The sequence below is a fragment of the Ostrea edulis genome, chromosome 7, assembly GCF_947568905.1.
Source record: "Ostrea edulis chromosome 7, xbOstEdul1.1, whole genome shotgun sequence".
Lineage (NCBI taxonomy): Eukaryota > Metazoa > Mollusca > Bivalvia > Ostreida > Ostreidae > Ostrea > Ostrea edulis.
The window spans coordinates 71,612,724-71,684,812 of record NC_079170.1 but is presented as its reverse complement, the minus strand read 5'-3'; the positions used below and the strand labels follow the sequence as shown (position 1 = coordinate 71,684,812).

The following is a 72,089-nucleotide window of genomic DNA, read 5'->3' as shown; positions in this document are numbered from 1 at the left end:
TTTCAAAATGTTCTTCAAAGGGTGAGAAGGAGGCATTGGGAAAAGACATGGAGTCAGAATATCATGTTTAGATTTAGATTATTATGATCCAATAAGAATGACAACAATTGATCCCAATCGCAATATATTTCTAGGTACAGCAAAACATATGTTAAAGGTTTGGAAAACTAAAATGGTTTTGAGTGAAAATGATTTTTTTAGTTATTCAGCAAAAGATTTTACTTGTCCCTCTGATGTTGGGAAATTATCACAGAAATTTTCATCCTCATATGGATCGTTTAATGCAGACCAGTGGAAGAACTGGACATTACTGTTTTCGATATATGCTTTGAAAGATGTTGTACCAGACATTCATTTAGAATGCTGGAGAAAATGTGTATTAGCTTGTAGAAGACTTTGCTCTAGAGATATTTCTTTAGGGAATGCCAAAGCAGCTTATTTTTTATCTGTTGATTTTTGTAAAAAGTTTGAGCAGCTTAATGGGGAAGAGTTTGTTACACCAAATATGCATTTGCATGGTCATTTATTTTACTGTTCGTTTGATTTTGGCCCAATTTACTCATTTTGGTTGTTCAGTTTTGAAAGAGAGAATGGTATTCTTATCCAACAAATAGGAAGCAGATTGAAACTCAAATTATGAGGATATATTTGAAAGAAAGTTGGGGTCGAGACAATTAAATAGATATGTTTTCTGATCAACATTTTTTTTGTTTACAATGAATTGTCCACTTGTCATATTGAAAATGTCCGTGGAACATTATACCAGCAATCACAGTCATTTGGAAATGTTGGTGTTGTAGAAAAAACATCAATTCAGACATCTGTTTTTTTCAGTAGATTGGAGTAATAATTATGATGGTACTTTTGTGAAAAAGTTCAAGCGTGAAACATTGACTGAAATAAAGGTGGATATACTTTAAAGTATGTATTCATTTTTGTATGGTTGTAATCAATTTAAAATGTGTACATCTGTGAAGTTAGGAAATGAAATCTATTTAAATGGGTCCGTTTTAGGCTCAAAGCACTGTCAAAGTGTAAGGTCCCCATTTGTTTTGGATATTTGGTGTGGAGATGATGATGAACTTGTACATACACATGAAGACCTTACACAACACCCAGGACAGACTATCAAGTTTTTAGAGCATTCTATAATTATGGATGGCAATGTAAAAAGTAATTTTATGGCTCAAATTGCCTGGTTTAAGCATCTTGAAGATTCAATACGGCATTTCTATGGTAAACCAGTTGAAGTTTGGCATAAAACACAGTATGAGCAAGAGTGTCCATCAATGTTCATACCCGTGCAAAGAATTAAAAGTAAATTTGTATATGCTACAGATTGCATTAGGGGAAAAGATGTCATAATTGTTTGTCCAAGAGATAGGTACATTATGTAGACAATTGTGAATGTATTCCTATTTTCTAGACTTTAATGTTCTTTGATAGTATTTAGAGAATGGCATGGATACAATTTAAGATGCATGTTTATTTCTCATAGTTTCCTGGGTGTCTTATAGAATTGTGAGTTGTACAGAGTTTAACGTGATTTGTAATACATGTTGATATCTTGCTAACATTATCCAGCGAGTTGTTTATTTTACTCGGTGTGTACTATGAGGGATAGAGGTTAAATTTTAATGTTATAATTTTGAGCGTGTTAGTAAATTGTTCACATATCATTAATTACTTTTATGCTTATGGGATACAGATCTTAAGTAAATAATATGTGAATAAAAAGTAACATTGTTTGTTTTTGGAATGCAAGGTGAAGATAACGAACAATGATCAATCTCATAACTCATATTAGCAATACAAAATAGATAGTTGGGCAAACACAGACCCCTGGACACACCAGAGGATATGTGAATATTAATATTGGTAAAAATACATGTAATTAATGATTGTAAAAATGATTCTGTTTGTTTACTTTATGACGAATATGCAAATTAAATATATTGTCAGGGAAAAATATTCATGTTTTGTGATACTTTCTCTGTTTTAGCTCACCTGAGCTGAAAGCTCAAGTGAGCTTTTCTGATCGCCTGTTGTCCGTCGTCTGTCTGTAAACTGTTTACATTTTCGACTTCTCCAGAACCACTGGGCCAATTTTAACCAAACTTGGCCAAAAGCATCTTTGAGTAAAGGGCTTTCAAATTGTTCAAATGATGGGTCATGTCCCTTTCAAAGGAGAGATAATCCCAAAAATGCAAAAATAGGGTGGGGTCATTTTAAAATCTTCTTCTCAAGAACCACTGAGCCAGAAAAGCTGAGATTTACATGAAAGGTTTCTGACGTAATGTAGATTCAAGTTTGTTAAAACCATGGCCCTCGGGGGTTGGATAGGGGCACAATAGGGGATCAAAGTTTTACATGTACATACAAGTATATAGGAAAAATCTTCTCGAGAACCACTGGGTCAGAAAAGTTTACATTCACATGAAAGCTTCCTGACCTAGTCCAGATTCAATTTTGAAAAAATCATGGCGTCCGAGAGTAGGTTGGGATTAAAATAGGGATCAAAGTTTTACATGCGAATATATAGAGAAAATCTTTGAATATGAGCCAAGGTGACTCGGGCGAGTGATGTGGCCCATGAGCCTCTTGTTAGATTTGTTGTAGTATTAATTACGCTGGAAACATTATTTGTTGAATAAATATTGTGCATTTGATTGTGCTTCATATGAAACTAGTTCCATATATATGTCAATTAGAAGAGCAAAATGGGCACAAGGATAAATTGAAGTTTTTTCTCTTTTCAAAATATACGTATTCCTCATGCTATAAAATAGATGGTAGTTTGATATGTATATTTAAATGTCTTTTGACAAAAAGTCGTAAGAAACCATTGTTTCATATTTAAGAAATTTAAGAACATTAATTAAATTTTAAAAAATCCTTTTATGATCTTTTGATTTGGAAAGGCAATATATAATCAGCTTAATATCCGGTTTGAAACACATCAGACAGTATTCGGTAGCACTTGTTTTTTTTATCATTAACATGCATACATCTATACTTCGAAAACTTGTGATGAAGACAAAGAAAAACATACAGTAATTATAACCTTTAAAGATTTATCATCTTATGCAAACAAGGCTCTTAGTTAGCACGTCCACATCAAGCTTGTTCACAAATAAAGAAATTTTTGTTCCCGCAGTAGTTATCATTCCATTTGCCGGAACCCGCCCATTCAACGCAGTCCTCTTTCTTTTGATGATCGTTAGGCTCCCCTCTATTCCAGTTGGTATATTGAATCGGTTTGGCGTTGGAGAGTTTTATAAACTTTCCCTCATCCGAGATGTCCGAAGCGCCCATCCAGACCGGTGACATACCTATAAAGTAAGATTTGAGTTTTGCTTCATCAATAACTATTGAAATGTAACGTTACTCTCCCTTCTTTCCTTTTGAACATAAACTATGTTGGGAGTTTCGAACTCGTTCATTATCGATATATTGACTCATTCCAAGGGAACAGTGGATCACATAATTTTCAAATTCACAAGAATTCCATTCGAATTTTTCGCATGAGCAGAAGACTAAAAGTACATGTAAGACGAATGAGAGGCTTATGGAATATCTGTTATCAATTTTTAAGCTGAATATTATAATTTAATATATAAAGTATGGTTTCAAGCAGAATCTTGATAGCTGATAACGTTAGCACAAACTGAGATCAGATGATGTCATTTATCTGATTCAGTGTTGTGTGTGAAAAGTGACGATAACGGACAGTGATCAATTCCATCACTGTAGGAAACCTGGAAATCTACAAGATAATGTTTTATAAACTGTGTTGTTCCTTCCTCTCTTCAATGCAATCTTTTACTATAATATTAGAACGTTTTAATCATATCTCCATACCTTTCGGTTGAGCATCACTGAAGAGACATTATTTGTCGAAATGCGCATCTGGTGCGTCAAAATTGGTACCGTATAAGTTTTACATCTCCATATAAGTATAAATGCTGAATCACAAATGTTTGGCGTATAAACACCTTGAGCACGGCGTTTAATTTGCATCATGATCTAAGGCGCAGAGTGAAAACACAGCTTCATTGGCCATTCCCATATCAAACAACGTAAATGTACATCATCCGATACATAAAGAAGTTGATCGTGTATCTAATGAAAGATGAACATAACGAGGTGGGATCAGGTGCCTAGGAGGAGTAAGCATCTCGATCGACTAGCCACAACCGCCGTGAGCCCTATATCCTGATCAGGTAAAAGGAGTTACCCGCAGTCAAAATCAGTGTGCCAAGAACGGCCTAACAATCAGTATGAAACACGTCAGACAGCATTTGACCCAATGGTAGGTTGTATTGACGAACTAGATTGTTATAACGACCATATAATTTGCAATAAATTATTAATCAGACAGGAATTTAATTCAAAATGCGGGACTTTTCTACAACTCTTCATTCAGTAATTGTACTTTCAATTTTTTGAATTGAACTAGCACCGGCTCACTACTTTACAATATGTATGCCTACGCTGTTTACAGTTAAATATATTTAAAGGATAAGATCTGTTTAAAGTTCAGATTGCACAACTTTGTTAAAAATTTGATGATTATAATACCTAATTGAAAGTCAATTGAAATATAGGATTATTAATTTTTTTTCAGCATTGCACACTCATTATTCTTTTACGATATGACATCACATGTGCTGTTCTGTTAATTGGTTCTTACCAAAAGGATTTGGCGGGAATTTTAAAAGTATACATTGAAAAATGTTTGCAAATGTAAACATATGCAATTAATTATTATTCTTTTAAATATGTAGTATCATAGCTGCAACGGTATGCGCAAAGAAATTTTCACGATGCCGTAATGCCCGTTATTCATTTTGTATTATATGAGACTACATCTTTCAAAAAACGCTTAAATGCAACATAAATATTGCACTATTTTCATACGAATGCTGTGTAATCATCACATGAAGCATGAATGAAAGCTAATATACATAGATGATTATTACACACCACAGGACACATGCAAACACAGCTCGAGAATGGTGAGTCGCATCATTTTCATCACTCTTTCTTTTTTCAAACATGCAAATATCATGCAATAACTATATGAAAAATCTCAAATACAAATATCATCAATGTTTAATCGTATGATGCAAATATCATGCACTCTTTATGTAAAATTGTGGTATATAATTAGTAGAATATTATTATATGCGAGTCACCATTCTCTAGCTGTGTTTGCATGTCTCCTGAGACACAGCCTACCTCTTATTTTAATCTGAAGTTCCAACCATTTTTCCTCTCGGTGGCCCCCAACTTCAGCGAGACGGCCATCTTCTACGGCATGAGCACACTTGGTCTGTTTAAAAATATTTTCATATAATTCATAACACATGTTGCATACCCTCAAATTATCTATTACACCTATCTATCTTTCCCACCTCCGGTGTGTCCAGGGGTCCGTGTTTGCCCAACTATCTATACTACTCAAAATTTGATAAGGATCACTAGGTTATCTGTGTGTAATTTACCACTAACATAACAAAAGACATAAATTTGACCCAGAAACGTGTTTACTCAGGTTATGAATGAAAATTCATGAACGGCATGAACTTTTATCAATACGGAATGCTTGAAATCTGATAATAACACCAAAAGGCATTTCATTACAAAAAGCTAACAGCAAACCAGAGAAAGAATTACACAGTTTTTGGGGTTAGTCCATCATTACACTTAGTCGATGAAGTGTCAATACCGGATATGGTCTCCCCTTGCATCAATGACGGCTTGACAACGTCGAGTCATGCTGTCAATAAGCACCCGGATGTTTCCAATGGGAAGGTTGTTCCACTCTTTTACAAGGGCGTTTCCGAGCTCTGCCAAAGTCGTAGGTTGAGCTTTATGGCATGAAAGGGCAACCTTCAGCATGTTCCATACATGCTCAATCGGGTTCAAGTCCGGCGAGCGAGCTGGCCAGTCCATACGGATAATTGTCTCCTGCTGAAGGTACTGCTCCACCACCCTGACGCGATGAAGACGGGCGTTATCATCCATCAGGATGAACTCAGGGACAATAGCACCAGCGCAGGGTCTGACGTAAACATTGAGGATCTCATCCCGGTACCTCATCCCGTCATTGTTCTTCTCTCCATGACATGGAGATCTGTTCTTCCATCCCTGCTGATTCCACCCTAGATCTTGATAGAACCACCACCATAACGGTCTTGCTCACTGACGTTGGCATCATGGAAACGTTCACGTTGTCGTCGCCACACTCGGTGCCTCCTGTCTGTAAAGTCCAAACAATACCTGGACTCATCGGTGAACAGAACTTGAACCCAATCGTTTCTGTGTCCAAGTGACATTATATTCAGCCCAGTGCAATCGCTCCCGTCGGTGTCGAACAGTCAGAGGGACTCGAATGCATGCCCTTCTCGAGTTGAGACCTGCATTGTGAAGCCGATTCCGTATCGTCGGAGTGGACACATTCACCCTCGAGGCGTTCAGGAGTTCGTTACGTAGGCTAGTTGCTGTCCAGAAGGGATGGCGTCGTGCCTGAAGAGCCACAAAATGGTCTTGGCGTTGGGTTGTCGACCTCTGACGACCATCCCCATGTGGGTGTGCTGCTGTACCAAAAGTTTGCTGTCGGTTCCAGGCCCTGTTTACAACGCTCTGGCTGACGATTAGTGCATTTGCAATGTCACCTTGTGAATAGCCAGGGTCAAGCATTCCAATACATCTACCCAGTTGTTATGTCGTCAGGCGACGCCTTACACGTTGAGGGGCATTGTGTTGATAAACGCAGTGTAAACACTCCAGTGAGTTTGAAATTTTAGAAAAAATCAGACACCGATGCCTGAGTGAAAAGCGTGCAATGGTAGCAAAAGCATAAACTGTGATGAGAAACGCATTTCCCATGGCATGAAATGCACGTGCAAATTTGTTGAAGACGTTTTTGATTTCACTTGGACACAATATTGCCAGTTATGCAGTTATTAATTTTTTAAACTGAAAAATATCTATGATCCTTATCAAATTTTGAGTAGTATATTTTGTATTGCTTATAGGAGTTATGAAATTGATCACTGTTCGTTATCTTCACCTTTCACAGACACTATCATAAAATTATTACAAACACTATCATAATTTATTACAGACACTATCATAATTTATACAATTTTCGCTACTTTCAAAATGACTTTAAAGCGATATGACATAGATCAAGGAGAGGTAAGACAAACAAACAATTTAATATACGGGCAAATATATAGTGCGTACTCTTCGTATCCGAGAGGTCGTGAGTTCGAGCCCCCTTGTGTCATTGCTACGTCTAACCGAAGACGTAAACATAGGTAGTGATTGGTCCTTTGTGAAACTCTTGGCATCTAGAAGTGAGAGTCATAGGTCTTTTGTATAAAAGGTGACGATAACGAACGGTGAGGACCCTAATAACTCCTACGCAACACAACAAAGAAGCTTGGGCAAACACGGACCCCTGGATATACCAGAGGTGGGATCAGGTGCCTAGGGGGATTAAGCATCCCCTGTTGACCGGTCACACCCGCTGTGAGCCCTATATTCTGATCAGGTAAACGGAGTTATCCGTAGTCAGAATCAGTGTGCCAAAGACTGCCTAACGATCGGTATGAAACACGACAGACAGCAACTAACCCAATGATAGGTTGTATTAGGAAACTAGATCGTTATAAAGACCACATAATTTGCGAAATGCTGATTTTAAATGAGACTGTTGAACCTCCTGCACCACCATCTAGTTTGTCAATAGCGCTGTCTCGATTTCAAAACTGACTATACGCAGAACAAGCTTTTGTGTATCGAATCAGTTGAGAGATATAAACACCATATGCAGGTGATAATGGAATATTGCTACATAAATATAAGGAGTTGACGATGAAGAAGCAGAAACCATCCGGTTTGTCATAAGGTTGAGTTGATAATATCTTGTTTCAATGAAATATCTAAGTATGATATGACCTTAAAAACGGAGGGCCCCTGTCGAGGTAGGCGTTAATATATTAAGAAATTCTTACTGCTACGTCTGAAGTCCTGGTATTTTACCTACCGCTGCTGACGTCTCAATATCAGTGGGGCATAAAGCAAACAAAGGAAAACACCATAGCAGTCATAAATAAAGCAACATTATGCACTTGTTTATTTCTGTCCAATGACTTCAATCTGTTCTAATACATTTGGACACTTGAAAGTTTACGTACATTTTAGATCACGACAAAGTGTAACGTGGGAAACTTTTACATTTAACAAATAAGGTCTCTGTGAAATTGGGGGTTTCCCCATTGTGGGGATCCGGGTTAAAATAGGTCCTCAGTACCCACTTGCTTGTCATAAGAGGCGACTAAATGGGGCGGTACCTCGGATGAGACTGCAAAACCCGAGGTCCTGTGTCCCAGCAGGTGTGGCACGATAAAGATCCCACCCTGCTCAAAGGTCGTAAGCGCCGAGCAGACCTTCAACGCAAATGGTGACGTCTCCATATGAGTGAAAAATTCTCGAGAGGGACGTTAAACAATATTCAATCAATCAATCATTCAATCCCATTGTAATTTGGCAGTGTCCTGACTTCGAGTAATCAAAATTGGATGCTTTCTTTGCCCTTCAGTCGATGGAGGCTGTTTTGTTCATTGAAAGCTTAGATGTACATTGCATATAAGGATTACATCTCCGTCATTGAATGCTTCTTGGGTGCATTGTATCAAAAATCGTATTATTAACAGTTTTTCTATTTCAATTCTAATCGAAGTAATAATTTCTTTGATGGATCACACGAAAAAAAAAATAAAATTTGAACAATTTTGTATTGCTTGTAGGAGTTATGAGATTGATCATTGTTCGTTATCTTCACCTTGCATATAAAACACATTATGTTTGTCTCGATTGTCATTTTATTCTTCCAGACTATCTAAATAAAGACCGCTAATGACGATTCAATAGTATTTTCATACGTCTATTTAGACATGCATTTTATCTTTTCTTATGTTGATGGTAAATGTTCCGTGTATACTTACAATTGCGTCTTTTACAGTTGCTTTCTCTTTAGAAAAAAAGTAACAGTGACCACTGAACCCGCTCCATTCTTTGGGACACCCTGTAGAAATACAAAGATAATACATTTATCGCGTGCAAACAGCAATAAACTGAAAATTAAAGTTATCACATTGACACCATTTTGTAATGTCAAACGACATGTAACTACCACAGCAAATTGATCATATCACAATCTATCATCATAATATCGACTGTCATAATGGTGTGTTATTGTGGTCGATTGCCGCATTCAACACTATCAAACTAGCATTCTTGACCAAATAAAGAAAACTACTCCTTTTAAAGGCAAAATACGTTTTTTCCAATAGAAAAAGTCCGTCTTTGTAACCATCTAGGTTATGTACACGAGGTATTTCGTGATAATGAATCTACATGTTGTACTGTGCGAAAACTTTAAGATAAAATCTATTTGATATGCCAAAAGCCTTAAAGAGAGTGGTATATGGCCCACCTCGCTCACCTAGGTAACATTTCTTAAACCAAAATGAATTGTGGGACTTCAAAACTAATCAGTTGTTTTAACCCCGGAATAACTACATTCATCAGAAGTATGCTTTTAAACATTTCATCATTGGATTGACCCTATCAATTATAGAATTAACTCCTCTTGGAAGTAAGTGGTGGATTTTAAACATTATTTGCAAAGTAACTAGCCCCCATTCAATTTCTATATTTGAATCTCATTCATATATGTATTGGAATTTTATAATAAAACAAATTCTTGGAATAGGCAAAATATAAAAAAAAAATTCAGATGAAAAATTTATAGAAAAAATCAGATGACAATTTTAACATCTATTGCGCCAAATATTTTACCTTGTTTTATACTATGACTTCATAATAACGAAGTCTGGTTATATTGTGTTGCTTTTTCAATTCCACGTTCCACGTAGAGGAAAAGCGCTTTGGAATAAATATGAAATTTTCATCTTAATTTATATAAAGCTATATAACTGTGTGTGTGTGTGTGTGTGTGTATGTGTGTGTGTGTTTACTTCTGTGTGCGTTGAACCACGGTAACCCTTGAGAAGTCTGCGCAATTATCAACAGCATAAACAAAGCAGCGAAAGACATCTTGCTGATTTCGATCTGCAATGGAAAGTGGAAGATCAGAATGTAGTAACAAATAAACTCACACTTAGACATACAAATACCTGGGTTGGTACAGGCTGTAAAACTTAGACATACAGATACATGGATTTATACAGGCTGTGGTTTAGATTAGACATACAGTTGGACAAACACTGACCCCTTTATATACCAGGGGTCAGTGCCTAGGAGGAGTAAGGATCCCCTGGAGACCGAATTTATTCCAACTTTCTTACATAAGAAGAAATAATCTTCCTTCGGCCTTCAACTGGACATTTAGATATATCGACGAAGTTTTATCTGTCAACAATGGTCATTTTCATTCATATGCCGATTCGATATATCCCAGTGAACTTGGAATAAAATATTAGTTTTCCACATCTGCTTCATACATAGATATTTTATTAAGCATAGATGTTAACTGTACCTAAAAGCTCAACTATATGACAAAGGAATGGCTTCAATGTTCCGTCACCAACTTCAATTTATGTAGCAATATTACAGTCTCGTTTAAAGTCAGCATTCCGCAAATGCTATGGTCACTATAAAGTTCGCCAATACAACCTTCCATTGGGTAAAATGCTGTCTGACGATTGTAAACGAGCTCTTTATACACTTATCTATTTAGCTGATCAAGATATAAGGTTCACAGTGGATGTGACCTGTCGACAAGGGATGTTTACTCATCCTGGGCACCTGATTCCACCTCTGGTATATCAAGGGATCCATGTTTCTTCAACTTCCAATTCTTTATTTTTTATATGAGTTATCACTGTTAGACGTTTTATTGTGGACTGCTGTATTTTCCACTGTTAAATTTTACTTTGTGATATATGTTTATATGCATTTCATTTTTATGTACAACTTTGACCTGTATTTTAGACCAATCCTACCCCGGGGTAATCAATGTTTTGAGAAATTATCGCCCAGATGTTATTGTGAAGAGTTTCCAAGGTTGTTCCTATATATCTCCATGTAAAGCTTTTACCCTTTTGTAGTTCCATCCTACCCGGAGTCCACAATTTGCACAAACTTCAATCTGCACTACCTGGAGATGCTTGCACATTGATATGAATCATCGCGGCCAAGTTGTTATTAAGAACAATTTGGAATATTTTTCCATATCCCTTACCAAAATTTGATCCCTTGTTGTTTCCCCACCCTACTCCAGGCGCCATAACTTGAAGTTGAGTCTACACTATATCTTAGATTTTTAATAACCCCAAACTATTGTTGCATTTTCCTTATTATCTCCATTTGGAAGCGTACATTGGTGGAAATTCAAATTTCCTTCAGACAAGAATACTTTATGACAAGTCTAGTTGAAATTGGTAAAGCGGTTCTGGAGAAGTTGAAAACAGTAAAAATTGTACGTACAAGGCACGACGATGGGATAAAGAGATATCAATAGGTTCAGGTGACCTAATGATAAAAAACAACAGAGGAATGGAAATAGTTTTCTCACAATGACAACGTCTTAACATTTTGACTATATGTATACTTTGAGTACGTATCTACGTTGTGAAAAAAACCTCACATGACCCTCATCTAAAGAAATTAGCGTGACAAAAGTACTTACCTTTGCAAATGACTTTGTAGTTTTGCACAAAATGACATTTTCCTGCCCCTTTTATATAGAAATAATATATAATTGTTTTTAAAACATGTTACATAGAATATGAAACTTTGAACTTATAATGTTACAAACTGTCAATAGATATTTCACAATACATCGAGTACAGGAAACAAATGAATTCATTCCTGATCCTATTCATAGTAAACACTAGTTATAAGGCACCCCAGTTGTGGGTATTGTCTAGTAAAATGTGTTACTTTTAGAACAATGAATGTAACTTGTCAGCGCTAAAATTACACGCCCGTTTAACTGTAAAATATCATAATTCAAAAGATATTAGAATGACCAACATGTGGTAATATTGATATTCGTATAACACAACAGGTTAGTCAATAACTCAATGGTCGAATTCGGGTACAGCACTCCACATTTTTTCTTCCGATGTTAAGATGGCTTGCCATTATTTTGATAAACCTTTAATTGATTAATATGTTCATTGCTTTCGCAAAACCGTAACAAAAGTACCCCAGGAAAACAAGAAAACAATTTTATTCCCAATGACTGAATTTACTTAAGTAAAAACATCAATACTTTTATTTACTAAAATAAAACATCTCGTATTGTAATTCAGTATAGTAGATTGATTGATTGATTAAATATTGTTTAACGTCCCTCTCGACAATATTTCACTCATATGGAGAAGTGACCACTGCCGGTGAAGGGATGCAAAAATTTAGGCCTATGCTCGGCGCTTATGGCCATTGAGCGGGGAGTGATCTTTATCGTACTAAACCTGTTGTGACACGGGATTTCGGTTTTTGCGGTCGCATCCGAAGGACTGCCCCATTTAGTCGCCTCTTACGACAAACAAGGGGTAGTGAGGACCTATCCCCACAGGATTCAGTATAGTAGAATTTGTATTTGATGAATTAATTTACTTTTTAAATAACACCTTGTATACTTTTTAAAACATTTTGTATAATGTTGGGAAAATTTCTAGTATTTCAGTTCCCGATAACTTGTCTGACATATGCCCGACCCAATTAGCGTAGGGGAAGTTGGTTCAGACATGCGCCAGACTAAACGGTGCTCTCAACAGGATAGGTGATTCAAAGCACTGACTTCTGCACATGCGTAGAATTTTAGTTGCTTTAAATGGAAGCGGTGCTTTGTTGTTTTTATATTCTATAGTAATACAACCCCGCGTCTCAGTGTGCAGTGTTATATGAATACATTCTAACTTTAAAAAACAACAGTTACACACACAAACAAATTAATAGATATCAAAACTCTAACACTAATGTTTCATTTTTATTGGGTTGTTTGAAATGCTATCGAACCCGAAACCCGATCTCCCTACATGTCTATACGACTGACTGTTCTCTCTCCTTCTATTTCCGATGTACAAACATGGTTCCTTAAATGTGCTATTGTGTGTTTCAAACGAGATCCAATTCACAAGGAATGACACCCGTTTGGAATTGTATGGACACCACAACTACATCTCGTGTTTTCATGCTTTCAAGCAGGCCCTTATTTTCCTAATTAGGACTTTCCACCTTTCTGTGGATAGTCCTATTGATATTGTTCTGTTTCTTATTATTGTTATTTTCTTCCGCCAAAAAAAAATGTACGCCTCAAAACTTATCGAAAACCAATGTAGACCATCATATTCGACATCTTAAAAGATACTCAGACTTCACCTTGCGTACTTGAACTTTGACCCCTAACGAACTTATGGGACTTGATGCAAAAACCCCTGTTGTTTATTCATTTCGAAAGCCGTGAATGATAGGAGCATTAAACCTTTTCTAAAACACAGGGGCGACTTAGTCCAATTTATATTGGCATTAAACAGAATGATTTGAGGACCCTTTAAGGAAGTTATTACCCCTCATGTTTTACGATTTCTACGTAAGAAATTTACGACTCCTAAAGTATTAGTCTTAGAGAGACCGAACCCACTGGAACGCGTTGGGTGACCTTGACCTTGAAATATAGGTCAACGTCAAAGGTCAAGGTCATCCAAAAGACCAGAAAATAGTACTTTTTATACTCTTTCCCGCTTCAGATAGCATTGAAATATCATAAGGGTCAGCATTAGATTCTGGATTAGTTTCCATATTATGAATTACAACTCTAAACTTTGACCCTTCTGTGAATTGTGGCGACTCGCGTTGAAAACCTTGTTATCGCTACTCATACAGAACCGAAAGTCACAGAGAAACGAAACCTTCGCTAATGAGTTCCCAGTAAAACTCCCTTACAGTGAGAAATGAACCGAAGGGAACCGAAACCTCTTAAGCAGAGTTATTGCTCCTGAAAGTTTCCGATCTCATTCTTTAAGCTTCCAACTTTGACATGAATATACATAGAGACACGGGACATCTTGCATGAAGACCGATGACCTTGACCTTCAAATAAGGTCAAAGGTCAATGTCACACACCCCGATGCGAGTCCGTTGTTGTCAACAATTCAACACAAGATGACTTGCGTTCTCTTAGCACGTCCTCCTAAAACAACACTATATCCACGTACATTCACCCATGTCATACGTTCAAACACACATAAAACAGCATTGAAACCCTTGAAATTCCATCATTTATTGTCTTTGGATCCTATGACTTTTAAACAATGGCTTCCGTGGCCATAAACAGTTTATAATTCACTTGTACTTCTTCGTTAATGATCAAGTAAATCTGGTGTTGTGGTAGAGAGTCTGTCGCAATTATGCAAATACAGCAGCATTCATCGCGAGGAGTAGTTGGATGGGTGACCGGAACTGGTTTTTTTTTAGGATTTAGGCGTTGTCCGGTTAGGCGATAAAAGTGAAAAAGTATTGAAGATGAAAATTGTCAGCAAAAAACAGTGAAAAGGTGGGAAGTGGATTACTGGTTGTCCTTGTTTTTTGTCAGAGACCCTTATTTTGCATCTTCAAAACCTTAATAAAATCTTTACATTTTCATGAAAATATTAATTTTATTTTATTTTACCTCATTTGAACTGAAAGCTCAAGTGAGGGTTTCTGTTCGCCTGTTGTCCGTCGGTAAACTTTCACATTTTCTACTTCTCCAGAACTATCGGGCCAATTCCAACTAAACTTGACCAAAAGTATCCTTGGGTGAAGGACTTTCAAGTTTGTTCAAATGAAGGGCCATGCCTCCTTCAAAGGGGAGATAATCGCAAAATGCAAAAATTGGTCGGGGTTACTTAAAAATCTTAAAAAGAACCACTGAGCCAGAGGAGCTGAAATTTGCATGAAGGCTTCCTGACATAGTGCAGATTGAAGTTTGTTAAAATCATTGCTCCGAGGGTAGGTTGGGGCCACAATAGGGGCTCAAAGTTTTACATGCAGGTATATAGAGAAAACATTTTAAAATCTTCTTCTGAACAACCACTGAGCCAGAAAAGCTGAGATTTACTTGAAAGCTTCCCGACATAGTGCATATTCAAGTTTGTTAAACTCATGACACCTGGGGCTAGGATGGGATAATAATAGGAGATCAAAGTTTTACATAACTAGGAAGTAGAAAAAAATCTTTCTCCTTAAGAACCATTGGGGTAAAGAGAATACATTTGCACAAAAGCTTCCTGACATAGTGTAGATTGAAGTTTGTAAAAATCATGGCCCCTGGGGTAAGATGAGGACACAGTATGCGATCAAAATTTTACGTACAAATATATAGTGAAAATCATTAAAAATCTTCTGAAAATTCAGTGGCCAAAAAAGTTTCCATTAAAGGTTCATGACATAGTGCAGATTCAATTTTGTAAATATCATGGCCTCCGAGAGTAGGTTGGGATCACAATAGGGATCAAAGTTTTACATGCGAATATATAGGAAATATTTGAATACGAGCCAAGGTCACTCAGGTGAGCGATGTGGCCCATGGGCCTGTTGTTTGTATTTTTTCAACGAGCAAAACTTGCTCCAAAGGTGAAAAGTAATCAAATCTTTGAGATAGTGATTGTGTTGAATAAATGTATTTCTATGAAGGTATTTAGTGACTTTCACTATCATTTATCATGAATTTGCGTTTGTGTTTTATGTATACCTGTTGGTGAATACGAATTACTGTTTTTTTTTTTATTTAAAAAGAAGTTTCGTCCTTTATTGTTGTCTGAAAAATCTTAAAATATCTTAAAGATAGCCCTTATATACTACTCAAAATTTGATAAGGATCATAGATATTTTTCAGTTTAAAAAATTAATAACTGCATAACTGGCAATATTGTGTCCAAGTGAAATCAAAAACGTCTTCATCAAACTTGCACGTGCATTTCATGCCATGGGAAATGCGTTTCTCATCACAGTTTATGCTTTTGCTACCATTGCACAATTTTCACTCAGGCATCGGTGTCTGATTTTTTCTAAAATTTCAAACTCACTGGAGTGTTTACACTACGTTTATCAACACAATGCCCACTCAACGTGTAAGGCGTCGCCTGACGACAGAACAACTGGGCAGATGTATTGGAATGTTTGAGGCTGGCTATTCACAACGTGACGTTGCAAATGTACTAAATGTCAGCCAGAGCGTTGTAAACAGGGCCTGGAACCGACAGCAAACTTTTGGTACAGCAGCACACCCACATGAGGGTGGTCGTCAGAGGTCGACAACCCAACGCCAAGACCATTTTGTGGCTCTTCAACGCACGACGCCATCCCTTCTGGACAGCAATCAGCCTACGTAACGACCTCCAGAACGCCTCGAGGGTGAATGTGTCCACTCCGACGATACGGAATCGGCTTCACAATGCAGGTCTCAACTCGAAAAGGGCATGCATTCGAGTCCCTCTGACTGTTCGACACCGGCGGGAGCGATTGCACTGGGCTGGAGATCATGTCACTTGGACACAGAACGATTGGGTTCAAGTTCTGTTCACCGATGAGACCAGGTATTGTTTGGACTTTACAGACAGGAGGCACCGAGTGTGGCGACGACAACGTGGACGTTTCCACACATATAACCTAGTGATCCTTATCAAATTTTGAGTAGTATATATGAAACTTTTTCCCTTTAAAAGGGTCCTTATCTAAAACAAAATCACTTGAAAGCCTGTGTTTTTACAACAGTGAAACTACTGACATTCAAAATATTTATTACACAACATTTACACTCGTCATCCATCTGTATAACGAATTAGGTTTAGATTATTCGTTTGTAGAGAGGTGTATGTTTAATTTTATAGAATAGCAGTGGAATTAGAAATAGTCTCAGTTTGCACTTCTGTATTTGGCTTCGAACTCCAATCTTAGTAAAATTATCTCTTCGATACTGTCTTTATTATTGTCGTTAGACGAGGCTGCTTTGTCAGCATATTGTTGAGTTTGAAATATGAGAACAGGAAAACAATCAAGTTGTTAGTGTTAGGATATCTAAAGACAGTACCACAGTCATCAGACGTGTTGGTACACGATAGTCCTTATTTTTTTAAAATTATTTATTAATTTTAAATCATGGGACAACCCATACATTCCATACGGTGCATATGTATGTTACTACAACACACTTCAACTTCACTACATGTATGTTGGTGCATTTGGGAGGTGTTGGAGGGTGAGGCTGGATCGCAATGAGTCATTCGGTTAACAATATATAGTTATCCAATCCTACCAATATCAAACAAACATAACACCAAAATTATATATCTGTGTAGTTTTGAGCATGGATTATACAATAATGACGGCATGTGAATTTAGATAACAGGTAATTAAAGGTAGCTATATTCATTTTACTACAATGACAGTCTTCAGGGGGAGTGATGTACATAAATGTTTTGTTAAATTTAGTTGTTATTTTAAATAGAAAATACTGTTCTGTCCCTAGTATTTCTACACTCGATAGGTTTGTGAGCATCCTAGAGATTGCGTATCCCTAAGAAAGATATGAAAAACAGTGTCAGGGCTGGAATTTTTGAAAAGAACAGCAGTCTGAAATTTACACAAATTTTTACTGCTCAAATAGAAGAAAACTCAAAATCAGATTTTAGATTTTTTCCGAGAAATCCAAGCCTGTTCTTTTGAATTCCTCACTGATTAACGTATATGTTATTGTATTGTGTACCGTTCTATGATTTGAGTGTTTAATCTATATGGTATTGTATTCTGGACCGTTCTATAGTTTGACTGTTTAATCTATATGTTATTGTGTATTGTGTACCGTTCTATGATTTCAATATTTAATCTTTATGTTATTGTATTGTGTATCGCTCTATGGTTTGAGTGTTTAATCTATATGTTATTGTATTCTGGACCGTTCTATAGTTTGACTGTTTAATCTATATGTTATTGTGTATTGTGTACCGTTCTATGATTTCAATATTTAATCTTTATGTTATTGTATTGTGTACTGTTCTATGGTTTGAGTATTTAACCTATATGTTATTGTATTTTGAACCGTTCTATGGTTTTAGTGTTTAATCTATATGTTATTGTATTGTGTACCGTTCTATGGTCTGAGTGTTTAACCTACATGTTATGTATTGTGTACCGTTCTATGGTTTGAATATTTAACCTATATGTTATTGTATTTTGAACCGTTCTATGGTTTTACTGTTTAATCTATATGTTATTGTGTTGTGAACCTTTCTATGGTTTAAGTGTTTAATCTACATGTCATTGTATTGTGTAGTATTCTTTGGTTTGAGTGTTCATTCTATATCTTATTGTATTGTGTACTGTTCTATGGTTTTAGTGTTTAATCTATATGTTATTGTATTGTGTACCGTTCTATAGTTTGACTGTTTAATCTATATGTTATTGTATTGTGTACTGTTCTATGGTTTGAGTGTTTAATCTATATGTTATTGTATTGTGTAGCGTTCTATGGTCTGAGTGTTTAACCTACATGTTATTGTATTGTGTACAGTTCTATGATTTGAGCGTTTAACCAATATGTTATTGTATTCTGTAGCGTTCTCTGCTTTGAGTGTTCATTCTATATGTTATTGTATTGTGTACCGTTCTATTGTTTGCGAGTTTAACCTATATGTTATTGTATTGTGTAGCGTTCTATGGTTTGAGTGTTTAACCTACATGTTATTGTATTGTTTACCGTTCTATGATTTGAGTGTTTAATCTATATGTTATTGTATTGTGTACCGTTCTATGATTTGAGTGTTTAATCTATATGTTATTGTATTGTTTACCGTTCTATGGTTTTAGTGTTTAATCTATATGTTATTGTATTGTGTACCGTTCTATGATTTGAGTGTTTAATCTATATGTTATTGTATTGTGTACCGTTCTATGGTTTGAGTGTTTAACCTATATGTTATTGTATTATGTACCGTTCTATGGTTTGAGTGTTTAACCTATATGTTATTGTATTGTTTACCGTTCTATGGTTTGAGTGAAATAAACTGATAGGAACTGTGTATTTTGTTATGTTGTTTGTAAACAATCAAATAACACGAATTAAACAACTCTATATATCTTTATATTCTTAAGAAATTAAACAATATTGCGGAAATTTATACACAAATGCAGACTCAGAAGTTTGAGATGTTGATCCGTCCACTAGTCTGCAGGTCCCTGCAATTACAAAACTAGACTTGAAGATAGCATTATATCGTAATGAAAATATAGAGGAAGGAGAGGTGTTTGAATGTATTAATGAATATGAAGAAAACAAATCAACCGGTAGTGACGAATTTGCTAATTAATTTTACAACTTTTTGGAGTGAGATTAAAACTTTAATCATGAAGTCAATAAATCAGATATTTCTTCTGAAACAATTCCCAATATCTCAGAGAATCGACATAACATTTCGTTTGCCTAAAGGGGACAAACCGAGGAATTTCTTACAAAAGTGGTGACCAATTACTCAAGTGAATGTATTTTACAAATCGATAGCGGGGTGTTTTAACCATAAAATAAAATTCACACTGGGCTTTCTCATTCCAGATACACAAACATGTTTTCCTAAAGGGAGATGTATCGGAGAAAACACACGATTTAATTATGATCTTATGTCTTATACCGAGGAAAATGATATACCCGGATTACTAGTTCTTATTGACTTTGAAAAAGCTTTTGATTCCATTTCCTGGTCTTTTGTTTATAAAGTTTTACATTTGGTACAAATATTTTTATCCGAAAATTCCCAATCCACCGCGGATATCGTCAATGATATCCTGTTGATCCTCTGTGCTGGCCGAGAGGTTGGAGCGTTCGCCCCGAATGCGGAAGGCCGGGGTTCAAATCTAGGCCGCGACAGACCTAAATCGTTAAAACAGGTAATGACAGTTCCATCGCGAAACGCTCGGCACCAGGTGTGAATGTTACAGGTCATCGGATATTACCTTAAAAACGACTGACCCGTGTCACAGTCGGTGTGGCACGCTAAAGAATCACCACTGCTCAATGGCTATAAGCGCCGAGCATAGGCCTAAATTTGAAGCCCTTCACCGGTGTTGGTGACGTCTCCATATGAGTAAAAAATTCTCGAGACGTTAAGCAAAATACAATCAATCAATACTCTGTGCTAAAATTCTTGCAAATTTTATTTTAAAAAAATCGTAATGCATAATGTATAGTGATTAATGATAACGAACACAGAATATCCCAACATGTTGATGACACCAGCCTTGCCCTTGGCAGTTCCGCTAGTTCTTTGTATGCTGCCCTTGACACATTCAAAATGTGTGAAAATATTTTGGGTTTACCAACCAACAGTACTAAAATTTTAAAAAATCGTTTGGATAGGTAAAAAAATTCTGCAGAGGTCTTTCATCACTCCAGATGGAAACTATATCGGGCGGCAAAATATATTTTTCTTTATTAGGAATAAATTTCTCTATGGACTTAGATGAGATTTTAGACATGAATTTTAAAAAACAATTAAAAAAATCTATGCAGTAATTTAACAAAGGAAACGTCGTATTCTTACACCCATTGGACGAGTCCCTGTTGCAAAAACTTTAATCATCCTTAAACGTAAACATTTATTTATCTTATTACAAATTCTCTGGCAAGAAATAGTTTATAGTTAAACACAAAATTGTTTGGATTTCTATGTGATAAACTCAAACATGCAGTCGGTACAAAGCATCAACCCACTCAAAGTCAATAAAAGCGTGCAATCGATGTCGCCGGCACTTTATTAGAAAATAAGCTATATCAAATCATATATTTTGTGTGCTATACATTCATGGACCCATAGCCTCCCTAGGCATGGTATACTTTTTATTTCCCCTTTACTTATAAACTTGGTAGGAAGCGTAGATACCCTAATTTTGTAACATACGTGACTGTCGCCGACTCAATTTTTAAAATTGAACAAGCAAATATAAAAATCTGAGAGCGTTATTTTCTTTGCGTTTATATTATTTGTATTTCCTAAATTTTCATTCTATAAAAGTTTAACACCTTTTGCGTATGATTTTAAGCAGTGGTGTATATATTACTCCATGTCGCCAGATTATATTATGTGATCATAGGGTCAATTAAACACCCAATATATGAACAAAGATTTCGTATTATCTTTATGTTTTTGATCTATTTTGGCGCTAAAATATTCAAAAACTTTGGAAAAATATTGATCAAGCGATATTTGGATGTGGCATTGAGAAGAAGTCATCATTATTCTCAAAATTTTGCATTTCAATTTTAGAAATGTAACATACGATACAATAATTTTTTTTTATGAAAACGTATTTGCAGAGCAAATGTTACCCCTTTTATGAAAATCTCGCAGTGTACAGAGAATGAAAATATAAACATTTCTTTTGCAGAAGTCATTGGTTGGTCTGAAATTTGACAAACGTGTCAAGATGTAACATTCGTGATGTAACATTCGTTACCGAGAAATTGATTAAAAGGAATGATTGAAGAATTGCCCGCGTATTTTTGCTTTCTGTCTGCATGGTGTGGTATACGACATGAACTTCTACTATGAACATTTGAGTTTGAAAGTCAATACATGTTAAACTTTGAGAATTAGGATTGATTTTCTCTTACGGTAAGTACTGTTACAACAACTGCAATGTTTGATATACAATATTGATTAAGCAGATGGAATATTTTGGTCTGAATTTGTTCTTCTGATATCAAAGAATGTACATCGTATTCCAAATATCTCGAAATTCCTCTGGTGTAACGTATGCTACTTAATGAAATGCTTGATTAGACATCAAATATTGAACTACATATTGACAAAATATCCTCTTTATTGATATGTTTGTTGAATATCAACTATGTTATGAAGAAACAAATGTGTTATTGTTCCCGTATTCACCAGCATATACAGATATCCTCTGCAAGAACTATAGGCCATGTTTTTCTCTGCTACTGTCCTATTTATGATACATGTAATTATGCAAGTCTACATTTATCAATTTGCTAGAATTCAGGATCTTTTCATAATATATCTGAGAAATGAAGGGATTAATATCTGATGATTGTTCTATGCAATCTTATAGAGAAATCGTTAAAAAAATATTTTATCTGAGTGTAACGTATGTTAAAAGGAATTCCGTTACGTAATATTATTCTAGTTGTTTTTAATTTTTTATTTATTTTTTCAGAAAAGGCGCTTGTGAGAGCAGAAGTACAGAATAACTACCATGGGGAAAAAATGCATTAAAACATAAGAACAACCATGAAAAAATGTTTTAGAAATAATATTATATGCTCCCCTTGTGGCAATACTGAAAAGGTAGAATATCTGTATAGACAGTGAAAATAAAGGTTTAACTACCGGTCAAAGGCTACCATAATGATACATGTAAGTTTTGTCTCTCAAAATACTTATAAGCAACTGGTCATTTGAGTAATTTTGTATGACCTTTGACCTTGTGACTTGAAATCCAATGGGGGTCATCTATTCATAAGGGGACACCAGCGTTTCAAGTTTGATGTCTATCAAGGAAAGACTTCTCAACGGACAATAGAGTATGTCCAGAGTAGTTTAACCATTGTCCTTTTGACCTCAAAATCAATAGGGGACATTTATGTCTTAAGGTTCACGTTAAATATTCATTCATAACACCGCGTGGTGGACTATACTGACAGTTTCTATGGAAAGGTATTCCAAAATAAGCAACAAAAACATAAGATTCGGTATACATTTAATCAAAATGTTGGGAAATTAAACATTTTCTTTATATTATTATTGTAAACAGATTGTTAGAAATGGATAAATATGTTTCTTTCCATTTTTGGAATAGAAATGATGTGTTCACAGTAATGAAAGGAAAAATAAGAAACATACGTTACTTTCATTGTTTATTATAACAAAGAGCAATCCAGGTTTCAAAACATGTGTCTGTTATTTCTATAAGAATCATGAACATTTAAAAGCGAAACATCAATCTTTTACTTTTGTTTTAATCGCATATTTATTGCAAATTAACAAATTCAGAAGAAAAGACACATTTGGTAATTTTTTTTGCTTGTCTACGTTATATTTCTATTAAAATAAGTATTTCCGTTGAATTAAGTGATGTCGTTATGATTTTGCAACATCAATCGTAAAGAATAACTGATGATGACATCGTTTTGGCATAATATTTTCATGGATGTACTGTTGTGTAAGTGTTGAAACATACGTTACATAATTATAGCGCTACTTCATTTACATACAAAAAAGCTATCGTTCTATATCTATTGCTAGTCTTTTGTTTTCATGTTTCATACATATTGAACTGTTCGAGAATATTTGTTAATCAATTTTATTTTCTGCCATTTCAAAGATATTGAAAGTGATATCTAGTCGTTTATTTTGCGCTCTTAAAATCTTATTGCTGACTTTTACAGCATATAATTTCTTGTTGTGTTGATTAAATATTTTCTTTGAAAACCTGTATTTATTGTCTTTCACAAATTAGAAAATATATGCTCAGTCAATTCCAATACAAGTTATGGAATAATACATGGAAAATTAATGTTTATCTTACATATTATCATGTCAAGAACTCAGTAACGATGGTTACATGTGAGAAAAATCTCGAAAAATATACCATACTTTGACCTACTGTAAAACAAAATCTGTTAACTTGGCATTAATTCCACTTCTGGTAATCATACTTATACTCCAACTGCACTTTCAAAAAATGAAATTCTTCAAACCATGCTTCAGTTTTAGACACATTTAATATTCCAGTCAATGGGTCGAATGAATATGAGTTACTGTACCTATACTGGATTCCTAAACTACATAAAAACCCTTACAAACAAAGATACATTGCTGGACTTTGGGTGAACCATGAGGTTTCCATATGATAAATCATAACAATTTTATACTTTCACTAAATTGTTCATGGATTCAAAGGGTTATTTAATGTAGCCACTCATGGTTACGTATTTGTAAAAATAGTTACCGACAAGATGTTGTACATAAGCTGCTTAATACAGGTAATGATTATGTGTTGAAACTTTATGTACCATAAACAAGTTTTGGAGTCCTGGATATTTGTAACAAATTGTTTTAGCAAGCCAAAGCCTACACATTCTGAAATTATATCTACTACAGCGTGGTTTAATTCTGATGTATAGTCAAAAGAAAGAATATTTTAATCAAAGAATGGTATAATAAAGGTGTGAAAATTATAGATGATGTTTTGGACAACAATGATCTTTTTTATACTCGAGAAAAATTTGTAGACGTATATAAGATTCGTCATATTTGTTTTATGAAATATAAAATCAATAGTGCAATTTCAACATTTCTAAAAGAGACACAATTTTCGAGAGATGGATTTAGAAGGTTACAACGCCAGGATTTGCCAATGTTATACAAAATACTGTTGCTGACAGATAGATGCACAAAATCCATTACATGAATACTAATACAAACAGTGTGGAGCGAACTTCTTTTTCAAAATGGAATGATGAAATGTGATTCAACGGATATACAGACGTAGAGTTAAATGATATATTTAAATTGTGTTTTAGAGTATCTACCAGCTCTTCTATCTATTGGTTACAGTATAGAATATTACAGAGAATAGTGCCTGTTAAATCGTATCTGAGGAAAAGCAAACGTATAGGTAATGATATATGCAATCTCTGTAATAGCGAATATGAAACTATACTACATGTGTTCTTCATGGGCAAAAATATACTAAATATACTAGACAACATTTCTAAGTTCCCACCTAAGTGTTTTCATCCACTAGTTTTATTTTCTTTTAGTTTGACATGGATTTGGATTGGTATAAAGTAAAACTTATACGGTACCAATTTTGATGCAGCAGATGCGCATTTCGACAAATAATGTCTTTTCAGTGATGCTCAACCGAAATGTTTGAAATGTGAAATAACTATCAAGTTTAGAGCTAAATTTAGTCAAAAACAGCGGGTCAAAAACGTGGAGCCAAATTCGTCCAAGGAAAAGAGCTATGCATGAGGGAGATAATCCTTAATTTTGAAATGAATTTCTAAATTTTATAACAGCAATTAAATATACATCCGTATTTTCAAGCTAGTAACGAAGTATTTAGCTACTGGGCTGTAGAGACCCTCGGGGACTAACAGTCCACCAGCAGAGGCCTCGATCCAGGGGTCCTAATGTAAAACTTATAATTCGGTACCAATTTTGATGCAGCAGATGCGCATTTCGACAAATAATATGTCTCATCAGTGATGCTCAACCGAAATGTTTGAAATCCGAAATAACTATGAAGTTTAGAGCTAAATATAACCAAAAACAGCGTGCCAAAAAAAGTGGAGCCAAATTCGTCCAAGGAAAAGAGCTATGCATGAAGGAGATAATCCTTAATTTTGAAATGAATTTCTAAATTTTATAACAGCAATTAAATATACATCCGTATTTTCTAGTAACGAAGTACTTAGCTACTGGGCTGTAGATACCCTCGGGGACTAACAGTCCACCAGCAGAGGCCTCGACCCAGGGGTCATAATGTAAAACTTATACGGTACCAATTTTGATGCAGCAGATGCGCATTTCGACAAATAATGTCTCTTCAGTGATGCTCAACCGAAATGTTTGAAATCCGAAATAACTATCAAGTTTAGAAAAGCATCTTCAAAAGAGGTGAAGTGTTCTTTAATCTTCATTTATTGAAACATTCAATTAAAAAACACGAAAACTTAACAGTACCCCAAAAATTTTGAAATTCTTAACAATCAGTACCGTATGTGCCCCCCATTCGCCCGAATAACTGTCTTACACCTGCTTCGAATTGATTGTCATATAATTGTGTAAAAGCATTTGTGGAATGTTATTCCAAGTGTTAATAAGTTATCTCTCAAGCTCTGCCAGTTTCTGTGGCTGGAGAAACCGTTTTACTCTCCTGTCTACCTCATCCCATACATGAAGGTTTGGACTACAAGGGAGCCAGTCAATTACACGAATATCGTGTGACCCTGCAGCATCTTTTCGGTGCTTCTTCCTGTTTTTGGGGTCGCATAATCCTACATAAGGGCCATTCCACGATTTAAAAAAATACTTATTTATGAAATAATGAAATGGGCAAATCTTTACACAGTTATGATTGTTCTAAATATCTTCATTCTGGATTAAATTTAATGAAAATTACTACAATTCCTTCTATGGAATTTATTTCATGGAATAAGCAGTTTCAAAGTCACGGAGATTTAGTCAAGAGATTTGTAAGGAGATGTTACAGTGTGTTTTACCTCTCCTCCCCTTTCGTTCAACCAATGCTATACCGACAAGTCAATGTGATCATGTCAGTTAACGATATAGATTGAAAAACTGATATCAATAAAAGGAAGAATGGGACAGCCCACACTCCCAAGTGTCCGTGGGTTAGAATATCGATACCACGTTTTTAAAGTGTCTTTATCTGTTGCTGTAATCAACAACAGTATATTTCATTCTGTGTATAAACAATGTCATTGAGTATGCTTACGTCTTTCTGCATTGGGAAAACTCCCATCAGTGCCATATATAACAAGGGATCTCTCTCTCTCTCTCTCTCTCTCTCTCTCACACACACACACACACACTCTCTCTCTCTTTCTCTCTCTCTCTCTCTCTCTCTCTCTCTCTCTCTCTCTCTTCCTCTCTCTCTCTCTCTCTCTCTCTCTCTCTCTGAAATCCAATCTTCCTTTTTACGAAGTCAGTGCGGTAATGTAAAAAAAAACAACTTTAAAATCGTTTTATCGATATGGTAGTGATGGGAGTTTTTCCCAATGCAGAAAGACGTAAGCATAGTCAATGACATTGTTTATACACAGAATGAAATATATTGTTGTTGATTACAGCAACAGACAAAAACAATTTTAAAACGTGGTATCGATATTTTAACCCACGGACACTTGGAAGTGTGGGCTGTCCCATTCTTCCATTCATTAATATCATTTTTAAATCTATATCGTTAACAAACATGATCACCTTGACTTGTCGGTATATCATTGGTTGAACGAAAGGGGAGAAGATGTAAAACACATTTTGACACCTCATGACAAATCTCTTCATAGTCTCCGTGACTTTGAAACTGCTTATTCCATGAAATAAATTCCATAGAAGGAATTGTAGTAATTTTCATTAAAATTAATCCAGAATGAAGATATTTAGAACAATCATGACTGTGTTAAGATTTGCCCATTTGATTGTTTCATAAATAAGTATTTTTTTTTATAATACTTTATTTTTGAGCTATGTGTGTTGAATATTATATATGTAAACATTATATATATTTTGCACAGAAATGTTCTCACAAACCAATTTGCACACTTGGCTTACACATGCATCAATTAAAAAAGTTAAGGTAATTTTACATTCTATGGAAAAAGTAAGAGGCAATATGAAATACAGTCCTGACTTTGGACATGTATACTATATTGCATACATACGACGACATTATACTTCCAGCAGAGTTTTCCACTGTTCCCAGAGAGAATCAAATTTTTCAACATCTAAATGCTTAACAGAAATAAAATTTTCAGCGTCATAATAGCTTTTTAAAACGTTTATCAATCCAAGTAACTTTGTCATTTTTCCACATTTCAAACAGCTAAAAATATATTGTTTGACATTTAGTATTATGACGTTTATAACAAACGTTTTAAGGGTAAACGATACCTCTCCAAAAATTACAGTTTTGGCATTAAAACCTGTACGTTTTGATGTAGTAATATAAATATTTAGACTAAGAATACACTGACCTTTAGGCACAAAGATTTCAAGAACGTGTTCGTAGCCACTGGACCGTAACATATTTTGTTGAAATTGAAACTTTTGTGCTTCATTGATTTTACTGGCTTGTTTTTCAAAAATATGTTTTCTTGCCCTCAATACACTCATTTGTATGTGAAAAACACAAAATTACTGAAGTCAAATGCGGTGCCTGTTGACAGAGAAACGTTCAGGGGCAGTTTACATGATCCATGTTGGGTGTATTTTACGAGAGGTTCGCTTTCTTCCATTACATTCGATATTTTGTGAAAACATTTCAGAGTTTACACAGTATGCAAACGATTTAGAAACTCAATTGAATTGATCACTTTCACAGGTTGCTAGAAATTTCAATAGAGACTACAGGACTATCCTAAACCTAATCCGAAAATTCGATGGAACCGAAATTGTAGCGGATCTACGCCGACGGCTCAAATGGCGTGTAAGAACCCATCAACAGGATCGCTACATAAGAGGCATTTATGTGACAGACACTTGACAGCTCGAGCAACAGAAAGCCGCACATTGGGAACACATGGAAAAGTCCTTAATGGTAAAACTGTGAGAAACAGACTTAAGGAAGGAGAGTTGCGGGCAAGAAGGCCTCATGCAGGATTAGTATGGTCTGCAAGAAATAGGCAACTTCGATTAGCGTGGGCAAGACGCCATCTGAAGTATAGAGATGAGTCCACATTCAATGTAAGACGATCATATGGACAGTCCCGGTTGTACCGCAGAATTGGGGAACGGTATATTGACGCATGTGTGAGAGAGCGAGGGCAGTTTGGAAGTGGTTCTGTCATGGTGTGGGCAGGAATATCGTTTCACAGAAAAACACCAATGATCTCGATCCACCAGAATCTAAATGCAGCAAGGTACCAAAAGTTTGTCCTCCAGTCAGTGGCAATTCCGCACATCCAAGCAAATCATGGAATGACCCTTTTGCAGGATAATGCGACCCCACACACAGCAAGAACCACCCAAAAGATTATGCAGGGTCACAATATTCATATAATTGACTCTACCCACTGTAGTCCCGACCAACATGTATGGGACAAGGTAGACAGGCGAGTAAAACGGCTTCCCCAGCTGCAGAATATGACAGAGCTTGCGAGATAACTTATTAACACTTCGAATAACATTCCACAAAGCTTTCTACACAATTACATGACATCAATGCGATTAAATTACAGAAAGTGCATATATCATTATCTATAATTTTTCTTCAGATACGATTTAACAGGCACTATTCTCTGTAACATTCTCTACTGTGACCAATGGGTAAAAGATTTGATAGATACTCTAAAACACAATTGAAATATATCCTTTAGCTCTACATCTGTATATTCTTTCAATCCCATTTCATCATTCCATTTTGTAAAAAGCAGTTCGCTCTCCATTAGTATTCATATATATGGATTTTGTGCATCCATATGTCAGCAACAGTATTTTGTATAACAATGGCAAATCCTGGCGTTGTAATCTTATAAATCTATATTGATGCTATGATATTTCATAAAAACAAATATGAAAAATCTAATATACTTCTGCAAATTTTTCTGGAGTATAAAAGACCATTGTTGTCCAAAACATCATCTATAATTTTTACAACTTTATTATACCATTCTTTGATCAAAGGATTCTTTCTTTTGACTGTAACATAAGAATTAAACCACGCTGTAGTAGATGTAAAACTTATACGGTACCAATTTTGATGCAGCAGATGCGCATTTCGACAAATAATGTCTCTTCAGTGATGCTCAACTGAAATGTTTGAAATCCGAAATAACTATGAAGTTTAGAGCTAAATATAATCAAAAACAGCGTGCCAAAAAAAGTGGAGCCAAATTCGTCCAAGGATAAGAGCTATGCATGAAGGAGATAATCCTTAATTTTGAAATGAATTTCTAAATTTTATAACAGCAATTAAATATACATCCGTATTTTCAAGCTACTAACGAAGTACTTAGCTACTGGGCTGTAGAGACCCTCGGGGACTAACAGTCCACCAGCAGAGGCCTCGACCCAGGGGTCATAATGTAAAACTTATACGGTACCAATTTTGATGCACCAGATGCGCATTTCGACAAATAGATATAATTCCAGAATGTGTAGGCTTGGGATTGCTAAAACAATTTGTAGTTACAAATAACCAGGATTGCAAAACTTGTTTATAGTACATTTTAAAAGTTTCAACACATAATCATTACCTGTATTAAGTAGCTTATGTACAGCATCTTGTCGGTAACTATTTTTAAAAAATATGTAACCATGAGTAGCTACCTTTAATAACCCTTTGAATCCATGAACAATTTAGTGAAAGTATAAAATTGTTATGATTCACCACATGGAGACCTCATGTTTGATGCTGTGTGACGACTGTACGTTTGATTTTTATCATAATTTGACCCCATATAAATCTAAACGATTTTTGTGTTTAACTAGAAACTATTTCCTGGCAGGGATTTTGTAATAAGATAAATTGATGATTACGTATTAGGATGATTAAAGTTTTTGCAACAGTGACTCGTCCAATGGGAATAAGAATACGACGTTTCCTTTGTTGAATCACTGCAGAGATTTTTTTAAATTGTTTTTTTAAAATTCATGTCTAAAATCTCATCTAAGTCCATAGAGAAATTTATTCCTAATAGAGAAAAATGTGTTGCCGCCCAAACTACTTTCCATCTGGAGTGATGAAAGACCTCTGCAGATTTTTTTTACCTATCCAAACGATTTTTTATTTTAGCACTGTTCATTTGTAAACCGAAAATATTTTCACACATTTTCAATGTGTCAAGGGCAGCATACATAGAACTAGCGGAACCGCCAAGGGCAAGGCTGGTGTCATCAGCATATTGGGATATTTTGTGTTCTTTATCATTAATTATTATACCTTATATATCACGATTTTGTTTGATAAAAATTGCAAGAATTTTAGCACAGAGAAGAAAATTGTATGGATGAACAAGGTTTCCCTGATGACATCCGCGTTGGACTGGAAATTTCTCAGATAGAGATATGTATACCAAATCCAAACAAAAGTAAAACCTTATAAACAAAGGACCAGGAAATGGAATAAAAAGCTTTTTCAAATTCAATAAGAACTATTAATCCGGGTATATTATTTTCGTCAGTATAAGACATAAGATCATAAATAAATCGTGTGTTTTCTCCGATATATCTCCCTTTAGAAAAGCCTGTTTCTGTATCTGAAATGCGAAAGCCCAGTGCGGATTTTATCCTATGGTTATTACACCTCGCTATCAATTTGTAAAATACATTCATTAGAGTAATTGGTCACCAGTTTTGTAAGAAATGCCTCGGTTTGTCTCCTTTAGGCAAAGAAAATATTATACCGAGTCTCTGAAATATTGCGAATTGTTTCAGAAGAAATATTTGATTTACTGATTTCATGATTAGAGTTTCAATATATATATATATATATCGCTCCCAAAATTTGTAAAATTCAGTAGTAAATTCATCACTATGAGGTGAGTTCTTATTTGACATATTCATTAATGCATTCAGAACCTCTCCTTCCTCTATATCTTTATTAAGATATAATGTTATCTTCAAGTATAACATATAAGTTAAACACTCAAACCATAGAACACTACACAAAACAATAACATATAAGTTATACACTCGAACCATAAAACGCCACACAATACAATAACATATAGGTTAAACACTGAAATCATAGAACGGTACACAATACAATAACATCTAGAATGAACACTCAAAGCAGAGAACGCTACACAATACTATAGGGTTATTGAACTTATATTGGTGAATATTGGCACGAGTTGGCTGTCAAAATGCACGAGCTTGCGAGTGCATTCCACAGCCAACGAGTGCCAATATTCACCAAGATAAGTTCAATAACCCTTTTATTATATAGCTAAAGTATTTAATTGTTAAATTATATCCCTTAATATAATGAAACATCAAGTGTTATATCACAGTGTCACAAATGTGGCAGAGATCACAGTTTATGACAATAAATCATAACACATAGAGATATCACAGTTGTAAACTGGTCTCACTTTTGAAATCCTTGTGCCATGTTGACATTGATATTGAATGTGCAGTTGTGAAGAACAGTCCCACTACCAAACAAATTCGAAAGTGTCCCTGTTCCGAGACTAGAACTGTGAGTGGATTGAGGGCATTGAGGATCATTCTCTGTAACTGTGGTAGGAACTGTATCCAAAGAATATTTTCCCTGGGCTCCGAGAGCATATGGCTTAGCTTCATCCTTTCCTGTCAGAATATCAGACATCATAATTTGTTCGTCGTCTGACAAGCCATCGTCATACGACTCCAATGTGTGTGTACTTTTGTGGCCCGTAATATGTTTGATTTTATCTCGTGCAACTCCGGCTTTCCTAAGTGTTTTAACACAAGTTTTCCGCACACTATGGTTTGTCTTGTGTTCTATGCCACATTCCTTAGCAGCCATTGACATAAGTTTTCCTAAGTAATTTTCCCCCATTGGTTTAGGATAAAACCAAATGTCAGCACCAGGAGGTATTCGGGATGCAGGAATGCATGTCAAGTAGAATGGATTGTTGGGCGAATTTACCTGCATCGGACGTCGCTTTATGAATGTTTTGTAGAGTTCAACTGGATCTCGATCTGTTTCAGTTGCATATAGTCTTGGTTTGACTTTCCTCATGTTTTCTTTACCAGTACCATCCCTTGTTTTCGTCAAACGTTCATTAAATGCAAGGTACTCTCTACTAGTGACTGGGTCACTTCTAAGTTCAACATCACCAAAGCAAAGTTGTCTATGTTCGTGTCGACCTCGTAGTCCAAAGCATTTGGTAAAAAAGAACCATAGTGAAAACTGAAGAACTCGAGGTGATTTTTCTCCCAGCTGCCCCTTCTCCCACATCATGTTTTCTTCCTTTCCTGTCACAGCTCGTGAAGCATTTGGCTTTTGTCCTTTTCCCTCTTTCTTTAGAGAGACTTTCTTTGCGTTCAAAGTGCAGTTAGACAACAAAAAAATTCGATCCCTCACACTATAATCCCGGTCATGGTCACGGAGATATCTATCTAAACTACACTTAATGGACTGTAAGGATCCTGGTTCGTATTCATCACCGTCCTTCTTTCGTGCATCGATGTAAAAATTTGATAATAAAACGTCCAATTCTTTTGGTGGAATGTTTTCAATCAATCTGAATTCCCCTTGTCCGAATAGGTACTCCGTAAAAATTTTAATATCCCTTTTGGTCGATTTTACGGTGTTTTCTTTTTTCTGGTCATCTATAAACATGTGGATTCTGTCCACAGATGCAGACGACTCAGCTAACGGCAAATCACTATGAAAAGATCTTCAGATGTCAAATACCGCCTCTGTCAAATTCGGTCCGCCGTCTGCCATTTTGGCTTGGGTTTGTTTACGTCGTTACGGTAACGTCAATATTGAACGCTCATACTCGGAATGTTTCGGGCGCATACGAATTACGCAATGCAAAGTTAGCGTTCAATAAATTCTCAGGATATTGAACGCTAACATTCTCTAGGTTTTACGCAGATTTTATAATAGACTATTTATTAGCTATATAATAAAATAACATATAGGTTAAACACTCAAACCATAGAACGGTACACAATACAATAACATATAAGTTATACACTCAAATCATAGAACGCTATACAATACAATAACATATTGATTAAACACTCAAATCATAGAATGGTACACAATACAAAAGCATTTAAGTTAAAGAGTCAAACCATAGAACGCTTCACAATACAATATCATGTAGGTTAAACACTTAAACCAGAGGCCGGTACAATATCATGTTGGTTAATCAGAGAGGAAATCAGATGAACAGGCTTGGATTTCTCGTAAAAAAAATCTGAAACTTAAGTTTGAGTTTTCATCTATTTGAGCAGTCAAAATTTGTGTAAATTTCAGACTGAAGTTCTTTTCGAGAATTCCAGCCCTGACAATGTTTTTCTTATATATTTTAGGGATGCAGCATCTCTAGGATACTCACAAACGTATTTAGTGTTAAGGGCAGAATAGTATTCTCTATTTAAACAAAATGAAATTTAACAAAAAATGTATGTACAGCACTCCCCAGGAAGACTGCCATTTTAGTAAAAATGAATCTCGGTACATTTCATTACCTGTTATCTGAATTCACATGCCAATTCTATTTTATGACCCATGTTCAAAACTACACAGACATATAATTTTGGTGTTATGAAATACCTTAAATCCTATGATTTTAGCCCATACGATGGCCCCATCTTACCCTAAGGACAATGAATTTTACAAACTTCAATCTGCACTATGTCAAGAAGCTTTTGTGCAAATGTAACCTTCCTTACCCCAATGGTTCTTAAGGAGAAAGTTTTAAATATTTTTTTTCTACTTACTAGTTATGTAAAACTTTGATCCCCTATTATGGCCCCATCCTAACCCCAGGGGTCATGAGTTTATCAAACTTGAATCTGCACTATGTCAGAAAGCTTTCATGTAAATCTCAGTTTTTCTGGCTCAGTGGTTGTTCAGAAGATTTTAAAATATTTTTTCTATATATTTGCATGTAAAACTTTGAGCCCCTATCATGGCCACAACCTACCATCGGGTCATGATTTTAACAAACTTGAATTTGCACTATGTAAGGATACCTTCATGTAAATTTCAGCTCCTCTGACTCAGTGGTTCTTGAGAAGAAGATTTTTAAATGAACCCGACCTAGAAACTTCAAAACCCTTCACCCAAGGATGCTTTTGGTCAAGTTTAGTTGGAATTGGCCCGGTGTCTCTGACGAAGAAATAGAAAATGTGGAAAGTTTACAGACGGACAGGCAGACAGACGGACGGACAGACGACGGACAACAAAAAAGCTCATTTGAGCCTTCAGCTCAAATTAGCTAAGAAGTACAATTAATATTTTCATGAAAATGTAACGGTTTTATTGGGAATTGAATATTTAATAAGGAAGATAAGGGCCTTTGACCAAAAAAAAAACAAAAACAAGGACAATTAAGAAAATAAGGGCCTGTTTGAAAGCATGAAAACACGAAACGTCATTTTGGTGTCCATACAACTCCAAACGGGAGTCAGTTCTTGTGAATTGGATCTCGCTTTAAACACACAATATCACATTTAAGGAACCATGTTTGTACATCTGAAATAGAAGGAGAGAGAACAGTCAGTCGTATAGACATGTAGGGAGATCGGGTTTCGGATTCGATGGCATTTCAAATGTCCCAATAAAATGAAATATTTGTGTTAGGGTTTTGATATCTATTAATTTGTTTGTGTTTGCAACTGTTGTTTTGGGGGTTTGTTTTTTAAAGTTAGAGTGTATTAATATAACACTGCACACTGAGACGCGGGGTTGTATTACTATAGAATATAAAAATAACAGAGCACCGCTTCCATATTAAGCAACTAAAATTCTACGTATGTGCAGAAGCCAGTGCTTTGAATCGCCCATTCCGTTGAGAGCACCCTTTAGTCTGGTGCATGCTTGAACCAATTTCCCCATCGCTAATTGGGTCAGGCATATGCCAGACAAGTTATCAGGAACAAACATACTAGAAAACTTTCCCAACAGTATCCAAAATGTTTTTAAAAGTAGGCAACTTGTTTTTTAAAAGGTCAATTAGTTCATCAAATTCTATTATACTGAATTACAATATGGGATGTTTTATTTTAGTAAATAAAAGTATCGATTTTTTACTCAAGTAAATTCAATCATTGGGAATAAGATTATTTTCTTGCTTTCCTGAGATACTTTTGTTACGGTTTTGCGAAAGCAATGAACACATTAATCAATTGAAGGTTTATCAAAATAATGGCAAGCCATCTTAACAACGGAGAAAAAAAGTGGAGTGCTGTACCCGAATTTCACCATTGTGTTATTGACTAACCTGTTGTGTTATACGAATATCAATATTACCACATGTTGGTCATTCTAATAGCTTTTGAATTATGATATTTTACAGTGTAATTTTAGCGCATACAAGTTGCATTCATTGTTCTAAAAGTGACACATTTAACTAGAAAACACCCACAACTGGGGTACCTTATAACTAGTGTTTACTATGAATAGCATCAGGAATGAATTCATTTGTTTCCAGTACTCGATGTATTGTGAAATATCTATTGACAGTTTGTAACATTCTATGTTCATTGTTTCATATTCTATGTAATATGTTTTAAAAACAGTTATGTATTATTTCTATATAAAAGGGGGAGAAAAAGGTCATTTTGTGCAAAACTACAAAGTCATTTGCAAAGGTAAGTACTTTTGTCACGCTAATTTCTTTAGATGAGAGTCTTGTGAGTTTTTTTCACAACGTAGATGAAGAATGATAAAGATACGCACTCAAAGTATACATATAGCCAAAACGTTAAGACGTTGTCACTGTGAGAACACTATTTTCATTTCTCTGTTTTTGTTATCATTAGGTCACCTGAACCTATTGATATTTCTTTTACCCGTCATCGTACGTTGTGCGTACAATTTTTACTTTTTTCAACTTCTTCAGAACCGTTTTACCAATTTCAACTAAACTTGTCACAAAGTATTCTTGGCTGAAGGGAATTTGAATTTCCAGCAATGTACGCTTCCAAATTGAGATAATAAAGAAAATGGTACAATAGTTTGGGGTCATTAAATATCTAAGAACCACTAGGACAGAACAGTTTCTGATATAGTGTAGACTCAAGTTCAAGTTATGGCGCCTGTAGTAGGGTAGGGAAACAACATTTGGTAAGGGATACATAAGAAAAATATTCAAACATGTTCTAAATAACAACTTGTCTGTGATGAGTCATATCAATGTGCAAACATCTCCAGGTAGTGCAGACTGAAGATTGCGGGTAGGATGGAACTACACAAGGTTAAAAGTTTTACATGGAGATATATAGGAACAACCATGGAAACTCTTCACAATAACATCTGGGCGATAATTTCTCACAACATTGATTACCCCGGGGTAGGATCTAAAATAGAGGTCAAAAGTGTACATAAAAATGCACATAGAAATATATCACAAAGTAAAATTCAACAGCGCAAAATACAGTAGTCTACAATAAAAAGTCTAACTGTGACTAATCTCATAACTCATATAAGAAATAGAGAATTAGGAGTTGAGCAAACACGGACCCCTTGATATACCAGAGGTGGAATCAGGTGCCAAGGATGAGTAAGCATCCCCTGCCGATAGGTCATATCCACTGTGAACCTTATATCTTGATCAGGTAAATGGATAAGTGTATAAAGAGCTGGTTTACAATTGGTATTGAACACGTCAGACAGCATTGAACCCAATGGAAGGTTGTATTGGCGAACTTTATAATGACCATAGCATTTGCGGGATGCTGACTTTAAACGAGACTGTCGAAATCCTTGTAACATCAACTTGGTTGTCCAAAGCCTGTCTCGATTTGAAAACTGATTATACACAGAAAAAACCTTGAATCAGTTAAGAGGCATAAATCTATGTGCAGGTGATAGTGGAATATCGCTACATAATTATGGGAACTCGGTGACGGAAAAGCTTAATTCATTCCGTTTATCATATAGTTGAGGTGTTAATTACAGTTATTATCTATGTTCAATAAAATATCTAAGTATGAATCAGATGTTGAAGACTACTTTTTCATTTCAAGTCCACTGATATATATCGAATTGACATATGAATGAAAATGACCATTGCTGATAGATAAAACGTCGTCGATATATCTAAATGTCGAGTTGAAGGCGGCAGGAAGATTATTTATTGTTATGCAGGAGCGTTTGAATAAATTTGGTCGACAGGGAATCCTTACTCTTCCTAGGCATTGATATATAAATTGCCCAACTGTACTTCAGCCTGTGCAAATCCATGTATTTGTATGTTTAAGTTTTACAGCCTGTACCAACCCATGTATCTGTATGTCCTAGTGTGAGTTTATTTGTTTCTACATTCTCATCTTACGCTTTCCATTGCAGATCGAAATCAGCAAGATGTCTTTCGCTGCTTTGTTTATGCTGTTGATAATTGCGCAGACTTCTCAAGGGTTACCGTGGTTCAACGCACACAGAAGTAAACACACACACACACACACACACACACACACACACACATACGTGTATCGACTCCGATCTGGGGACTCTGTCATAACATCTTAAAATGGAGACTGAGAGATTTCATGACATATTTGGCATTGTTCAACTCATTTTACTCTGTAGGTATCCTGATTTAAGTAAACAGAGTGAGTCTTTGAGCTGGACTGATATTTCCATGAATTTAGAAAATGGGGACCCGGAAGTTCCAATCTGAGGACTTCAGTGTAAAATTAGGGGACCCAATTCCTCATAAGCAAACAGAATTGAGGACCTAACCTCAGTCGTTCATACACAGAGACAAATGGGGACCTATTTATGAATTACAATTTTGGAGTAGCATGGACCTATGAATCATACATGTCATTAATTTTATTGACTGGGTTCTAGGGCAACATGTGGTTTGTCGGACCCATGAACCAAACTGTTTGCTTGGGGTTGTTAAGGCAAACAGTTTGGTTCGAAGGACAAAACACGTTTTGTCCGAGAACATAGTCAAACAATGTGTTGTCATACCTTTTTACTTTTTATTTTATCATATCTTGTGATGGTTTCCATGTTTGCGATCGTTGATTAGATAATAACTTATCCCGCCTACAGTGTGTCGGACAAAAAGTCATAGATCTCCAATATCTCATCGACTGAGGTACAATAGCTCAATGAGCTGTTCAACAATTACGATTTCATCAGAAATGTTAGACTATTTTAGGCCAGATTTATTTGAGAAATAATTTTTATAGGTATGACAAAAGATTTTGCTAGGGGTCCGATGAATTTAACATCAAAAACAAAAATGGTGAGAATCCTGATCATGACTTGGATGCGTATATGGTAGCCAAAGCCGAATCTGTTTAAAACTCCGAGAAGCTTCCATTTGGTTTTGACGTTGAGATTCGAAAACAGACTGAGAGTAAAAAAAAAAAGAAGCAGCCAAACAAAAAACAAAAAAAGTTGGTCATTTTGCATATTCATAACTATGGATACAGTGCAGCTACACTTTTAGTTGTACTTCATCGTACACAGGTACATGGTCTGTGCATGGCGAAATAGGTCTTTTTCTTCTCTGTGTATTGTAGATTGATTTCATTCAGGGCAAAGCTTTTTTATGTCCACAAAACGAAATCGTAAATCTATGCTACAAATATATGTTTAAACTGTACTATGATGAAAAATTAACAAGCCAATGGTCAGATTGTATACAGAAAATTTGACTATAAATGTGGATCCAGCAGGGATTTGCGTTGGAACGGTGGGAGGGGGGGTGTTAGAAGTGGCACTGTTATATGTCAAAGTTCCTGGGGAAGCTCCTGAGAATCAGCGATGATTTTATTTTGACACAAAAAAATAACAGTTGACAGTTAAAACTGAATGTTTGAAGAATAATGAACCCTGTTTTTATTTTAAATGAATACTCTGTGCATTCCTAGAAATGTCGTCAGTTAAAAAAAGGGTTACATAAAAGTAAAACCAAATTTCTATTATGTACCAAATTGTGCGATACTATAATAGTAATAATTCATACACACACTGTTTTCTGACGTATTCCCTTTAAACAATTATAAGATTGTGATATTGTTACGGTTTTTTTTTTTCAATCAGACTTATCCATGCAAAATAGTTAAGTATGGCTCTATTTTTCCGGCATAAGACCTGCTTCAAATATTTAACAATTTCACTCATCACAAAATTATGGGTATCGTACAGAATCAGAAGCATGGTCTGGTATTTTTATCCCATGAAACATCATCCATGCAACTGAGTTTGATTCAGGTAGGGCCTATACAATTATATATTGGGAATAAGACACAATCCCGGAACTTTAATCTGCTCATACATTTAGAAAATATTTTGACACTTGACTGGTACAGTTAAACCCGAGAGGTATCATCCATGCATCTAGGGCAGAGAGTTACTTGGAAATAAACTGTTTAAAAATCTTTTTCCCCACTTCGTTGAGGTGAGCTAAAAAATTCCCTTGATTTCACTCAGCCATAATAAATAAGCATTCAAGTCAAATATTTCATGTGAATATTAAACAAAACCTTCATATATTATCAAAACATATTTGACAGCCCCGTAGGAAGCAGGTGGGGTTTGGGGGGGGGGACCAAATATTTTCAGAAACTACCAAGCAAAAATTTCTTGACGAGAAAAAAAAGGTAATCTGACACTATTGTTGTGGGGGTACAAGCATCAAGGAGCTAAGTTTTTCTCCAGTATAGTATATATCGGTAAGATTATGGGGTACGGCCCCTTGGGTTTCTACGGCCGTTTGTAGCACCCGGTATCGTAATTGTTGTGTACTTGAATAAGAAAAACGTACATTAACCTGAGGACCTTATACACATTGTACACTTACACAAAATAAGAGGTTCAGAAACTTGGACCTTGTACACGTGGTTAAAGTTTAAGGGGAATTACACAAGATAAAGATATAGAAACTGAAGACGATATATAACCAATGAAAGTTTGAAGACTTACACAAGACAAGGGTATATATAGAAAACTGAGGACCTTTAACACAAGGTAAAAGTTTGGGGACTTACACATGGTAAGGGTACCTACAGAAACTGAGGACTTTATACACAAGGTAAAAGTTTGGGGACTTACACATGATTAGGGTACCTACAGAAACTGAGGACTTTATACACAAGGTAAAAGTTTGGGGACTTACACAAGAGAAGGGGGATAGAAACGGGGGACCTTATACGCACGGTAAAAGTTTGGGGACTTACATATGGTAAGGGTACCTACAGAAACTGAGGACTTTATACATAGATAAAAGTTTGGGGACTTACACAAAATAAGGGTATAGAAACTAAGGACCTTATACTCACGGTAAAAGTTTGGGGACTTACACAAGATAAAGATAAAAATAGAAATTGAGGACTTACCCAAGATAAGGGTATATGTAGAAACTGAGGACCTTATACACATGGTAAAAGTTTGGGGACTTAAACATGGTAAAGGTGCCTACAGAAACTGAGGACTTCATACACAAAGTAAAAGTTTGGGGACCTACACAAGGGTAGAGAAACTGAGGACCTTATACACACGGTAAAATTTTGAGGACTTACACAAGATAAGGGTATAAATAGAAATTGAGGACTTACACAAGATAAGGGTATATTTAGAAAATGAGGACCTTATACACATGGTAAAAGTTTGGGGACTTAAACAAGAGAAGGGTTTATATAGAAACTGAGGACCTTATACACAGGGTACAAGTTTGGGGACTTACATTAAATAATATGGTTTAAACAGAAACCGCGGACCTTATTTACACTGAAAAATTTGGGTACTTGAAAATAATAAACTTATATTTAATTTAGGACATATTACAGTACATGCACTTGATAAAAGTACAGTAAAATGAGGATCTCATACAAGGATATGGTTATTAATTAAAATTGGAGACTTAATCAAACTTAATTGCACCTTTTTTACTTTAAGAAAAGTATGTAATACTTTGGAATTTTTTCATGTAAAATCAAATCATAGTAAAACTTCCTACAACACCTTCAATGTTTGCTACACACGTCATGCAAGGCTTGTGAAGCACTGTTCAATCATGCGAGTTCCTTCTATGCAAAGTATGTATTTACATAGTGATAGATCTGCTGCAAAAACTTCACCCTGGGACAGTGCTAACTATGACTCAAATACAGAGCGTATATCATATTTATTCCTCTTTTAGATCCATGAGCTACAAATTGACTGCATGTCCCTTATTCACACCAGACACCATTCTCCCTGACCTGCTCACATACTGAGGTATTAAGTTATTGACTGACAAAAAAGTACTGAACCATTCAGTCAATACAAACAGTTTAAGTAAAATGGCCTATGGGTATCATGTTTAAATCTTATGATTTAAATGTTGTCTGATCTACTAAGCAACAAAATGTTTAAATTTAGATAAAAAATCAAAATTTATTATCAAATTAATTTCACAAATTCAATTGATAAAATTCTATTACAGTTTCAGTTGTAAATACATTATCTAATACTTCTGATGTTCATTCAAGTCAGTTGTGTTTGTAGATACTCGAACTTCAACATAGCATGAAAACAAACATTTATTACAATACTATAAAAAGTAAATTTCCAAAATACCTCCTGACAAATTTTTTCTTGAAAATACATGTGTTAAAGAATCTGACTTTAAACTCATCATCATTCATACAATTATCATCATTTCATTTCAGATATAAAATTATATCACATGACCAACTGATCAATATTACATGTACATGTAATATGCAAATTAACATATTCTCTGCATTTTGATTAAACAATGTGCCCATGGGCCACAATGCTCACCTGAGTAATTATGACCATTCTTGTTTTTAATCAGAAGATTTTTTTCCCTACATAGTCCTATGAAAAACTTTTATTTGATTACTCATTGTAGCCCAGGAGGTAGTGGGGGTGGGGGGGGGTGGGGGTGGGGGGATGATTCATGACTAGAGCAAACTTGAATCTATGCTTACCATAGGATGCTTCTATATAAATATGACTAATCATTACTTTTTTATTCATGGGGAAAATAGTTTTAAAGAATTTTGCTATGTATTCCTGTGTAAAAAATTTGACCGCCCATAGTTGTCCCACCCTACCTCAGGGCCATAATTGGACCAAACTTGAGTCTACACTACCTGAGGATACCTCCATATAAAATGAATTATCATGGCTACGCTGTTCTTGAGAAATAGATTTTAAGGATTTTTTCTATGTATTCCTAGGTATTGATTGTTCATAATGGCCCCACCCTACTCCCAGGGGTCATGATTTGAACAAACTTGAATCTACACTACCTGACGATGCTTCCATATAAATGTGACTGATTATGACTCTGCTGTTCTTAAAGATTTTTCCTATGTATTCCTATGTAAAACTTTGATTGCCCATAATGGCTCCACCAATACCCCGGGGTCATGATTTGAATAAATTGAATTTACACTTTGTCAGAAAGCTTTCATTTAAGTTTCATCTTTACTGACCCAAAGGTTCTTGAGAAGAAGATTTTTGAATGACAACACCCAATTTTACTTTTTCTTAATTATTTTCCCTTGAAAGACGGTGTGGCCCTTCATTTGCACAAACTTGAATTCCTAATTTGTGCCAAGTCTGGTTGAAGCTGGCCCAGTGGTTCTGGAGAAGAAGATGATATTGTAAAAAGTTGACAATGACTGATTGATAGATTGATTGTATGTTGTTTTACATCCCGTTTGAGATTTTCAGTCATATAGAGACCTCACCATATACCAGCGAAGGGCTTCAAATTTAGACCTTTACTCGGAACTTAGGGCCATCAAGCAGTGAGGGATCTTCATCATGCCAACACCTGCCATGACACGGAACCTCAGTTTTAAGGTCTCATCTGAAAGACATGAAACTATTATTTCAATGTGTTGAGCGCTTGGCCATGGAACAGTTGCTACCTATTTCTTATTGACTCAGGTCAAGTCGCAGCAGGGATTCGAACATCCCACCTTCCGGTCACAACAACGACAGACAACAGACAAATTTTGATCAGAAAGGCTCACTTGAGCCTTTGGCTCATATGAGCTAAAAAGCTGAAATTTGTCAAAATCTATTTTGATAATGATTCAACAAATTCTTTTATGTACAATTTATGTAAATTGTAAGAACTGTAAACAAAAATATCATTTTTCATGCAGATACCATCAATTCTAGTGAACAATCAAAGTAGTATCAAAATCAACATTTTCTCTGTTTTTTAATTAGATTGTAGACTTGGTCTCTTACATTTCTCCAAGTTCTTTTTGAAAGGTTTTTATCTTTTTTCAAAACATTTGTTACATAATTTTTCCCAGGTACCTTCAACATGGTAATAAAGTGTGAAAAATGTTTGTGAATGGAGTTCATTTCAGATGAAGTCCATGGCTTTTTCTGCAACTTCTGTCGCTTGGATGAAGACTCATCCATTTCTCTGGAGCATCCACTATCAGATACCGCCTCCCTCTTCCCTAAAATCAAGTTTTCAGACTATAATTTTGGTTGGTAGTATGGTATGTGTATAGATATTGCAAATTGCCCAGAAAGTGGTACATCATGACTGGCTAAATATTTTGAGAAGAGTGAAGTGATTTTTATCATATGAATGCAATTTAGGAGAGTGATTGTTTACATATTTATCTGTACTGGTAATAAATACTTTCATTAATTGAATAGTCTGTGTACTTGAGTGGTTAACTATGCACAAAGTTATATACTTTGTTCTACTAGGAATTTAATCTCAGCTACCCCATCTCCATTCAGAAGACTTTTGTGTGACGTACAATGTCTTTCATACTGGCAAAGTTCACTCAATGCAAATAACTTGTGTCCTGAACTAAACCTTGCTCTATTCTTGAGTATAATCATCCTGATTGCCATTCACAAACTCCATTTCAAGTCTTGAGAACTACACATTTCCATGTATGTAGTCCATGTTGGGCTTATGCTTACAATACCAAGTAAAAAAAACTTGATGCTCAAAATTGTTTCATGCAGTGTGTATACAGTACCTGGAGTCACAGTTTGGAAATTCTGGTTGTCTTGACTGTCATCTATTTCCTCCTCACTCTGATCCTCATCATCCACACAAGAACTGGCATCACTATCCTTTACTTCCTCTGGAAAAAATTGCAACTTAAATTTAAAAACACAAATATTTAAACCAGAATAGAAAGTGCCATTTTATGATAGGCACACATATTCATAGGTCAAAACCTTTGTAATGTGAGGTATGAGCCTCCACCTTTTTGTTTTAAGTTTGCACAATTATCATATGCCTTGGATCCCTGATTTGATGGCATTAGTAATGAAAAACAAGAGGTACTGTGAGCAATGCTCACTAAGAATACTCCCCGCTTACCCCAATCTCCCAAAAGGTGTTGGTAATAGGTATAAACTACCTCTTTTCTGAGTGTAAAAAAGAAATGGCATGACAAACCGATCCATATTGCTACTTCGATGTCCAGTGCGTGTGACCTTTGACCTTTTGACCACAAAATCGATAGGGAACATCTTCATCCCATGGGTAGTCCATATGTATGATATGGTGACTGTAGGTGGAAAGGATAACGCTTTAGAGCCCGGAAACCATATTGCTACTTCGATGTCCAGTGCGCTTGACCTTTGACCTTTTGACCCCAAAATCGATAGGGAACATCTTCATCCCATGGGTAGTCCATATATACGATATGGTGACTGTAGGTGGAAAGGATAACGCTTTAGAGCCCGGAAACCATATTGCTACTTCGATGTCCAATGCGCTTGACCTTTGACCCCAAAATCGATAGGGAACATCTTCATCCCATGGGTAGTCCATATATATGATATGGTGACGGTAGGTGGAAAGGATAATGCTTTAGAGCCCGGAAACCATTGCGTCTACAGACAGACGGACAACCTGATTCCAGTATACCCCCCCCCCACAACTTGTTGCGGGGGGGGGGGGGGTATAATAATATTAATTTTTACAGTTAGTACTGCCAAGATAAAAGAAATGCTGTGGTCATAATTCTACATTAAAACACTGTAAGTATAGAAAGTATACATATCAAACTTCCACAGGGTGAATAAATACATGTACAGTAAAACATCCCTATAGCAAAATACCAAGGACTGACCATTTTGCTCTCATAAACGTAATTTGTCAACATGGTTTACAACGAAACGGAATGAAAATCACTTTGCTTTAACATGTTTAATGACCCTCTCTACACTGAACACTAATTTCAGGGTACTTTTGTGTAGTTCGACCAATCCACCATTTGATATAAAATAGAATAATTTGCAATCTGCATTCTATTACATAATTCATAAAGATTAATTCAAGCATTCTAAACACAATATTAGTCCATGATAGAGTAATTAAAAACTTAATTTGCATGTATTTTTCCCATTTGAGTTAGCAAAATTTGCCATTTCAGCAAGTTTGTTTACATATGCTAAAGTCATAGCCTAACGTAGCAAGAAATGAGGTATTTCATTGGATGACAAGAATGAACCAATTACATCACTTTGGAATGTAATGGTTTGGACCATGTATATTTGCCTGGATAGGTCAGTTGGTAGAGCACCTGCACTAGCGATGCAGGAGTCTCAGTTCGATACCTGGTCCTGACATACATGTACATTTTCTCCTTTCTTAGTACGGGAAATTCCCAATCTATTTTAGTCTAAAGTAGAAAAACTATGTGAAACCCACTTTTTGTTTAACACAAGGTAGTAAACAATAGATTGTCCATCAAACCAACAGTTCTGACACACTGTAGAGCACCAATTTTTTTTGACACCTTATTTTTGAAAGAAAGTCATATGGTATTTATTAGCAAGACAAAAGTTTTATAGAAATCTGTATATTGTTGAAAATAATCCTTAACATTAAAAATATATGTAAGCAGACAGTCTCAAGTCATTACATAAAAATAAAACTCTAAAGAAAAAGAAGTGATTTGCAGCAGTAGTAAAACAGTGAAAATTTCATACCAGCATAACATATATTCTAAAGAAAGCTATTAAATTAGGGTTTGTTTGGGTAACCATAAACAAATATATACACTTTTCGTTATAGGTCCAGCAAATTTGCTGTATGTATGAACACTGTACATTGACCATTTCACAACTTCTGAGCTTATGTATTCATTCAAGTTTCATATAAGTTAGAAAAAGATGAACCCTAAGATGAAATTCAGTAAATTGCTTCAAAACTGTTGTACTCGGGTGGTAACCATAGTCTTAAGTTAGCATATTGAAGATAGATAAATTACAAATTTGCTTTTCTCTGAGTGTTAAGTTCAATAAACAATTCTGGTGATAAGTTTCAACAAAACAAGAACATAATGCACAAAAATAAGACCTTTCCATGGATTTGTATTTTTTGCACTTCTTTTGGACGTCTACAGATAAAAGAGTCATGCAATCGATATCTTATTTTTGATTCAGCTAACATGAAATATAGCATTGCAAATGAGCTGAAATTAGATTGAATCATTGTCGGAAACCCACGGTTGATTACGCTTCGTTCCTCTCTCCATCACCCGTGGGTCCATTCATTCCTACTCGCTCGTTCTCATGAATAATTAATGAGGCAATTTGATCGGGCGCTCATAGAAAACCCTAAGCGATTTGTCCAATCAAAAAGACGCTTTCACCCCAATTTCGGTATAGAATTGCTGTGGTAGCAAAGTTAAGTTAGTGCTACCTTTAAAAACAGAAGAGTTCCATTACTATAACGATTACTTTGATTGGACGATATTTTAAAATATTTATTCATTAGAACGAGCGAGTAGGAATGAATGGACCGACGATGAGATTGAATATTTACATGTGTATATTCATCCACCTCAAATCACACATACACACACAAAAAAAAAAAAAAAGCATGCAAATATGGCTTCATTACCTTTCTTCTCCAAGGATACATGTTACCAGGCCCATAATCATACAACAGTTCTGTATCTGGAGGTATTGGTTTTAAAGAGTAAAAGCAAATAACTGGCTTCTCATCTATCTCAATGACTTTTGGCTTACAATTTGGATGAAGATGATCATCGTTTAACAGGCGTCCAAACGAACCGTCTTCCTGTGAAGCATCAACCCTTAATGGAAAAAAAATTGCACCATAAAATTCAGCCTAGCTTGCATGACTATGATTTTGTCACTGGAAAATGTTGATGCTGCTAAATAATATCATAAAGGCAAGATTTCTGGAGCTACAATTCACTTGTACATGTTGTATGAACTACATGTAAATTATAAATACATTTGTATTTGAAATGATTTGAAAACAGGATGCAACTTGGAAAAAATATTGCAGATTATTTTGCACAAATACTACAAATAAAAATATGGTTTTCAAACCTGTCTTTGCCCTGAGTAACCGAAAGTAGCAAACTTGTGACGAGATCAACAGTTTTAGACATAGTCTGACATTCCTATGTAATCATGAAGATTTCATATAAAATTTTGAAAATCTTTTTTAATAATGTACAATAAAAATAAGACTTTTCTTGTTTTGTTTTTTTTAAAGATAAATTTCAATAATTCTAAGAATCATTAGCTTTTGTATTGTACGTATGGTTCAAAAGCTGATGTTCAAGGTGTCGCATTCCAAACACCAGCTACCTACATATAACTTGTATGCAATTTTTTTCACTAAAAGAACTTTAATTCTATGAGGAAACCCTACTTGTATACATAATATTGATTGACTACCTTATGAATTTCACCCCAGTAGAAGACCGATAGGATTAGTTTATTGGACATGAAACTTGTGAAGTTGATATCAAATAGACATAAATTAGGATGTAAAAGTTCAAGTTTTTGACCTGCTTAAGGCAAGGTTTATGACATTTTGATATGTGGCGAACAAAGTCATGTTGCATATTAGTATGTTCAGTAGGAATTTATCTTTTAAAAATTGACTTTTTAAAAAAAATCGTCCGTGTCGTTTTTTGACCAGATGGGCTTATTTTTGTGATGTTTTACATTTTCGGAATCTTTGTACAAAAGGGAATACTAGTGGTATAAAAACTACACGAGGCAAAACTTATGGGGTAAAAAGCTGGTAGAATTTTTGAAAAGAGTATTATCTATAAGATTATCCTAATTGGTAGAAAAATGTTATTTTAAAACTCAAAAAATAGCACTTTTTATATCCTGAATAAAATTTAAATTGGTTATTGTCATGGCAACAAAAAATGTATATTGAGCAGCTTTATAAGGTCTACGTCAGAAAAAAATTACTTTAAACATATTTGGACCATAAATATTTGTCTTTGAGGATACTATTTACAAACAATGATCGATTATAACAGCATCAAATTAAATCCTGCTTTCCCTACTGAGCAAGATTCGCAGAGATTACATGGTCACAACATAATTTTAATGGTTCAAATTAACCGTAGCGCATACTACATATGTATATATATAAAAATCAGAGCTCCAGATAATTTTTTACCACAAAGAGTATTTACCCCCTGATTTTCAAATCAATGGGTATTTTGCTTTTGAGAAAAAGTCAAAAGAGTATTTTGTTAATTTACTGATTATCTGCTGTTTGCCACTAATACAGAATTTGATCATTTAGTCTAAATATAACCAGATATCATATGACTGAGTGTCTGGCATATCAAAATTTAATACTTAAACAATTTTCAAAATCCCAATGACAATGAATCTCAAATACATCTATGAATTAACATTTAACGGAGAAGGTTTTTGGTAAGAATTTTTAGCTGGTTATTATTTATATTGCACAATTTCATTAAAGAGTTTGGGTCCCTAATTCCCATATTTGTTTTCCTGTACATTTTGTTTTTTTAATTGCATTCATGAAGGCAAGCAATTATCATATAATGTGATTACAAACACACATAAGACACTACCCCAAAATTTAGTTACATTTGACTTAAATTGTGCTTATTTGAACTTGATTAAGTTAAACAATTACATTGTATTTTATGAAATGTAAATTACTTTGCTGGTACAGTAGCAGAGGAATTCTGGGAAGGTTTCACACAAGAATTTGCTTGACAATTAATGTATAGATTTCAGTTTGAATTTCCTGTTCTTACACGATTGTCTATATTGAGCTAGCTTTGCAAGCGGCACGTTGCGCCTTGCTACGTTTGCTATTATTATATGTTCATGCTTTTTACAGTGAATAAAGCTCATATTATATTTATATCCTTTTCATATCAACAATTGTGACATCACAAGGGTTTTAATGTAAACAGTGTAATTGATAAAGTCACATGAAGTGGATTCGAATATCTAACAGTATAAAAACACAAACTGAAACACTGTGTAAATATGGGATAGCTGAATAATGAATTTTACCCTAAAAAGTAATCCAGATAAAGACGAAAATTCAGCTCATTTTCTCAACGTTTTTCTCCCTTCGAATTTACACACCATGCTGACATTAAGAACTCTCGGGATTGTTCATAGTGAATTCACTGAGTTCGAGTAATGCCCGTGTTTATCTTGTTACATTGTCATTACATGGAAACGAATTCTTTTGTTAAACTGGGTCCGTAGGACAATATCATTTTAACGATAGAATGTTCCATCTATCTTCTTGCATGCCCTCAAGGGCCTAAATTTGGTCTCAATAAATCTTATCTTATTGTACCAGGACAAGGCATTTCATATATGCCTGATTAATTGTTTTCATTGAAAAATATTCTTATATTTGTTATTCATAATATATTTATACATACAATATGGCGTATTATGGGCACAGCATTAATTGCATCTTATTGCTGAAAATGGACACTAACATAGACATGACCTAATCTGTGAATTTTAAAATATGCCTTGATTCACATGATATAAGATTTTTACTGCTCTGTCTTAAATGATTATTTTATAATTTTTATTTCCTCCATTGTACAGATTTTTACTGACCTCATTAATGGGTGCAGATTTATCTATTATGCCCGAATAAAAGTCCATTTAAATGTAAATATCTCTTACTACATAACTTCACCAATCTTTCACAAGAAATTACCTATACCTTCACCTAGCCTGTCAGCTGTCAAGGAGAATACGCGGGTATTAAAATGAAAGTTGAATGGGGAGGTGAATACCGATCCCGACCAGAATCAAGACGAAGAAAATCAGAAATTTTACAATAATAGGGGGGAAATCGAGGCGGGCGGGGATGAGAATCTATAATTTTTTTTATCATGGTCTAACACATCTATGGCGATTGACAAGAAATTGCACGGATGTAAGAGAGTATAAACAAGATTACAGCACTGCAGAATGACAAGAAATCAAACACTCGATGCGCATTTTCAACACCCATAATATGCCTTGTAACCTCAATCAGCTGTTTACAGTGGTTTACACAGGAACTTGGACCTACGTTAGATACCACCACACAAAAAGAAATCCAGAGAAAATTACCATGTAATATGCATCATGCAGCTTATCATAATCATCCTGAGCGTGTGGTCCCAAGAATAATTATGAGAAAAAGAATTCTATATGTCAGAACTTGGAATTTTTTTCCAGTTTGAGAGAGTTTGTTAAAATATTAGCGTTTTGTTAATAATCAAAGAATACAATTTTATGAAATGGCAGACAATTAATATTAACACACAGCTTTAGGCTAGTGAGACCACAATGAGATATTATTCATTTATTAAAGGACATATCTCGTGTTTTCAAAGTATACAATATTACATGCATTTTGTCTTCTTTATGCTTATAGTAATTGATTCTAATAGTTCGTTCGCCGAAATTTTGCGATAATTAACCACAACACAGACTTAAATCTAATTGTGTAGAATAAAAAAAAAAAAAAATGGTTGTAGCTATATTATTTATAATTTATATCAGTGATTTGATCACTTTTTAAATCATTGAATGCATTGCTGCAGCACTAGCATCCCTAGTATAAACAACCTGAAAACATTTATTACAATTATTTTAGTCTTAAGCAATAGAAAACAAGTGCGTTATCAATTGAGTAACAATGAAGTACGTTGATGTTTTAAGTAAATCCCTTTTGGATTTTCTTATTTTAGAGCTCTGTGTTTTCTGAAACAAAATGTGCTGAAAATTAATGAAAATTTGCGGCCTAAAAAAGAACAAAAAATCAACAACAACAAAATATCGGATATTGGCATAATATTTTGTGACCTTATGTGATCTTTGTATATGATATCCCATAACTTAAAATCAATATTCATTTCATAACAGGGATGGCAACAGGTTTCTAATGATGAATTATTGCATCATTCTTAGGAACACCACAAACAAAGAGCAAAGAGGGGTCTGATCCTATCTTGTCCTTTTGTTTGGTAGTGCCCCCCTTCCCCCAGGAAAAAGACCCCCCCCCCCTTACCCCACTGAAATTGCTTTCTAAGGTCCTGATAAGGTCTACAAATTTTAGACACAAGTCAAAATGACATGTTCTATTTTAAGCATGCGTAACAATAAGTGAGAGGAAGGACTATATATAGTAATAGGTAGATGAATTAAAGAAGAAAAGGGGGGATAGACTCCGATCTCAAGTTTGGCTTCAAAAACCTACATTACGTGTACTATTTTCCCGTATCTCCAATTAACGGGGACCAAATTGATTTATTATAATACTTACAAAATCTCATATTGCTATGACACATATGTGTGCACATTCATATCGTTTATTAGTTGAATTCTAAAATATTGTGAAATGAATACAGCTTCCCGGAGTTTGAAATGCGTTCAAAACATACATTGGATTGCGAGGTAGGTTTTTGGTTTTCACTTGTAATTTATATGCTTAAATACAGATAATTTATATAGAAGGTTCTCTCGGCTATATATTAGCATATCTATTATGATACCACATGACTTCGTTGATCACCTGACGGTCATTTATAATTGTTTGAAGTGTTTCACATAAATCGCTTTAAAATAGCGCAACAAATTTAACAATTATTTTTAACTTTTTGTTTGATAAATGAATTCACCGTATCCTGTGCTTGGGGGAAATGGTAGTATTACTTGCGTACAAAATACACGTATTTCATGAAGAGTTCAACTTACCGACACAGTTACCTACACATTTGAGGGTAATCTGTATTTAAGCAAAGCCATCACACATTTACCCGAGCAAGATTCGGATAGAGAACAAACCCATCTTACGATTTCCGTAAAAGATCTCAAATGAATCCTTATAAATTGCCTGCGCTAGACTCTTTTATAAACACATCATAAATTTACCTCTTACCACTTGTATAGATCAGAGTATATTTCAAAAGTATATTTTTCGAAAGCAGTTTAAACACGCTGAATTTCAATCAAGGGTAATGAAACAAACTATTTTAAAATATTCGCACATATAAGATATTAAAATACAATTCAGACACGTGGATTTTGCAATAGCGTTCTGACATCTTATAGGCAGTTTGAAATAAGGTCTACAGTTTTTGACACTCTCCCCGTCATAACAGCTCAAGTTTGCAGTGACTTGACGTCATTTTCCATTATGACGTCATATATTGGTAGTTCGGAGAAGTAAAGGCATAAAGTGCACTGTGATATTCTATATAAGGGAATCCTTAACCTACCCGCGTAGTATACATTGTGTACTATTTCAAGGGAAAATATTAACCAATATGTCTGTCTTTTCATTTCAATTGAATTTCTAATATGCAGCAATCGTCAATGACTCCCCCCCCCCCCCCCCTCACACTTGCACTATAAAATAAGATATAAGATTCTTCACATCATATTTCATCAAACAAGTAACAAAACATACCCTTTTCCAGCGTTTCTTTGATATAGAAAGAATCCTTATTGAAAGAATCCAGAATTTCCTGCCCAGCCTTTCTGCGTCTTCTTTTTGTCATGTTTGTTGACTCCCGCCTCAAAACATTTATACTTCCGTTCTATTTACACATGCACATGCGCATATTACATGTGTGTATCGTCAGAGGTGCGTGAACGAAGATGGCAACTTCAATCCACACAGTATCTGTGTAATCATGTGTTTGATGAAACCCCGAAAGTGGGACTCGTTACTTTTTTTATTTTTCTAGAAAGTAGACATGTTATTTATTTGTTTTGAACGATAAAAAAGATTGGGGACCTAAGTCAAGTCCCCAAACTTTTTGAGGCCCCCATTTTAAGACTTGCGTATCTGTAGCAGGTCCCCAATATGGTAGAATCACACACACACACACACACACACACACACACACACACACACACACACACACACACATATATATATATATATATATATATATAATCCAAATAGAAAGACAGTCAAAATAAGTCAATAATAAAGGCAGGAAAATATACAGTTCCAAAATATATTTAAATCACTAGCGCTAGTGATTTAGATATATTTTGGAACTGTATATTTTCCTGCTTTTTTATTGAATTATATATATATATATATATATATATATATATATATATATATATATATATATTATAACAGTAGTGGTTATTGTCCATAATACTCATTGGACTGGTGTGGGGAGAAATAGCGAAGATAGATTCTGGATGCATACCCTGACGTCATTCCGCCTCACTGACATGAACAAACCCAATGACTTCACCAGAATTACTGTGACCTAGCTTCCCCCAGTTATTACTAAGTGTTCTTGTGTTACTCTCTTTTTGCTGTCTACTTCTTATCACAGCATCATCATTAGCAATCAATTTTATTATTTCCGATTTCTTTCTTTTATATTTATTCATTATTATTTATCATATCCTTACTTACCCCCCCCCCCCCCCTATTTATTTATTTTTCACGTTATTCTATACTCCAATACCAGATTGTATTGATTTATCATTCTATTTAATCTTTCCATATTATTTTATTTTTTATTTTTCATCCCAGTTTAATACTAGTTATATAGCTTTACACCTCCAGGTAGGAAATACTCATTACAAGCCGTCATTAGAAGGAGTTAACATACCGTTTGAGTATACTCATTAGTTTGCGCGTTTTTTATTTTTTGTTTTTAAATATACAGACTGTGGACAAAAGTATTTGAGAAACTATTTCTTGGTGTAGTGAGCAACCTTAAATATCTTCTCAATATCCACAAACTCTTACATTTGTGAAGAATTTCGCTGCAATTTGTGAATGTATAAATCTAAGTTTCCTTCTCTCACTCCTCTGATGCTCCCTGGTTGATTAGAAATTTAATGATTTGACTATGGAGCTATTTTGTCTTCAGTGTTTCTTTTCATTGGGAAAATAAACTTCTCAAGTAATCGATTTTCTACTGCTATATATCGTATAACATTTTAAAACAATAGTTATTTCTTTTCAAAAGGTATACATAGTATAGTTATCTGTCTACACCATTTACCATTTCACTTGCTTTACAATTGCTTAAAAATACCGTCGTAAATATGAGTTAATATTTGCAATAACTTAAACCAAAAGCATCTTATTGATCTGAAAGGTATCAATAATTGTTTTATTTTACGACTGAATAATCAGAAAGTGAATATGACGATCAGTGATGAATGTCGTAATTCTTATAAGGAAAACAAAACTAAACGTAAGGCAAACACGGACCCTGGACACAGCAAAGGTGGGATCAGGCACGTAGGAGGAGTAACCACCCCCTGTTGACTGGTCACTCCCGAAACTGGCTCGTAGAATCTACTAAACGATTCTTTTTCGACCAAGACTAGCTATGTGTTTAAATCATTTGAAATATTGAAACGGGCTACAAGATTTTATCAAACTATACCAGGCCCGTGAAAGTGAACAGAGACGCAAATTTTTATTGGACGACCTAAAAGTAATATCGTAATCGTATCTTATTTAATGTCTCTCTCGAGAATTGTTCACTCATATGAAGACCACAGAAGGGCTTCAAATTTAGACCTTTGCTCGGCGCTTACGTCCATTGAGCAGTGAGGGTTCTTTAGTGTGCCACATCTACTGTGACACGGGGCATCCGTTTTTAAAGTCATCTCCGAGGACCTGTGACATTCACACCTGATGCCGATCGTTTGGGGATGTAACTGTCAATACCTGATTAACGACTTAGGTTTGTCAAGGCCGGGCTTCCGAATGCGGGGGGGGGGGGGGGGGGACCCTCTACTTCTAGATCACCGTGGCGGTCCAAAAAGTGATAACCAATCGTATCAATTTGTAAATTTCCATTTCATTTTGGTCCGATTTTTGGAAAATCCTACCTCGAAGACGAACATACATGTACTATTATATTTTTCCAGTTTCGTGCATCTCAGGCAACCAGAAAGCTCTGAATTTTCAAATCATATAATGACATAATTTATAGTGTCAATCCAATGATGAAATGTTTAAAGCATACTTCTGATGAATATAGTTATTCCTGTGTTAAAACAGCTGGTTACTTTTGAAGTCCCACAATTCATTTTGGTTTAAGTAATGTTACCCAGGCGAGCGAAGTAGGCCATATATCTCTCTCTTAAAGGCTTTTGGCATATCAAATGGATTTTATCTTAAAATACTCTAGTTTTCGCGCAGTACAACATGTAGATTCATTCTCACGAAATAGCTCGTGTACATAACCTAGATGGTTACAAAGACGGACTTTTTCTATTGGAAAAAACGTATTTTGCCTTTAAAAAGAGTAGTTTTCTTTATTTGGTCAAGGATGCTAATTTGATAGTGTTGCATGCGGCAATCGACCACAATAAAACAGCATGTTGACAGTCGATGTTATGATAATAGATTGTGGTATGATCAATTTGCTGTGGTAGTTACATGTCGTTTGACATTACAAAATGGTGTCAATGTTATAACTTTTATTTTCAGTTTATTGCTGTTTGCACGCGATAAATGCATTATCTTTGTATTTCTACAGGGTGTCCCAAAGGATGGAGCGGGTTCAGTGGTCACTGTTACTTTTTTTCTAAAGAGAAAGCAACTGTCAAAGACGCAATTGTAAGTATACACGGAACATTTACCATCAACATAAAAGAAGACAATGCATGTCTAAATAGACGTATGGAAATACTATTGAATCGTCATTAGCGGTCTTTATTTAGATAGTCTGGAAGAATAAAATAACAATCGAGACAACATATAAATTGTTCATTTTTTAAAAATATTTTTCCCGGTTGATCCATCAAAGAAATCGATTAAAAGTGATATAGAAAGAATGTTAATATTGCAATTTCTGATACAATGCACACAAGAAGCATTCAATGACGGAGATGTAATCCTTATATGCAATGTACATCTAAGCTTTCAATGAACAAAACAGCCTCCATCGACTGAAGGGCAAAGAAAGCATCCAATTTGATTACTAGAATTCATGAAACTGTCAAATAACAATGGGATTGGATGATTGATTGATTGAATATTGTTTAATGTCCCTCTCGAGAATCTTTCACTCATATGGAGACGTCACCATTGCCGGTGAAGGGCTGCAAAATTTAGGCCTATGCTCGGCGCTTACGGCCTTTGAGCAGGGAAGGATCTTTATCGTGCCACACCTGCTGGAACACGGGACCTCGTTTTTTTCGGTCTCATCCGATAGACTGCCCCATTTAGTTGCCTCTTACGACAAGCAAGGGGGTACTGAGTACATATTCTAACCCGGATCCCAACAATGGGGAAACCACCAATTTCACAGATACCTTATTTGTTCGACGTAAAAGTTTCCCATGTTACACTTTGTTGTGATCCATCATGTACGTAAACTTTAAAGTGTCCGAATGTATTAGAACAGATTGTAGTCATTGGGCAGACATAAGCAAGTGCATAATGTTGCTTTATTTATGACTGCTATGGCGCTTTCCTTTGTTTGCTTTATGCCCCACTGAGACGTCAGCAGTATTAGGTAAAGTACCACGACTTCAGACCCATACTTAGCAATCAGGGATGTAGCAGTAAGAATTTCTTAATATATTAACGCCTGCTTCGACAGGGTACCTCCATTTTCAATCTCATATGATACTTAGATATTTTATTGAAACAAGATATTAACAACTCAACTTTATGACAAACGGGATGAGTTCAGTTTTCATCGTCAACTTCACATGTTTATGCAACAATATTCTATTAGCACCTGCATAGGCTATTCTTATATCTGAACTGAATCGATACACAAAAGCTTGTTCTGCGTATAGTCAGTTTTGAAATCGAGGCAGGCTACTAACAAACTAATTGGTGGTGCAGGGGTTTCAACAATCTCATTTAATATTATCATTTCGCAAATTCTATGGTTGTTATAACGATCTAGTTTCCCAATACAACCTATCATTGAGTTAATTGCTGTCTGTCGTGTTTCATACCAACTGTTAGGCCGTCCTTGGCACACTGATTTTGACAAAGGATAACTCCGTTTATCTAATCAAGATATAAGGCTAACGGCGGCTGTGAATGGTCAATAGGGGATGCTTAATCCCCATAGGTACCTGATCCCACTTCTGGTATATCCAGGTCTCCGTGTTTGCCCAAACTTTTATGTTGTGTTTGTAGGAGTTATGAGAGTGCTCACCGTTCGTTATTTTCACCTTTTATACAAAAGGCCTATGACTCTCATTTCTAAATGCCGAGGTTTTCACGAAGGACCAATCACTGCGTATGTTTACGTCATCGGTTAGACGTGGCAATGACACAAACGGGCTCGAACTCACGACCTCCCGGATACGAAGCGTACGCTTTATATATTTGCCCGTATATTAAATTGGTTGTTTGTCTTACCTTTCCTTGATCTATGTCATGTCGCATTAAAGTTATTTTTAAAGTAGCGAAAATTGTATGAATTATGAAAGTGTCTGTAATAAATTATGATAGAGTCTGCAATAAATTATGATAGTGCCTGTAATAGATAATGTGAGGGTATGCCACATGTGTTATGAATTATATGAAAACTATTTTCTTAAACAGACCAAGTGCGCTTATGCCATAGAAGGTGGTCGTCTCGCTCAAGTTGGGGTCCCCTGGAAGAAAACTGGCTGGAACTTCAGATTAAAATAAGAGGTAGACTGCATGATATTTGCAACATGCAATTAAACTTTGGTGATATATGCGCATGTGAGATTTTTCGTATAGTTATTGCATGATATTGGCATGATTGTTGTTGTGCTGTTTTTGCCACACTCAACAATTTTTCAGTTATATGGTGACGCCCAGTTTTTATTGGTGGAAGAGAGAACCCAGATATAATTTACCTGGGAAGAGACCACCGACCTTCCGAAAGTAAACTGGGAAACTTTTTCACTTACCGGCGGGAGCGGGATTCGATCCCACGCCGAGCAGAGGTGAGAGGCCGTGTGAGTTTGAGTGCGATGCTCTAACCACTCTGTCATGGAGACCCCTATTGGCATGATGTTTGAAAAGAGAAAGACCGATGAAAATGATGCGAGTCACCATTCTCTAGCTGTGTTTGTATGTCTCCTGTGGTGTATAATAATATTCTATTATGTATATTAGCTCTCAGTCATGTTTCATGTGATGATTATGCAGCATTTGCATGAAAATAGTGCAATATTTATGTTGCATTTAAGCATTTTTTGAAAGATGTAGTCTCATGTCATACAAAATGTATCAAGGGCATTAGGACATCGTGAAAATTTCTTTACATACCGTTGCAGCTGTGATACTACATATTTTCAAAGAATAATAATTCATTGCGTATGTTTACATTTTGAAACATTTTTCAATGTATGCTTTTAAAATTCCCACCGAATCCTTTTGGTATGAACCGATTAACAGAACAGCACATATGATGTCATATCGTAAAAAAAAAAAGGAGTGCGCAATGGTGAAAAAATTAATGAACCAATTTTTGAATTGACTTTCAATTAGATATTATACTCATCAAGTTGTGCGATCTGATCCTTAAACACATCGTATCTTTTAAATTTGTTTAACGGTAAACAGCGTAGGCATAAACACTGTAAGGTAGTGAGTTGGTGCTTGTCCATTTCGAAAAATTGAAAATACAATTACTGAATGAAGAGTTGTTGAAAAGCCCGCATTTTGAATTAAATTTTTGTGTCAGGTTGACATTATATTGCAAATTTTATGGTCGTTATACCGATCTAGTTCGTCAATACAACCTATCATTGGGTCAAATGCTGTCTGACGTGTTTAATACCGATTGTTGGACCGTTCTTCGGACTCTGATTTTGACTACAGATAACTCCATAACTCCATTCACCTGATCAGGATATAGGGCTCGCGGCGGTTGCGACCGGTCGACAGGGGATGCTTACTCCACCTAGGCACCTGATCCCACCTCTGGTGTGTCTAGCGGTCCGTGTTTGCCCAACTATCTAGTTTGTATTGCTGATAGGAGTTATAAGATTGATCACTGTTCGTTATGTTCACCTTTCATTGATTAGACGATCAACTTCTTTATGTATCGGATGATGTACATTTCCGTTGTCTGATACGGGAATGGGCAATGAAGCTGTGTTTTCATTCTGCACCTTAAATGGTGATGCAAACGCCGTGCTCAAGGGTGTTTATACGCCCGACTTTTGTGATTCAGCATTTATACTTATATGGAGATATCATTAAAACTTTATAATACTCCCAGGGCTTTCAATTGACACGTGTAAAACTTATACGGTGCCAATTTTGATGCACCAGATGCGCATTTCGACAAATAATGTCTCTTCAGTGATGCTCAACCGAAATGTTTGAAATCCGAAATAACAATGAAGTTTTAGAACTATTATTGGGAAGAACAGTGTGCCAAAAAAAAGTGGAGTCAAATTCGTCTAAGGATAAGATCTATGCATGAGGGAGATAATCCTTAATTTTGAAATGAATTTCTAAATGTTATCACAGCAATTAAATATACATCCGTATTTTCAAGCTAATAACGTGGTACTTAGCTACTGGGCTGTAGAGACCCTCGGGGACTAACAGTCCACCAGCAGAGGCCTCGACCCAGGGGTCATAATGTAAGACTTATACAATTTTGATGCACCAGATGCGCATATCATTAAAACTTTCTAATGTTTTTATTAAAGGATTACATTCAAGAGAAGAAGGAACAACAAAGCTTTTAAAACATTATTTTGTAGATTTCCAGGTTTTCAGCAGTGATGGAATACGCAAGTTCCGAGTTACACCAAAATTATTTCCCTTTGTCGAACTCTTTCGCATTTTATGACGTATGGTGGGTACACAATGTATACATTATATCGTAACCCACTTTTCCCTTGGAATGAGTCAATATATCGGTAATAAAGGAATTCGAAACTTCCAACATAGTTTATGTTGAAAAGGAATTAAAAGAGCGTAACGTTACATTTCAATAGTTATTGATCAAGCAAAACTCATATCTTATCTTATAGATATGTCTCGGGTCTGGATTGGCGCTTCGGACATCTCGGATGAGGGAAAGTTTCTAAAACTCTCCAATGCCAAAGTGATTAAATATACCAACTGGAATAAAGGGGAGCCTAACGATTGGAATAAGAACGAAGACTGCGTTGAATGGGCGGGTGTGGGCAAATGGAATGATAACCACTGTGCAAACAAGAATTTCTTTATTTGTGAACAAAATTGAAGTGGACGTGCTAACTAAGGGCCTTGTTTGCATAAGATAATAAATCTTTAAAAGTTTTAATTACTGTGTTTTTATATAGGCATCCTCTAAAGGTATTTAGAAATATATGTTAATGGTAGCAAATCTATGCTACCGAATACATGTACTGTCTGATGTGTTTCAAACCAGATATTAAACCGTTCTTTCTATACTTATTTTGACAACGGATTACTCCGTTTGTACGCTCAAGACATAGGTCTCATTGTGGGTGTGACTGGTCGACAGGGGATGATTACTCCCCTTGAGCCAAATTGATATTCATATATCATCGTGTTATACAAGTTTATTGATAAAAGCAAACACACCCAGGCTAATGGGGAATCCGAAGAACCACAACATTGAAAAACTAGTAAATACGTGTATGTCAAATTTATATGAAGATAGCCACGTTTAGTGAAGGTTAACGTTTGTTCATAAAGTGACGTCAGATGGGTCAGAGCGGGATCACAATTGGGGTATAGACATTAACATGAAAGGTGAAGATAACGAACAGTGATCAATCTCATCACATAGCAACTTATTAGGATTTCAGCAAAAGGAATTAAAAATGTTCCTAAATGCAAATGATTGCATCACGGAATGAATCGTGGGGAAGTAAAAGAGAAGATGCTGAACAGTGACCAATCCAATAAATAATGAAAATTAGAGAGTGGGGGAAACACGGACTCTTGGACACACCAGGGGCAGAATCAACTGCAATGGAGGAGTAACCATCCCCTGTTCACCGGTCACATCTATCATCAGCCCTATATTTTGATCAGGTATACGGAGTCAACCGTAATCAAAATCAGTGTGCTAAGAACGGCCTAACAATTGTCAGGAAACACATCAGAAAGCATTTTACCTAAGGATACGATTTATTGACAAACTAGATCGTATCGTCAGTTTTTAAATCGAGGCAAGTTACTGACAAAAAAGTTGATGGTACAGGGGTTTCAACAGTCTCGATTGAAGCCAGCATATCGCAAATGTTATGGTCTTTATAACGATCTAGTTCATTAATACAACTTATCATTGGGTCAAATGCTGTCATACCAACTGTTAAGTCGTTCTTGGCACACTGATTTTGACTACGGATAACTTTTTATTTTAGGAGTATAGGAGTTATGAGATTGATCACTGTTCGTTATTTTCACTTTCATCGTATTAACGACAATAGAATTGTAACATCAACTTGTTTGTCATTACCTGCCCCGAAGATAAAAAAAAATGACCATGTAACCTACTGACAAACAAGTTGATAATGCAATGATTGCAACAGTCCCGTTTAAAGTCAACATTTCGCAAACTCTATAGTCGTTATAATGATACAACCTAGCATTGGATCAAATGCTGTCTGATGTGTTTCATACCGATTGTTAGGCCCTTCTTGGCACATTGCTTTTGACTATGGATAATACCGTTTACCTAATTAAAATATGGGGCTCACAGCGGGTGTGACCGATCTGCAGGGGATGTTTACTCCTCCTAGGCACCTGATCTCACCTCTGGTATACCCAGGGGTCCGTGTTTGCTCAACTCTCTATTTTGTATTACTTATAACAGTTATAAGACTGATCACTGTTAGTTATATTCACCTTTCATTGAATAAGCTTTTGCGTATCAAATCAGTTGAGGTGTACAAACACCAAATGTATATGATGATATGGAATATTGTTATTTAAATATGGAAAGTTAACGGAGGATAAACTGAAATTAGTCTGTTTGTCATAACGGTGAATTGTTAGTTTGCCGTTAATATCTATTTTCATTAAAACATTCAAGTATAAAGCAGAAATGGACGATTCTATGGTGTCTTTTATTTCGAGTTTACAGGGATATACCGAATAGACATATGAATGAAAATGACTATTTTTGATAGATAAAACGTCGTCAATATATCTTAGTTTCGAGTGCACGGCCAAAGCAAGACAATTTTTCCTATTACGTAGAATGTTTTGAATAAATTATGCTTCATAGAAATATCAAAACAGATCAGTTAACACATGAACATTTCATATCAAAACGCTTTAGTAAAGCGTTGGTCAATTTTCTTTCTGTATTTTTCATTGCAGAAATATAATGCATCGAATCCTTGATTCGTTCTTAGATCAACGTTATGGCAGATGGGATGACAGGTAAAGTACAACAAATTTAGACACATGCTTAGGGATATAGCAATAAAACTTTCTTAATACAATGACGCCTGCAGCGACAGGGGACCTCCGTTTTAAGGTCATATCATACTTTGATATTTTATTGAAAAATATTAACAACACAACTTTATGGCGAATGGGATGATTTTAGCATCTTCACCGTCATCTTCTCATATTTATGTAGCAATATTCCATTATTACCTGCATATGGTGTTTACATATCTCAACTGATTCGATACGCAACACCCTGTTCTGCGTATGTCAGTTTTTAAATCAAGGCAAGCTACTGCCAAAGACGTTGATGGTGCAGGGGTTCCAACTGTCTCGTATGAAATCAGCATTTTGCAAAGTCTATGGTTGTCATAACGATCTACAGTAAAACTCTGATATAGCGAATTTCTGGGGACCCTCTATAAAAATTCGCTATAAGCATAATTCGCTATACGTTTATAGCGAATTCATAATTCAAATATAACGAATTCGTTATAAAACTGATTTGTTCTACATGTATCAGTTCTCTAAGAAAGCAGCAATCGATATACTTGCGTTTGTACTGTCTTTAAAAGAAATTAAGCCTATATATTTTCGATAAGAAATATTTTTATACAAGAAATATACACGTTGGTTTATATATGATAATTTATCTTGATGGATTATTAAGTCGTGCAAGAACATGTTGAGAGAGAAATGTCAACAAAAGTTTGAACAATACATACATGTACAGTCTATTGCAATTGACATTTACTTGTTGCTTTACACAAATAAAGGAGTGTACGATAAAATAAATGCAATCAAACTTCAAATTTAATTAACGAGAATAGTAAAGAATATCGACAATATATTTCCTAAACGTATGTGTAAGTATTGTTTTGCGTTAACAACCTTTTTTTTGAAAAAATACAAACATAAATTTTGTAATAAGTGTGGATCCTTGATGTCCATGGAAAATGATTGTTAAAAATCACAAAGAGTTTAAAATGAAAAAAATAAATTCGTTACAAAAGGTGATTTTTACGTTCATTTTTAATTCAAGGGGAATAGGAATTTACTTCGTTATATCCGTAAATTCGCTATATCCGTGTTCGTTATAGACGCAGATTTTTATATAGAATATGTAAAGAATTTGCCGGGGAAATCGTTTTCACTTCGCTATAGCCGTAACTTCGCTATATCCGTGTTCGCTATATTCGAGTTTTATTGTAGTTTATCAATACAATCTTTCATTGGGTCAGATGCTGTCTGATGTGTTTCATGTCGATTGTCGGGCCGTTCTTGTCTCATTGATTTTGACTACAGATTAATCCATTTACCTGTTCAATATATAGGGCTCACAGTGGGTTTGACCGGTCTGCAGGGGATGCTTACTAGTCCTAGGCACCTGATGCCGTCACTGGCATATCCAGGGATCCGTGTTACCCAACTCATTATTCTGGATTCCGTATAGAAATTATGTTCGTTATCTTCACCTTTCATTTGCGCATCATTTTACGACTTCTAAGGTGACTAGTTTAGCGCTTGAATATACTTGATCCGGTAAATATATTCAGATTTATGCTTTTTACAGCTTCGTGGATTATGTAACACTTGTGATTGTATCTTGTTTAACTACACCTTTATTGTTTATTATTCAACGCTCCTCTTGGAAATTTTTCACTCCTATGGAGACGTCACTAAGACGGTAAAAGGCCTTTGCTCGACGCTTACGACAATTGAACAGTGGGGGTTCTTTAGCGTGCCACACCTACTGTGACACGGGATATCCGTTTTTAAGGCCATCTCCGATGACCAGTGCCATTCACACCTGATGCCGAGCGTTTGGCGATGGAACAGTCACTACCATTTTTAACGACTTAGGTTTGTCGCGGTCGGGATTTAAACCCCGGCCTTTCGCCAAGCGCGGCGGTCGTCACACTTGTGACTTTTATGTAACCCATGAAAACAACTTTCTAAATAATCAGAATATGTCCGCCTTTATCTGTTTATTTGATGATGATAGGTTCATCTGTTTTTGATGATTTTAATGCTTTCTCCTCACATTTGGTTAAATTGTGTTTTAATTCTTTTACCAATCATCGGCACCAAATGAAACTATTACCATCAATAGATTCATATACACGCCATACCATATATATTTTCTTTCCAGTAACATATGATATAGATATAGCAAGTGACGCATATTTAGTACAGTGTATAGTACACGTACGCAATACACGTCAATATATTTGTGTTGTGTGATTGTAAACGCATGATACACATGTGTGGTGGTTTATGAGGTTTTATTACTGTATCTGATAGTTTTACAATATGTTATATTAGGGGATTGGAGCCATTAATGATCCATGAACGTTTCTTATATAGCCCTGACTATCCCCTTCTGTCTTTCAGTAAACGCTGCTGAAATGTACAGCGGTACGTTACGTATTTCTTTTCAACAGTTAATTGTCCAGGTCCAACCGTACTGAAATGATATTTACTCTCACAAAAATAGTAGATATCCTAGATTTTTTATATATTCATATTTTGATATTCAGTCCCCTCACTACTTCTAGCTTTTACAGGAATGTATCTATCATACGGCTAATATCGAGTACACGTCATCTTACTGATGAACAGGAAAAAAAATAAACAACGTTCTACGAAAAACGTCAATTGGTTAGCTGCCAAATATGGCATCCATTTATATTCTAATGCATACTAGGAATCGCCAAGTCTCATTTACATTATAAAGTTACTTGATGTTCGAGGGATATTTAATTTCTTTTCTTCAATTTTTTTTTAATTATTAAAATTATCATCTAGCATATACAAAAATCAATATATTCTGGATGCGAAATTAAATACGACAAAATAAGTTATTTAATTTCCTAGGACGGCACTGACGCAGTCGCCAAATCTTTCACTCCGTCAGTAGGTGAATTGTGCTAAAAATGCACAAAACAACGATGATATTAAAATGTGCTGGTCTTGTCTTTGCAATTCAACAAGCTATAAGTCAACAATGTTCTCCAAAGAAATTCCATTTAAAGTTTAACGGAAAACTCTCTGTTGACGGCTACCAAACCATTTTCTCGGCCAATGGAACATCTTTTGTAAATGCTATGCATAAATGTATTAACTTTTGTTATGAGGATCAACGCTGTATCGGAGTCGAGGTGTGTGAATTGAATCCAGAACTCTTTAAGTGTCGTGTTTGCTGTGAATGGATGAAACTAGGAAATCACACAGAAACACAACCTGGTTGCAAATATTTGGAAACGGTAAATGTACTACTTATCTTATATCATGCCACATACATTGTTTTAGTTCATTGCTGAATTTAAATAAACATTTTACCTAAAAGAATGAAAGAACATACCGATTGATTCATTGATTGATTGATGTTTTCCGCCACACTCAAAAAAATGTCAGTTATATGGTGGCGCCAAGTTTTTATTGGTGGAAGAGAGAACCCAGATACAATGTACCTGGGAAGAGATCACCGACCTTTTGAAAGTAAACTGGGAAACTTTCTCACATGGCGGTGCGAGCGGGATTCGAACCCGCGCCGATAGAGGTGAGAGGCCATGTGATTTTGATCGCGATACCCTAACCACTCTGTCACGGAGAACATACCGAAGACTATAATAAACCATGATTCAAGAATGAGCATACATCTAAACAATATTCCACAGTATCATAGTTTGGCACTGCATGCCTTGTAATCTGTTTTTTCTTTTATGAACAGATCGATGAAAACCGAGAAAACCGTAAGTATATATAACAATGGTCATTCAATCTACATCCAATCTAAGAACTCGGGATATAGTAGATTCTCTCTCTCTCTCTCTCTCTCTCTCTTTCTCTCTCTCTCTCTCTCTCTCTCTCTCTCTCTCTCTCTCTCTCTCTCTCTCTCTCTCTCTCTCTCTCTCTCTCTCTCTTTCTCTCTCTGTACTAAAATTCATAGATTTTTCTTAGAATATATTCTGTCAGCCCTGTTAGTATGAGACACAGCAGACATTATTTAATCTAATGACAGGTGGTATTTTCAAATTACAACATTATAACGTCCACATAATTTGCGAAATGCTGACTGTAATTGCTGACTATAATTGAGACCGTTGAGACACGTATCACCAACGTATTTATCATTATCCTTCTTCCATCTAAGAATAGATCATACGCAACACATGTTCCCGCATACGCAATCAGTTGAGAGACATAAAACATAATATAGGTAATAATCGAAGATTGCTACACATAGATATAGGAAGTTCACAATTTGGAAGCCGAAGTCATTTTGTTTGTCAAAGTTGAGTTGTTCAATTGCCATGTACGTATATCCAAATATGAAGCAGGCATTGGAGATCCCATGACGTGCTTACTTTTACTTCGAGATACTCCCTCGACTATAGAGTTTTACCCATTCCAACACTTAGCAAATTTTGATTTTTGCGGCATTATTTGGTTCTTTCTGGGGATGGATTAAACACAGCGCAATGTTAATATGATAATATTTTTCTATTTAAACATCGATTAGATCACGAAATAATCACAATTCTATTTTTCCTGATAATTTCTATAGCATATGGAGACAGGTAGCTAAATTCGTTGAAATATCAAATGGATATTTATGAAATGAGGACAGCATATCGTCATGGAATTATAGTTATTCGACGTGCATCATTATTGATTTTGTGCTCTATTATTCAAACTGAAAACCAGATGGTTGCTTCTCTTTCGTGAAATTTACACATTCAATCTGAGTGTTGTTAAGTACGGGTGAATTTTATATATTCAAAGACACGTTATAAAATCAGCATATTCTCAAAGACAGCGATTGAATAAAAGTATATATGACACATCAAATAACAAAGTTCTCGTCAGGCCAGACTGGGCCCTATTCTCAGAAAAGTGAATATAATTGTTCATAGACATTATACTAACTAGTGAACAAGAAAATGTCAAGATACAATATGAAAAGAGAAACAATCCATAAATAAATTAGCTAGCTAGATAAATGAATAAACTAATTGGATAGATGAATAGATAATTATTCCTAATTGATTATCTAATTAAAGACTAATCAAACTACCTGAGGGGATCTAACTCCACTATGGGACAGTGGATGTAATGACTACGCATTGCCAATATACCAATGCATATGCTGGTTCCATGTATCTTTCTCTACCAATGGGAAATTCTTAATATTTTGTTTTGAAATTTTAATTGCAACCATTCTCTGATATTAGATACATGGAAATGATCAAATTCCAATCGCGGTCCCTTTTGATTGCTAAATTATCCCTCACCAGTCAAACTAATTTGTTTTCAACATATTTCTAGCACTTTTGAACATGATTTTACTTTATGACATTGTTTTAATTGTCTCAATTATCTTTCCGTTGTCCCGGTCCATTTTCCACACCTTCTACGAGAACTTAAGAAGTAAAGATAACGAACATTGATCAATTTCATAAATCCTAGTAAGAATACAAGGACAGACACGCTATCTGGACTTATCTTCATTTAATGAACGGAGTAAAGTGCAGTCAAAATCAGAATGTAAAAACGCATTATGAATTGGAATGAGACACGACAGATAAACAAGTTGATGGTGCCGGGGTTTCAGCAGTCTCGTTAAAGTCAGCATTTCGCAAACTTTATGGTCGTTATAACAATCTAGTTTGCCAATACAACCTATCATTGGGTCAACTGTTATCTGACGTGTTTCATACCAATTATTAGGCTGTTCTTGGTAAACTGATTTTGACTGCGGATACCCCTTACCTGATCGTGATATAGGGCTCACGGCGGCTGTGACCGTTCGACAGGGGATGTTTACTCCTCCTAGGCACTTGGTCCAACCTCTGGTATATCCAGGTGTCTGTGTTTGCTTAACTTTGTATTTCGTATTGCTTATAGAGGCTGTGAGACTGATCACTGTACGTTATCTTCGCCTTTCATGAATATTGTCAATGAGGAAATCCAGCATAGTTTTGATTAGGGATGTGCGATTTTACCGGTATATCGTATTAATGGTACATATCGCGATACGGAGGAGAGAAAGACGGTAGTTTTGGACATTTGTAAGTTCCGGACAAATATTTGTTAAGTTTTAAATTAACTATTACAGGAAGTAACAAAAAATAACTAGACGGCGTCCAAACACGGTATTTAAACGCAGAGGAATGTAATCGTGGTCACAGGTTGTCAACTTCCGCCAAAGTTCGTTTGCTCACAAACTCACCTCTTTTGGTTAGGCACTATGAAATAGAGATTTATCAGGATTACAAAACCACGCGAACGCGTACACTCGGTGACTTCACAGTAGGAAAAACATATCGTCAACCGTGAAAAGTTCAATACAAGAACGTAAACATCAAGTGAAATGCAAATTTGCATTATAGTGGGAATATTTTTCTTCTTGTTTCTTAAAATTCATACCTTTATCAATTCTCTTAATCTAAATATTGTTATGTTTTAACTACGAACTACGTGTACTTCTTAAGTGTTATTTGCCTGCATGGAAATCGCGGACTCACTATATACAATTCTACTCTGTGCTGCGACAGCAGTTAGAGGTCTCTATCTAGATGAGGCCTCGACAGGGAGTTTGTGGTTGGGGGTCATTCGATTATTTTTGATGTAATTTTTGTTACTTGTTTTATTACAGTCACTTATACAAAAAAAAACTGAATTTGGCTTTTTTGTGTTTTAACACCAAAACAGTGATGGAAATAACATAATTATGGAAGAACAGAATGTCCTTCAATATCGGGAAATTATCATGATGTTATGAAAAAAATCGTGATATATCACGATACAAATTTTTGGTGATACCGATCCTTATTTTTAATGATGTTTAACAAGGTTATTTTTGGATATAACTGAGTACAGGATATGAATATTACTTAGTTCCATTTTTATTAAAGAAGCAATTGTCTATGATGTCAAAACCCATCGTGAGGATTAGTCGTGTAAGGCGCTGACAAGCATTACGTTTTTATGCTGTTAATTTTAGAAACGTTTTGTGATTTTAAATCTTCTAAAGGTTCTTGAATTCTTTTATGTACACCACTTTGTGCATGTATTGTAGCACAATACTTCTGAAGTTTCTCCTTCTCTTAACAGCAGTTAATATTTTTTAAGGGAGTAAAGATGGGGCGGTATTTTATTTTCATTCTTTCCATTGACAGGCGTAATCTTTTTGCTTTTAACTGAAAAGTGTTTTCGAAGCATTTTGTGCCTAGAAAGGGAATTTTGAGTTGTTGAAAACTGTTGTTGATATACAAAACACTAGTATCTAGATTATTCTGGTAATAAAGCCTTAGACTTTAGATATATTATGTTATACACAGGCCATTACATTATCTAAGTGATTTCGGAAAAATATTTTGATGATTCTTTTTATTGAATAACGAAATGTGATCAAAACGTGATCAAATTAATCTAACAAGAAAGTTTATTTCTATAACAAGTATTGTAAAAACGAAGGAAAAGAACTATCAAGGGTATTAAAAGAGCTGCAAATGTGTTCTGAAGTCATTGAGCTAATAAGTATCAATCAAAGTTTTGATTTATTCGATGATTTGTTTTTGTAATGATTTTGTAGTGATGATTAAAAAAGAACAGTTTACGTAGTCGAACATGAACAATCTTTTAAAAATGGATCACTATCATTTTTCTCTCAGCCTTTCTAAGAACCATCTTCTGTTACCACTTTAAAAAAATTCGACACGCATAATCACCAATTTTCACGAAACTCGCCTGAATGAGACATCTATATAACCTATACTGGATTCCTAAACTTCATAAACATCCTTACAAAGATAAATTGCTGGATCCAGTAAATGTTTTACTGAGCCGCTATCTTTGCTCCTCGCGAAAATTTTAACAGCTGTGAAGGATGCACTGTACAACTACATATGCCAGAAGTGTTGTAGATCAAATGTGGATTCAAAAAAAATCTACAGAATGTTTAGTATACTTGAAATCGCAAAACTTTTCTGAAATCAACAATATCAAAAAAGATGACTTTTCAACACTTTACACAATTATTCCTAAATAAATAATAAATTAAAGACTAAACGTTTTGACTTCATAGACAGTTGCTTCTTCAACAAAAATGGAAAACGGAAATATTAACATCTAGTGATCAGTCATCCAGAAAGTTATCTATTTAACACCAATCTGATTCCACGCACAAGTACTCTGAAGTTGAAATGAAAATATGCTAGAGTTCCTCATTGACAATATCTTCGTGGTCGTTGGTGATCAGGTCTTCCGACAGTCTGTTGGAATCCCCATGGGCATGAATTGGGCTCCTTTGTTAGCTAACTTATTTTTTATATTCCTATGAAGCAGAATTTATTTAGAAACTCCTACGTAAGAAAAAATATCTTGCTGTGGCCTTTAATTCGATATTTAGATATACATTTGTATCAACGAAGTATTATCTATTAACAATAATCATTTTCATTCATATGCCGATTCAATATATTCCAGTGAACTCGAAATAAAAGACACCACAGAGTTGTCCACTTCTGCTTCATACTAAGATATTGTATTGAAAGTAGACGTTAAAGGCAAACTAACAACTCAATTTTATGATAAAGAGGATGATTTAAACTTCTCCATCGTCAGCTTACCATCTATATATATGTAGTGAAATTCCATTATCACCTGCATATGGTGTTTACATAGCTCAACTGATTCGATAAGCAGGATGTTGTTCTGCGTATGGTCAGTTTTTAAATTGAATCAGGCTACTGCCAAACAAGTTGATGGTGCAGAGATTCCAACAGTCTCGTTTAAAGACAGGATTTCGCAAATTCTATGGTTGTTATCACAATCCATGCCAATAGAACCGATCATTGGGTGAAGTGCTGTTTCATGCATATTGTTAGGCCGGTCTTGGCACACTGATTTTGATTACAGATAACTCTGTTTACCTGATCAAGATATAGAGCTCACGGTGGGTGTAACCGGTCGACAGGGATGC

The 72,089-nt window shown here is 35.3% G+C and overlaps 3 protein-coding genes and 1 long non-coding RNA gene across 4 annotated transcripts; 1 reads left to right on the top strand and 3 right to left on the bottom strand.

The window, feature by feature from the left end:
- Positions 1–3,052: 3,052 nt before the first annotated feature.
- On the bottom strand, positions 3,053–11,817 carry LOC125656104 (CD209 antigen-like protein B). The gene is made up of 5 exons (XM_048886692.2): positions 11,729–11,817; positions 10,056–10,149; positions 9,021–9,100; positions 5,242–5,335; positions 3,053–3,332 (listed from the first exon to the last, which is right to left on the bottom strand). Exons 2-5 carry the CDS (start codon positions 10,132–10,134, stop codon positions 3,118–3,120), a joined length of 468 nt encoding a protein of 155 aa, XP_048742649.1. The 5' UTR covers positions 10,135–10,149; positions 11,729–11,817; the 3' UTR covers positions 3,053–3,117.
- Positions 11,818–31,881: 20,064 nt separating this feature from the next.
- On the bottom strand, positions 31,882–33,120 carry LOC125656313 (uncharacterized protein KIAA1958-like). The gene has a single exon (XM_048886927.2). It carries the CDS (start codon positions 33,118–33,120, stop codon positions 31,882–31,884), a length of 1,239 nt encoding a protein of 412 aa, XP_048742884.2.
- Positions 33,121–36,071: 2,951 nt separating this feature from the next.
- On the top strand, positions 36,072–60,971 carry LOC125656314 (CD209 antigen-like protein B). Its single transcript, XM_048886928.2, has 5 exons — positions 36,072–36,110; positions 37,810–37,903; positions 56,265–56,344; positions 58,298–58,385; positions 60,721–60,971. Exons 2-5 carry the CDS (start codon positions 37,825–37,827, stop codon positions 60,933–60,935), a joined length of 462 nt encoding a protein of 153 aa, XP_048742885.2. The 5' UTR covers positions 36,072–36,110; positions 37,810–37,824; the 3' UTR covers positions 60,936–60,971.
- LOC130048476 (uncharacterized) lies at positions 41,587–50,735 on the bottom strand. The gene is made up of 4 exons (XR_008797271.1): positions 50,459–50,735; positions 47,342–47,537; positions 44,457–44,564; positions 41,587–43,916 (listed from the first exon to the last, which is right to left on the bottom strand). It is a non-coding gene; the product is annotated as an uncharacterized LOC130048476 (long non-coding RNA).
- Positions 60,972–72,089: the final 11,118 nt, after the last annotated feature.

What these genes read in the sequence shown, in the direction of transcription:
- LOC125656104 (XM_048886692.2), bottom strand. Translation starts at nt 10,134, where the DNA reads ATGTCTTTCGCTGCTTTGTTTATGCTGTTGATAATTGCGCAGACTTCT. An exon ending in GTGGTTCAACGCACACAGAA is followed by an intron (nt 9,101 to 10,055) that starts GTAAACACACAC and finishes GTATTTCTACAG; the next exon opens with GGTGTCCCAAAGAATGGAGC. An exon ending in ACTTCAGATTAAAATAAGAG is followed by an intron (nt 3,333 to 5,241) that starts GTAGGCTGTGTC and finishes CTTACTTTATAG; the next exon opens with GTATGTCACCGGTCTGGATG.
- LOC125656313 (XM_048886927.2), bottom strand. Translation starts at nt 33,120, where the DNA reads ATGTTTATAGATGACCAGAAAAAAGAAAACACCGTAAAATCGACCAAA.
- LOC125656314 (XM_048886928.2), top strand. Translation starts at nt 37,825, where the DNA reads ATGTCTTTCGCTGCTTTGTTTATGCTGTTGATAATTGCGCAGACTTCT. An exon ending in CAACTGTCAAAGACGCAATT is followed by an intron (nt 56,345 to 58,297) that starts GTAAGTATACAC and finishes TTTCTTAAACAG; the next exon opens with ACCAAGTGCGCTTATGCCAT. An exon ending in CTGGAACTTCAGATTAAAAT is followed by an intron (nt 58,386 to 60,720) that starts AAGAGGTAGACT and finishes CTTATCTTATAG; the next exon opens with ATATGTCTCGGGTCTGGATT.